Genomic DNA, 65,150 nt, shown 5'->3' with positions numbered 1-65,150 from the left:
AACACAACACCAACACTTAACACAACACCAACACTATTAACACAACACCAACACTATTAACACAACACCAACACTATTAACACAACACCAACACTATTAACACAACACTAACACTTAACACAACACTAACACTATTAACACAACACTATCACTAACACTATTAACACAACACTAACACTTAACACAACACTATCACTAACACTTAACACAACACTATCACTATTAACACAACACCAACACTTAACTATTATCCCCAGACCTCTAGAAAATATGTACAGGTGTGGAACATCTTCGCCCCACCTATGATCCTATCCTACCAAATACCACGCTCCCCTTAAATGTCTTATAGTTATCGAGGAAACACCAAATTACGTGTACTATACCAGCGGATACTAAATGTTATAATTCCTCGAGATAAATGTATAGAACATCAGGTGCCGTGTCAATATTGTACTTAATGTCAAATCTGTATAAAATTTCTAACACTTTCTCAACAAATCACTTACCTGTCCTGCTGGTCTTCACCTCGCTGGCACCCTCGTTATCTCCAGTCCGTCGAAGAATTTTCACTTTTTTCTGACCCACTTTCTCTCAACGGGTTCTTGGTATCACGGTTATCACTATATACACATATGGTGGATCATATGCAAAACCAATCCTTTCGAATATACACAAAACTGTGGCATCAATGTCGTGCATTACTTCTCCACTCATACCTGCAGCTTCCAATCTTGTCCAATTATTTTCGATTTTCCACAGCGCTCACTTATCACCGAAATGTCCTAGCTGAAGGAACAGTACTACTCTCATCGTTCTATGGGCGTTCAATCGCAGTCATCAACAGGAATAATATATATTTTCGGAATAAATCTTAGCACATGGTGGTTTTACGTTCGTACCACACACACTACAGCCTATTCCTCCACGCAAATTGCGAAAGAATATTTCAATCTTTAATCGCGAATAACAAAGTTACTTCATCGAATTACACATTCACATCAACACTATCTTTTTGCTCTATAAATTCATTGTACTATTTGTCACTCAACGAAGGCCTAAATGTCAACACGCTTAGTTGGAGATACGCAACACGACCCAACAATTTAATCAAATACACTAGCACTTAAAAATACAATCCCTTCAAATTTCAATGAATAAAAGTACTGTACTTAGACGGGAAGTTCAATGCATTGTGAACTCGTTCAAGAGCTAGCTAGCTCCCCACACAAATTGGGTTTCTTTAATGCATTTCAGAGGCCTCTCACACAAGTCACACTAGTGTTAAGAGGCCTCAGAAAAGAGTTTAAGAAACCCATTCAGGTGTAGGAGGTAATAGCAAGCTATCAAACAGGAAGGTACTACTACCTGGGAACATATTGTAAACAGAACGTGATATTATGGCAGACCCTGCTGCCATATGGCATCACGAAAATTGTGACCAAGACCCAGGTGGCTCATCTGACTTAATGCCCCATTTACTGTACATACAAATTCAGAATTTCAACTCTACTATATAGTTTCTCACTCATGCTTTACGTTTACTTTTGTATTTATTTAATATTATTTGTATTAATTATTAGGTCATAATTTTTATTATTACTTCCCCCCACCCTTAAGCCCTGCTGTGGGTCAGTGTTCGAGTGGGATAAGCACATTTTGAAGAACAGGAAAAAAACACGAATAACAGAACGTCCAAACACAATTTGGTATATATACTTCTTTCAATAACAACACATCGTAACAACAAAAGACACGTATTCCACCCACCACCACGCTCAAAGATCCGACGACAATTAAAGAGTCCGCTTGGTTGTACCTCCGAGGTACCCTCGCTTGCCACCGACTCGCCGGTGAACCCTTAAATCATTCGCTCTCTGCTCAGTGAATCCGTTCGTTCGAAAAACTTAAAATGTTCAAGATTTTAGTCCACACCTTGAAGTCAAAGTACGAGAGAACATTGAGAACTCTGGTGTAATATTCACTATTATTAAAACCAAGTCTAAGAAAATCGATTTCATTCAATATTGGGTCAATTTCTGGCTCTCAAAACCACCAGATTCGTGGTTTGTGAATCTTCGAGACCCCAACACCGTAACAACCAAACTAGGAGCATATCCCTCTTCAACAATCCGAGGTTAAACTGCTTTGTTGGGTATTCACATTGAACAACGCCGTAAACATAAGTGAAACACAGAATTTGTGATAAGTAAAGGGACGAAAACATTATGATAGGAAGTCACAGTGTCAGCAGCCTAGTCAATAAAGTTTCCTTAGGTGGAAATAACGATAATATACCCAAACGCACAGTATGTTTGCCTGTTATAATTATCACCACAGCCTCTCTCTTCTTCAGTTGGTGTACATAAATGATATTCTAGTCCGCTCCAGCTCACTCGTAATATACAACTTATTGGCAGACGATAGTAGTCTCTCTGCCAGTCACTCACATTTCCATTCTTTTATGGGAAATATGAACACTGAATTTACTAAAATCAGGAACTGGGCAATGTGTAATTAACTACCCGTAAAATACTGTACGTATATATTTATAACATGTAAAAAAAAGGGGGGGGGGAAATCATGGTAACATTCTCATAAGTATTTACCAACAACATGTTACGTGCACTAATCCAGATACTAAATGTTATATAAATACTTCCTTGAGATAAATGTAAAGTATATTCAGGTGCCACATTTACTCTCCAAGGCGCTATATATACTGCATGCGTGTGAGGTAGTGGATGAGGCCTGACCATATGAATCATTATCAAATTGTACGTGTTTGAGCAAAATCAGTAATAGTAAATATATCTGACCATTGCTATGTGAACTCGAAACGGGTATATGTAAGTGATGCAGCTAACAGTACGCCCACAGCCTATACCTGATGTACAGTAATTCACTCTCCTTCGAAGCCGAGTACAAGCATCATTCGCGACTACTTCATTACTGTATATACTTCGTTTTAACGGCTATGTTTTGTTCTTGATTGTTGTAACATACAGTATAGTGCGTATCTTTGTATACTCACCTGTAGGATTTAAAAGCTTTTGTCAATTTGAGTATTTCTGCTGTATGGTTCATTTGAATTGAAGGTTAATAATAACTCAATGGTTTGTTGTTCAATTTTTTCTCTACAAATGTACTTATTTATCTTATTCAAATCGTCATATTATTTTTTATGCTATTGTATTTAATTTTATGACTTTCTTGATATTACAACTAATTTCATGTATAACTCTTCACAATGGTCTGAAACTTAAAGTGAGGTCAATATTGCTGTTGTAATACATTCACAATTTATTTACCAAGATAAGTAACACAGTGAATACCTTTTGAGACCTGTAACTATGAATGGCTGTAAATTACGCTTTCATAACATTTAATTTTCAAGTTATACACTTCTTTTATGACACAATAAATTCTAAATCATTTACTTGTCATTCGTTATTTATCACCGACGGGTTGACAAACCTGCCGCCGTTAAGGCGATTCGCCCCGGCCGGCATAGTGTGATCTTGACGTCATGAGAAGGTAATGTTCCCATTGGGTAAAATTAACCCGGTAACAAGCAGCTTGTGATTGGTCAGGGAGTGTGGGCCGCCTGTATATAAAGCCTGGTACACTGGCTGGAGTACAGAACACTGGTGTCCGACGACGGTGCAGCAGAGGGTGAAGGTACTGTATGTAGTGGTACTGTAGTGTTAAGCTCTGATCAATTTTATTTCGATTGTATGAATACTATGAAATATTTGGATTATTAGTCATTTGATTGTAAATTCGAAGCTGGAGTTTAAACTTTTACTAGAAAAAAATGGAAAAATTTATTAGTCTTTTGAATATTAACTCAACTGATACATTTTAATTAGCTATTCATGTTCTAGCTTTTTCACCAGGGTACAATTATATCTATCTTTTACTTTTTTATATTTCTCTAACATGCTGGTTAGACCAAGCTAGCTGTAGTGTTTCCTGAAAGATTGCTATACACCATGGAGAACAGTTGGAAGAATCTCGAGGAGCAGTCTTACTATAGCTGAAGCGCACAATACCGAGAATTGCTCGATTACTCAAGCTTTACTTCGGTCAGGAGACGGATCCTTTCCACAGCTTCAAAATGGGTTTCTTGTTTCCTAGTAAACGAGGTAAACTCTAAATGATGTTTAACTAAAAGCAATTTTGGCTTAAAAAAAAAGATGGTTTTCCGGCACCTTCGTGGTATATATTCGTGTTGTCTTTTTCTCAATTGTTTTCATAACCAAGGTGGGATGTTCCCCGTAAAAAGCAATGTTCCAATTATAATATGCGGTTCGAATGTGTTAAGGGATTAACTACACACTGAATATATATATGCAACCAATAAAAATTTACAATTGAATTATTTTTTCTCGTATCCACTTATTTTCCATGTAAAAATACGTCTTAATTTTCTAGTTAACGAATTCTAACCTCGGGTACAACTAAACCTGGACTGCGTCTGCTATTAAAAGTGTCCCAAAATATTCTAATCAAATATTTAAAGGTATTAAACGCTTCTACCTCTAAGAAAAAAAAAACCCCAGACATTTTCACCTTTAAAACTATAAGACCGTTTCACAACCAAACCCACTGCCAATGGACATATGACCATGCTATATGCGTTTGATTTTAACTTTTCAAATCGCTGAAAGTAAAATTTCATCTTCTAATACTGTAATTCAAAATACACAAATTCTCGTATCAAAACAGCGGGCGAAAAACGAGCAGTGTGACCTTGACAAGATTAAGATTAACCTTAACTTAGTGCTGTCAGAACCTCACTACCACGTTAAGTGGTAAAACACAAAGAAATATAAGACCTTGGAAAACTTGACCTATAAATAAAAATATGAAATAACATCTTTGAAGTGTGTTAATGCGCTACTACTATACTAAATATTGATCAAGTCTTTCAATTTAGCAAGACCCACGTAAAATCAAATTATAGTAAAGTTATCGTTTTGTTCACGTAGCGAATTTCGGAATTTTAAGTTTGGGACTCGGGAATTCCGACAATTTTAAAACCCTTCTCTATTGCGTTTCCATCGGAAGTGTTTTTAAGGGTATTTGAATAGATAAAGGTGACAAACCTTTCTAGTTTACAACGGACAGGACTTTGAAGTTGACGGAAAATGTGGGATAAATAAAAACATTTACCTCGGGTTCGAGAAGCTTTAAGTTAAAAAATGTCGTGGCCCCTATTGTATCCTGTACTGTATAACAGATTCGCGTCTGGGCTCCCAGTACCCTTATTGTGTTCGGTATTGCATAAGACTCGTATCTAGACGTCCAGTGGCCACTCTGTATTCTCTACTGCATAATAAACCCGTATCCGAACTCCCAATGGTCCCATTGTATTGAGTATCTTGCAAGCTACAGTATTATATTGATTGCAAAAAAGTCCAATTCTATATTCTCTTTGTCGACAGGTGGTGATTTATCAAGGCGTGGAAGGGAAGAATACACGGACATCCATCAAATGTATCCAGTCAGCCACACAAAACGAATACAAAAAGCTCTACACACAATTTTCATAAATACCTTGTGTATAGACAGCCAACCAGCCGTTCATCTCGGCCAGTTCTCATGTACAGAACCAAATACACAATGTGCTTGAATACTTCTCACGTAAATGTGAATAACAAAGTGTGAGGCCAGACGTACTGCCTCACGAGCCTGTACTCACGCAGTTGTATAGGACTAAACAAATAATATAATTGAAATACTGTGTAATATTCAGTGCCATAATATCCTGACAGAGGGGGTTAATTATGACCCGTTGTAAACTCTATTCTGTAATTCTTTTGCGCTACCGCTCACAGGATGAGTGTGAGGTGCACAATAAAGTAGCCGCTGTAAGCGGCAAAATAAAAAAATCAATCTCAGCCGGTCACACGTTCACCTCAGAGCCACGGGAAGAAGGGCGTCTTGTTTATACAGTATAGTAAAAAGCTGGTCTACATTTTTAATAAAATGTATATAAAGGTGAACTTATGTTCAGTGTAATTAACTTTTTAAATATTCTTCATACGGTATCTTTAATTATTTAAAAGGTTATTAATTAACACGAATTTGTAAATTGTGAACTTAAACCCTTAACATGTACAGTAGTACCTTTATTAAAATTAAACAAAAATCAATTTAAGAAGCCACCTAATACATACACCTGTAAACTATTAAAACCCACACTAGGCTTATACGTCAGCAAGTATTACATGAAGTTCTATACGTTTCGGCTACGTACTATTAAACCCTCGTGTCCAGTGTAGTCATTCCATTCGTCTATATTGTATTCTTTCTACTGTAAGATCGTGTGATTATATTATCTTAAATACTGTGATAATATATTCAATTGTATAGCATTAGCTGCCCCCCAAACCCTACGTCTGATTCAACTCCTACCCAAGAGAATCCGAAAGCTTAGTATTAAACACTTAAGTTTCGCGTTCATCTTCTACATCTCATTGTATATATGATCTAAACTTCAGCATAAACACAATCAAAACTGTACACTCAATTTCCGTAAGGACTAATAACTCATCACCCTTGTTTGACCAAATCCAATCAATCACCTAAATTAACTTAAACCAGAGAGGCCTTGAAGCACTCATAGTGTGACCTAGTATACTCCTTGTATTAGTGGACAGCCCAAGCAATATAATGCATGTCTCTAGGATTCAATAAAGCACCTTCCTTTTTGTGATGTATTTTCACCAGTGATTTCTTTTTTTTCTCTCTTCGGGGATCGCCACTCGAGGAAACGTCATCATACAGAGTATTCAAATGTCTTCAGGTGTCGAGTCACTCAAGAAACTTCTATACACTGAACAATACCATCCAGTTATTTTCTTATTTGATTAATTTAAAAGGGTTGATAATTATGTATATTTTTATGTAGAATTTTTTATTAACTAATTCATTCCAAATAAATTATACAATCACTCCATAAATTATCTGATTCTATTTCATATATAATTTACTTAAAATAAATTTTATAAATGACTTACCAGAATATCAAAACTAAGGCTAAACAAAAACTTAAACATTTGCCAAGTGTTGAGTGTACTTAAAAAGCAACACAAAGATTATCAGTGTAATCCAAAATTTACACAAGCTACAACTCTTGTGTTCTGGTGTGTTGCAGGTCATGTGTGCCCCAACACAACACTTAAGAGTGAATCCCATTACAAGTTGGCCCTAATGTTACAAGGTTACGTTAGATTGGGGCCTATCACGACTAAGGTTCGTTAGATTAGTCCCCGATTTATCTACATCACGTATTAAGTCCTATATTATCTTAACAAGCATTTTTCTTAATTATGGCATTCGTAACACACAGCATTGATTAACTGGCACATTTTTTCGATACATCTACAATATATTATAAACCTTTGAAATGATTAAAACCGGAAACAAATTTGAAACATTTAGAAAACTTAACGTATTTGTATCCTGTTATATTTGTAATCATCCGTGTGTATGTCTGTGCCTGTACATATGCACCACACGTGTGCTTGTATACATTCATATGTGAATGTTGAACAAGCCTCGACAAGACTCCAGGACCCTTGTGGTACAACAGCAACATCTGAGCGCTTCAGTTAAACAAGATTAAGAAGATATCCAAGACCTGCACCCGTTCCCGGTAATCTACAGGTGGGCCAACGTGGGGATGGCTGTAACATGGTAATGCCGGAAAACTATTGTAGCCCAGGACAGCCAACCTGACATTAAATACCGTAAGCATTATTTACTATTGTGTGTTTGGTAAAAATGTGATGGTGGACGTGTGTATTGGCACGCCATATTAGTGTATACGTGAAGATTGTATGTTTCTATATTTGAATTTTAAGTTCAATTGTGAGTTAACATGACTGTGTGTATCACCGAGTATGTAACTAAGAATGGCACATAAGTTATAATATTGATATACACTTTTTATTATATTATATCAAACATTACTCCATATAGCAGGTGTTGTCTCGTGTACGCGTCTTATCGTGGCGAGACAACAGTCGGCTTCCCTCCGTGTATTCTCCGTAGTTCAAGAGGTTTCACCGTCTTGCCAAACTTCATGCTTGGTAGAGAGTTGGGAAACATATCTGGGAGGGGCTTGCGTAATCTGAGAGCAAACACCCCACCATAGATCTCATTCCAAATAGCTTGTGCATCGAGACTGCTCAAACTTTCCGCCAGTGTCTGGACATGGAGAACCGTGGCCAATGGTTTCTCTGTTTTGGATTGTAAGATTGAAGGTGGGAAGACTGACGCATTAGGTCCTGTGAGGCGGTCCAAGTGGGGTATGAATGAAGGTTTTGCAGTTGTAGTCGTAACACCTGATCTGGGAGTCGAGGGGGCCCTGAACGAGGTTGTGGTGGGTGAGTGTGTTACTGTCTGGAATAAATGAGGTTTAGCTGTGGTTCCTTGTGGTGTCTTTTGGCCCTTTCTGGTAGTGGTTCTCGCTCTGACTGTTTCTGCTGCTGTTTTTGTCGTGATTCTAAGAGCCAGTTCTCGTGAGGGGTTCCGAATATTTTTAGGAAAAATACCAGCAAACAAAGGTGGAGTCAGATTACGGCAGCCAATACTAAAAATTTGATAGTTCAACAGACAGATGCCGTGCTCTACCAGTGCCTGGTGGACGGTGAGGGTGTAATCGTCGAGGATTGGTTTCAGGGATCGAAGGAAGTTTCTATAGTCATCGCAGGAACATTCCCCCACAGTGTTGTTGGGTACAGCTACATTTATCATCGGGTTCGTGATGAAGAAGGCGTGGCCGGGGAGAGCTTTTGTGAGCACATTACTCGTGAAGTGGAAAAAGGGCGCAACAGCACTCCCGTGACGTCTAGACTCGCGGAGATCAAACAGTGGCCGCGGCTCCTCTCCATCAATAGCAACGGGGTTGATGTAGTCGTTGTCGATCATGACACCACTGAAGTACCTCCCACTGATGCCCCCAGGCTCGTAACTCCCAAGGCTGCTCCTCGTCAAGTAGAAGAAAAATGCATTGTTGAGCCTGATGGCATTATTGCCAACTTTATTGACATTACACTTGTCAATCTGCACGATGTCTGCATCATCCAGCCACACACCGCCTTCATGAATGGTGTCTATGATGGAGTCTTCCATGATGAAATTAGCTATTTTACTCTTCCCTCTACCGAAGGCATTACGCTCTATGTCACCGATTCTAGACTTAATGAATCTCAGGAAGCGAAGATGTCTCAGGTCGGAGAAGGCATCGCTGGAGATACTCCCTATTTCTACATTCTGAAAGACGACACTGAAGATGTTCTCCAGGGCGCTGAAGCTGAAGCTGGGTATAACGGGGATCTTTGTGTCCTCTATGACCACGGCAGCCAGGTGACGGAGGCCGTACAGGAAGGTTTGGGAGGGGATCCTGAGGTCTTTGATGCCTCTGAAGGTGAGGGAATGCAGGGGCAGGGGCGCCAGGGAGTCCGACATACCCACGGTGGCACATCCCTCCACCGTCAAGTTGAACACGTTGGTGGGCAGATCCGAAGTCCTGATCGTCATGTCCTGTTGGTGAAGAACACATTATAACTTTACAATTAGTGGATAACGAAGACAAAAATAAATGATTGTTATCTCCGTGCTCCCTTAACCCTTTGATGGCGATAGTTTAAACCTTTAACGCTTTTAATAAGATGGTTGAACCCTTTTCCATACGTTGGATTAAACCATCGTCCTCAAAGGGTTCAACCATAATCTTCAGTGTTAAACAATTTCCCATCAAAAGGTTAAATCATAGTCCTGAAAAGGTTAAATATCATCCTCCAAGAGCTAAAGTTTTAACCCATCGACCTCAAAGGGTTAACCCAGAGTTCTCAGAGAGTTAAAAGTAAAACCCAACCCAACCTCACGTTTAGACTATACCATATAAACAGGTGGTCCATTTCACTCTCCTAGTACTAGTGTATGAAAGATTCATAATAGTCGTGTGTTTCATAACAAATTTAACAAAACCCAAACGAGAGACATAACCTCCTCCTCCCTTCAGTAAAGTGACATCCACAGTCTCTTCAGTAAATATTTCTTGGAGCAGCAGCTGTGTATCTCATCCTTTTTTTAGTACAGTACTTTGTAAAAAACAGATTTATGTTGTATCGCCACCACTTTTATTATGGGTAATTTATATGTATGTTTCTCAAGCTCAGAATTAACTTAAGCTTAATAACAATTCTAAGCATATAAACTGCCATAACTAATGCAGAATTCGCAATAAAGTCTATTATGCTATACTTAAAAAAAAATAACGCAAATTAAAAAAATTCTCAACAATGAATCATCTATTATTAGGATACAAAAATCCCCTCCGGCAATACCGATTAACGAAGAAAACATACCTAAAACGGAAGCCATAGCTAGAACGACTGACATAGACACACACACACGCTGGAGGATGATGGTGGCCACGTATACAGTATGCATTAAGGTCAGAGTCATCCAGGGGCCTCGTAATGACGCCTATGGACCTCTCCCGTTGGTAATTTCCAGCCATTTTCCTTGGCCATGTAACCATCACCTCAACAGGGGGTCTAATACGTGTGTCACCTCTTGCATCTAAAGAACAGCCAATCAACTGTCACTAAGCAACTTGACGTCATTGGTGTATCAGTTACTGTGAGCCAATCGGCTATTTTGGGGCAACCTGGCGTCATGTGGTGTAAGTTATCGTGAGCCATGTAGAGAGAGAGAGAGAGAGAGAGAGAGAGAGAGAGAGAGAGTATCACGTGGTACGGTGAGCCTTTGAGCGAGTGAGAGAGACAACTGTACCCTCTTGACGTTTCTTGCTAGTACATGCTCATTAGCGCTGCGATACCCCCAAAATTGAATCATTAACACAACATACTTAAAAAGAGATTATCCGATGATGGACGACCTGTGCTACGTCTTATTATGGTACACTCGACACCTACAGGTAAAATAACAACAGCTAATGGGTACCAAACACCTGCCACTAGTTAGAGGTGTGAATTAACAAAAGCGAGGCCTCAGCTGCCGATCGCCATCTTCGCCACTACGATTGTTGCATCTTATGAGGAACAGAAACCTCTCGCTTATTTTACCTGATGATTAAACACCCCTAACGCTAGATAAGGGGGGGTTTATATCTGGTGAGGTCAAGTCAGGTCAAGTTACGTTACGTTGGTAAGTTAAGTTAGAATGTTCACCAGAGATGACATTCACGTTCCTCTGAATATTCCCAGGAATCCTCTAACGTCACCTGTATCTCTCCTTACAACAAACAATTACCTATCACATTCTCATTTACCAAACAACAAATTCCACCATGACACCCAACATTCACAGCAACCAAAAAAAACAACAACAACAACAACAACATTCACAGCAACCCAAAAAAATCGCACATATTGCGTAGAAACTGTCACACACTTTTTACCTGGGTATCATCAGCATAATTTTGTAAGGAACCTTGAACGACTATATAAAGAAGTAATTGGATAATGTTAGTGATGAATTAGGGCAAGTGAGAATATAATGGTACTAATTAGGCTTACCACGGCAGAGTAGGGTGGATGAGGGGGTGAAGGGGGAGGGAGTAGGAGATGGAGAGTGAGGAGGGGAGGTAGGGAGAGAGAAAGGGAGAGGAAGGGGGGTGGCGAGTAGGGAAGAGGAGGATGGATAAGAATAGGAAAGAAAAGTGAGGAGAATAAATATGCGAGAGGGAGAAGGTTGAGTGCACATTGAGGAGGCGTTGAGATGAGGAGGAGGGGTTGAGATGAGGAGGAGGCGTTGAGATGAGGAGGAGGAATTGAGATGAGGAGGAGGAATTGACATGAGGAGGAGGCGTCAAGTGGAACACACCATAAGATGTGGATACCAAAGGCTTAATTAAAACCCCATGAGAACACTAAAAAATAATGCAAGCAGGTACTGAACAGCGACTTCCGGTACCGTGTGTAGTATTGGTGGTACAGTATAGTTGGTGTTCCGGTCCACTTGGTGAACCTTGGTGAACCACTCAGGGTTAACGACGCATATGTATACAATTAAGTCACATATGTGGCTAAGGCCGTCCGTCCCTGATTTCTATTGAGGTGTTATTATGGTTGATGGTACAGAGGCATATACAGAAACACAACAGTACTTAATAATAATTCAATTTCAAAGTAAGAATCAATAATTTCTTAATATGACTTGAAACACCAAACACACACACACACACACACACACACTAGACATGATATACCGACAGATAAACATCTTCAAAAATTTTACCGAGTGACAGTATAAAAGCCAGAGCACCTCCTCTCCTCCTCACCTTAGAAAACGTGTTCCTGGCATCAAGCTCAACTATAAGATGAGGGAAAAAGTTGTGGTTATCATTACACTCAAGCTTTCCTTTTTTGAGTATTTTGGTATTTAAGTTCAGTTCTATCTGCCCTACGTCACGTTGTTTACGCACTGGCTCCCACATCCTACTAATGTCTTCACCAACAAATCGAACTAAAGTACAGTATACTCTAATAACCCAAATTGCCGTGTAATGTTGAGTCACTCAGTAAAACTCTCAATAACATCCACTAAGCACTAAAATAAGTTATCTCCCATACATACAGTAAACAACCTATAATTCTCTTAATACACATATTATTATTTTTTTGGATAGCATAAGTCATAACAAACCTTTAATTTCTCCTACCTATTTACGTCCACATTTTCTCATCACATTAAAACTTAGGTAAAAGTTCCAGTCAACAAACATCACAATGAACTAAGACACTTTCTTGACACACTTTTAAATCACTTCAGTTTCGCAAGACACTTTACGACCAGAAGACCTAACTTAACATTCTTGAGTGAGGCACCGCAAGTACTCACCCCTCCCCCCCCCATGGTCCCCGGAGATGACTTCTGGGTATACTTTTGTGACCTTCCTTTTCTGCTTCTCCTTGACCGGGGTTGGGTGGGTGGTGGGGGACAAGAACACCCTTATGTCACTGCCTCCACCATCACAACCTTCCCTCTCTATACTCCACCTAACATAGACCCTCCACCATATCTCTTGCATTCCTATTTCCTCCATTATCACCATTTCCTTCTTTCTCTCCATCCCCCCTCCTCCCCTCCCTCGGGTCTCTTCCCCTGCCCTCCATATCACCGACCTCACAGTGTGGTGGAAACCCCAGTCATTTTGGACCACCTAACAACCCTAGAAAGTCGTCAGTTATGGACCATAACCTTCCTATCTCCTACGCACGTGATGGTACCGCTGACTAAGGTACTTGATATAAGGAAACACAAGTGACTAAACTGGGTAAAACTAGATATAAAATATGACCGAATAAATGGAATTGGATAAAATTAATGAAAAACTAAATATAATCGATTACCTGGATACGAGACAACTGACTGTATGGATAAATGTAAGAAACTCACAATTAATATATGTTAAACCAAGCAGTTATAGTCCACAGTGTTATACAAGTTCTCACAGTTCTACAGTATATCCATTGGTTAAGTCGACAGGTGTCTCGACGATAGTACACCCTGGGTTAATCAAGTCGACAGGTGTTAAGGTGTTCCCGCAGCAACACTGTAGACTATCATTGTCATTATTACTTAGGAGATGATACAGGCAGCGTCGCAATAGTCTACGGTTCACCATCAGTAGACCGTGAACTTGGTAGTAATGTCTCTCACTCCACCACCGACTCGACCATTAACTTTCCCCCTCGCCCCAGGTTTTACACGAGGACCTCTGAGTAACACAAGCCCGTCATCACCAGGTAGCCGACAGAGAGGGGGTGCTCCAGGGCTGATATTTACGACATAATGTCTTAAAGAGCCGACAGGGACCAACCATTACTTACTACAAATTCCTACCGGGATGACACACCCGAGTAAGGACGTGGGGGCGAGACGATGCTGTACTGGCCTGGGGACGGTGAGGTTCCTATGTGACTTTTTCCCCCCTCAAACTAGACATTCATTTAAGCTACCCCCCCCCCCATCCAACTCCCTCTTCCACACTCGCCCATCCATCCATTCTCCACCACACACACACACGCCAGGACAACACACACCACAGGAGATAAAAAAGGAGTAAGCTACACCGTGTCCTCACCTATCATTCACCACTACACCAACCTATACACACACACCTTGACTCATCACCACAGCCCTCCGTCTTGTTCTCTTATAAGGAAGGTTCTCCCCCCACTGCTTGAGAACTTTTGTTGTAAATCGTATGTGTGTTGGACGGCCAAAATATCTCAAACTATAGCACAAGAAATAAAAAATATTTTCTGGTTTCCAAAGTTTACGAAAAAGTTAAACTTCCTACGAAAAAAATGCAAACAATATCTTTCCTTTCCTGTCCTGTCCTGTCCTTTCCTTTCCTTCCCTCCCTCTTTCCTTATTCCCCCCTTCCCTCTCTTTATTCCTCTTTTCTGCTTATTGCTTCCCTTATTCTTGTTCTCTCCTCCCCCAGCACTATCAATTTGTTCCGGTATTTAATCCGGGTTACCTTCCTGGTGTGACGGAGACTACCATACCTGAACACTTTCACGAGGGGGGAGCTGGAGGTTGGAGGAGGAGGAGGAGGAGGAGGAGGAGGAGGAAGATATCCAGTTTGCGTGGCACTCAGCATATAACATCCACCCCTCCACCACCACCTCACATTAGTTCTTGACACCAAACGTACAACATACCATAATGCTTACAGCCTCCAAGAGAGAGTGAGAGATAGTCAAGGTAACTCTCACTCAAACACGACAGTACAAAACACCACATTTAGGAGAGAGATGGGATCATAAACACCCTCAACATGTGTGTGTGTAGATACCTTACCTAAGCACGTACCAACTATAGGACGCTTTAAGTTCGAGGAGAGAGAGAGAGAGAGAGAGAGAGAGAGAGACTTGGGGTGGCGGGGGAGGAGGGGGTAGATTTTCCTCACGACTCGCTGATATAATACAAAGGATCGATTAAGACGTGGTGCATGGGGCTGAGACACGCGATGAGGTATACGATATGGAGAAGAGAATTAAAAGGAGATGAAGGTAGACACGACGTACACACACACACACACACACACACACACACACACACACACACACACACACACACACACACACACACACACACACACACACAAAGCAACATACATACAGACAGACAAAGACGCCCCAAACACAGACAAGTAGATTCGGATAGACAAGACACACAGACAGTAGACTGAGTGGTGTCCCCGGCTGAGGAACCACATGCTAACGCAGGTAATAGCTGGTGGTTACTCAATTAAGCTTAAAAAATACATAACCCTGACCTAACTACCAGCTCAAGTTTGTTTCCGTGTTGTGTTGACCACGGGGAGGAGAGAGGAGAAGAAAGGTGAGGTTGAGAAGAGTGAGGAGGAGGGTAACATCACCACTGTACCGTCACAAACACCATCTGTTCACACAAACCTCCCATGACGCCCCACACACACACACAATACAATTCAAGTTTGTCGTCATGTGAGAAGAAAAATCAAGTTATGTTTGTTTAATAAATATCACAAAATTGATCAAAGAAAACGAATAATAATAATAATAATAATAATAATAATAATAATAAAAACTATCTGAAGTTCTACACACAGATACACACAATTACAGGATTCCATCACGACTCACAACACCATGACCGGGGTCGAATTACAAAAACAATAGTAAAAAACAAAATATAATCAATGAAAACATGTCAATTACCTGGACACTGTATTTTCATCACATTACAAACACAGGCGGGCGGTCATTCACTAACGCCTATGTAAGGGTCTAAATACAGGTATGAAAGGTTGAAGGACTCTTGACCTGCCCTCACGAATACAGGTTCTCTAATGCGCTGGAGGCAAAACCTACATGTCAATAGAACCTGAAATTTGAGTGTCATGTGTGAGAGATATAATAATAACTATAATAACAAAACACAAGATGACTCTTCGGTCAGCTTCACAAGGATATATACAGACACAGGTAGAAGTACGGGTCCTGACAGAGATGTATTTCGATGCTTAACCTGAGTAAACAAAGCAAGGAAAACAGTGATAAAATAAACAACAAGCTTTATCAATTAAGGTCCCAAGATACAAGTAACTACAGGCAAAGTGACGGTAAAATTGACCAGGAACATCATGTCTACACGGGCGACCTCGCGAGTGGTATGGCCAGGGTTCCCACGCGTGTGAAGGGGCAGTGAGTCTTGGTGATCACTCTCCATCGTGAGGCGTCTGAGGTCAAGACCACCTGCCCAGTGTCACGGTGGTGTTAGGCTGGAGGGTTGTTGGGTCACGGAGAGGAGCGGTGATGGAAACCAAAACGGGGAGGGAGAGGTGGTGATTAATGGACGAGAAGACGGTGGAGAGGAGAGAGAAAAGAGAGTAGCACACATGGAGGCAAAAGAAAGGAAACACGAGGAAATAGGATGAGAGGAGATGGAAAGGATATGTGAAAATGAGAGGAAGAAAGGTAACGGCTGGGTAGGACCTGGGCTGAATAAGCGTTGGGTGGGCACTGGGCAGGTATATCACCCACCAATGTGTGTATAACGAGGCGCTACACTTACACCACATATCATAGGGGAGAGGCTAGTGTCGGCGTCACAACCCAGAGCCGAGGTTTTAAAGGTTGAGATATGAGAGCTTCGGGGGATGAATTGTGAGCAGCGGAGTGTAAACCGAAAAATAAGCTGGAACTCTGACGCTGAAGACCAAACACGCCCATCTACCTCCCTCACCACCTGTAGCCGTGTGAGAGGTGGAAGGCTGAGAGGATGTAAAGGCAGTTTGACCGTATAGCACAGGTCGCCATCCACCACCCCCACTCATCTCACGCACGACTTTTTTTAACAAGATAATCCATTACATAAAAAAAAGTATAAATCCCCCTTCACAATATATCTATTACGATCTTAAAACACATTTTCTTGGGCAATATTTATATGTGTGTGTGTGCAAAAGATCCCTGACAATTTACGATATTCAGTACGTGTTCAGTATCAAGTTTACCTGACGCAGAGGATTAAGTTAGAAAGCAATTTGTCTTCCATATGTGGCTTGATGTCTTGGTTAAGCGAGGTTAAGTTTCTCCTCTTTATGTCGCCTTCATCTCCTGGTGTGGGTGGAGGGGGGGAGGAGGGGGGGGGGGAACATCTGGCTGGCCATCACATCTCGACACCTTCAGGGCTATATGAAGATACCCTCACTATCTCTCCTTTCCTGCCACTTTTCCTCCTCCTATTCTCTCTCTCCGTCTCTCGTCCCAGATTACCTAACACTTTAGATCCATTTTCACGCTTTTTTTTCAAATTTCCGTCGTCTTCTTTCAATCTAATCTTTCTATTTATATCCACCCCTTTCGCCCCCTTAACTTCCTTCCTTTTCTTATCTTTCTCTTAGTTCCTCCCCTCCTGCCCCGCCTCCACACAGACCACCAGTCACCACCTGCTTCAACAGTGTACACCCAACCATGACTCTAGCCTTGACAGTCCCCAAGCTGAGAGTGAGAGCTGTGTATCATAGTTCTAACCTGGTCCAGAGTTTCCCCATAAAGTACAAAACCAAGTGTAATTTTACGTACTTTACCTTTAGCTTTAAATGAGGAAACGTTAACGAAAACCTCTTTAGTCATTAATAACTTACGTAACTTAACTGAATTAAGGACCATAGGAGGTATATGATGAACCTCTGAATTATGGTGAAGAACTAACTCGTCCATGAGAAAGTTTGGCAGGAAAAAAATACTCGCAGGAGAACCTCGATTAAGATGCCTTGTGATTGGCCGAGAGACCCAGCTGCGTCATCATTGGATTCTACATCTCGTTTGCGGATAGGTTCTCTCGTACCAATACAAAGCCACAAGGCATGGGGAAAAATCGGCCACAAACGTGCGTAATGAAATCGTGACGCACGGCTCTGAACACCATAGGAGGGCTCAGGCTAAGGCTATATAAATTACTATATGGTGTAAGAGAACCTAGCCGCCTGACACGATTATCCCCAACTGACTGACTTTCTGTGACTGACTGACCAAGAGATGACTGTATTAAACTGCCTTGGGTCATTGCCACCTCCGTCACCAAGAAAACCACCACCATCACCTCCCTCCTAACAAATGCCAAGTGAACGTATCCAGCTAAGAGTCTTTGAACATAAAGTTACATCTCCAGCCACGAGAAATATTCACCATACGAGTTTCTGTGAATCTGTGACCAAATATAAGCATCGGAGACCTTCGCTTGTCCCCTAACTGAGGAAATTAATGCAGGTTATGAAGGTTCAGACCAAGTATAGCTGCCTCTTACCTTAGTGGAGTCAAAGTATTGTTTTCTTGAGCTGCTGAGTACTATGCTTAATATCGGTGCTGTATATTGAATTAGCCCAGTGAGTAAGATATCTTTAAACCCTTGAGTACGATGCCAACCAACTTGAGTACACAATTTTAGAGCATTGAGTAAGATGTCTTGAACCCTTGATTACGATGCCAACCAACTTGAGTACACAATTTTAGAGCATTGAGTAAGATGTCTTAAACCCTTGAGTACGATGCCAATTACTTTGAGTACATTGAATTAACCCATTACATAGGAAACATTGACCCCTTGAGTACAGTAAGTTAATCCCCCAAAGTACGATGTCTTAACCCTTTGAATACGATAACCTAATACTCTGAGTACGATCACATTGTACTAAAAAAAAAAAGGGGGGGGTCGAGTCATCGTACTCACAGGAGGGTTTAACAGTTCAACAACGAGGTACCTCACCATCACCACAAAGGTCGACCTCTGCCCCCCCCCCCACACACACACACTCGTTAACGCACTACATATTACCATCTCCAGACAACTTCCACCACAAACTCACCTCCACACCCCCCCACACAGACCCAATGACAGACACACACACACACACACACACACACACACCACCTTCATCTCTCGCTAGTCTGGACATGGAAAAAATTGCTGGCGGTGTTGGAGTCGTTAAGAGAATGACTTCGAGGTGACAATTGGCAGGTGAGTGAGGGTGATGAGGCGATGGAAATGATCTGATTGGAGGAGGTGTGATGGCTCGCGTCTCCCTGATTGGTTGATGGGTTAGGCTTGGGTGTTGGGATGATGGGTTAAGCTTGGGGGTTGAGTTGATGGGTTAAGCTTGGGGCTACATTGAAGGGTTCAGTTACTCGGTCAGTCAGTCAAGCGATCAACCAGTCAGTCCAGTTAACCAGTCAAGCAGAGAATAGTGAGGAACGTCATTAAGTCATCCATAACAATAACAGTAATGACTTAATGATTATGAATATTTCCTGTTAGATTATCACACGTCATCCTGTCTGTCTGTCTGAAATCTCAAGGTGTGAAAAAGATCAGAAGGAAAAACAAATGAACGGAAAGAGATTTGAAGAAACACTAAAAGAAACTTAAGGAAATTGAAATAGAACTGAAGGCAATTAAAAAAAAGACTCCGGGAACAATGAAAGAAAAATTTAGTGAGAAATACAAGAAAATCAGAAAAAAAACCGAAAGCAAACGTTATAAACAAAAATAAAACGGGAAAATGATGATAAAAACGAAGAAAAATCCAATAAACTAATGAAAAAATAAAAAAATATAGGAAAATGGAGGAACCTCGAAATAAAAGATGGGAAACAGCCGTAAAATGAAAGAAGAGGATAATGATGAACAGTGAGAGACGCCTGATGTGCGAGGTCGTACAGGTGGTTGTGTGTTGTACTTGACTTGACCGAGCGAGTGTTAGGGGAGGGGTAGGGTTGGGTAGGGTAGGGCTGGGTAGGGTGGGTAGGGTAGGGCTGGGGGGGTAGGGCTGGGTAGGGTAGGGCTGGGTAGGGTAGGGCTGGGTAGGGTAGGGTAGGGAAGGGTAGGGTAGGATTGACTTGGGTTAGGGAAAGTTAGATTAGGCTTGGTCAAGTTGTCAGGTTGGGATGAGCCGCATTTAGGGGCTGGTGACATTAGGTTAACATGACATTCTAAAAGAAACGTAAGCACGCACACACACTCGCGCACACACACACACACACACGCACGCACACACACTCGCACGCACACACACACACACACACAAATGACCTCGTGGCTGGGGCAACACTAGCTGCTACTTCAAGAACATGTACTCCAGTGAGATGTAATTACGGACACCTGCGAGCACCTGAGGCAAATGACAAGGCAGGTGTGGTAGTTGTGTATACCCAGGTGTGGTGTAAGACCTTAATAAAACCTTCTACATCTAACTGGCGCCCTCTTCCAGGAATGACCTTAATGGTGTGACAATGTTAATAGTGTCTTGAGTCGACAGTCGCGGGGATTATTATACACCGCCACATAAAATTCCCATCTCTCACACCATATTTACGAGGCTGTCCGTAGGTGAAAAAAAAAACAACTCCACCCAGAACAGATTAACAGCTCAAGATTATTGGCCATACACTTCTTTGGTACACTTGTTTTTTTTTTTTGAACGGCAGGAACACTTGAGTCATCTTACAGACATACCCGGAGCAGACATACTAAACACCAGGTAGGTAACTCCATCCTTCAGAGAGAGACAGAGGTAATCATTTATCACAAGGTCTCTCTCTCTCTCTCTCTCTCTCTCTCTCTCTCTCTCGGTCGGAAATCTCAACCAATGTGTGCAACCTGACGCAGACGCTGACAGCAAAAATAAACCTCCTACTTCGACGCAACACGATCATATACAATGGGTAAAATAAGACGCTTCCTACACATCGTATTTTCCGCATCTGTTATCTTATATTATAGAGTTTGAAGGACATATTTATTATCCCGTCATTTTCCAGAACACTTAAGAGTAGGTGATTAATAATGAAAATAATAGTAAATAAAATGAATAAACAAAATTGAACTGACTTAAACAGACCTCTATAAAATATCCAAGAATAATGACCCTTAAATGAACAAATAAACTAAAAAAAATAACAAAATCTAAGAGCCAAGCGTAAGACCCTTAGGAGAACACATCTCACCTCGTCATTAAGGCACTTGCAGAAGATATCAGCACCCCTGGGGGAGATGAGGCACTGGCACTGAGGCAGGTCACACAGGGATGAGGAGGAGAACCACGCCTCAGTACTACCCACCACCACCACCATCATCATCATCACCACTACCCCACTCGCTGCTGCCACTTGACCTAACATCCTTCGTCAGGGTATCTTAAAACACCCGTAGAGGAAGTATACTTAGTGGGTGCTCTGGTTACTCACATTGGTGTTCCGGGTATGTTTTAATTAACCTGTATAGTGAAAGGCTTATGAGCGGGAATGAAAACTGGAAGAAAAGATTTGGTGTTAGGTACATGACACACACTTCAGATGTTATTGATAAAAACTATTACAATCATTGAAATATTCAGATTAAGAGTGAGTGATTGTGAAATAATAAGTCCCCAATAATAAAAAAATATGTTTAAAATATCACAACAAAACATTAATTAAACTCCTCGTAGAGATACAATTGACGTAAACTATTAACAATCAGTAGAGCATAAACTAACATATACACGTGGTTTCATTCAGGAACAAATATAGTACACTGAATAACAATAAACTTCGGACCATATGACGTGCAGTGCCACAGGTGAGGTGCGACTATATAGCACAGTAAGTGATTAACGGCAGGTAATTGTACACCTTAATATAGCACAGTAAGTGATTTACGGCAGGTAATTGTACACCTTAACATAGCACAGTAAGTGATTTACGGCAGGTAATTGTACACCTTAATATAGCACAGTAAGTGATTCGCGGCAGGTAATTGTACACCTTAACACACCTCAATAAACCCAACACTCATACACTACCAAATAGTTTCGTGATCGTTTCGTTTGTATTTTGTTGATCTTATGACGCCACAATTTCTATATATATTCACAAAAATATAAATATCATATATACATTCAGTTAAAACAAAGATACTAGTTCATATATACAACTCGTAGATAAATTGTGTATATAAATTCACATTTACATATATACAGTAGTGACATGATCTATAAACACATTATCAGTTTCAATAGTGTTCACTCACCAATACTTTGATCGTCAGTGAGACCAGTCCGTGATGACCAAAACATTTCAACACGAAGAACCAAGAGTAAACAAATCCCTTGTATTATAATCACACACACACGAGTCACAACCATCCCTCCACCACACGAGGTCCTCCTGCTGTCTCTCTATGACTTACACTACAGAGGCACACTTACAAATAATTAATATACGCGAGATTCCATTACAATATTAATAATGTAACAGGTGATTACACATAAGAATAAAACTGAAGATTTTACTTGACAAATAATAATCGCGAGAATATTTCATGAAAAAAAATTAACAAATATTAAATACCTATATAATCAACAGGAAATTTAACCTAAGAATAATTATTCTTAGGCTAAATCTTCCAATTGATCAAAATAAATTGGAAGATTTCATACCAGAGTAAATATGGTATACAAATTTCACACGAGAACAAAAGTCGTCCGAATATTCCACACACATGTCGGTCTTCCATAGAAGGTTTTACAGACGACAAAATCAACAAGTGTCATTCACAAACACAAAAAATTTCCCTCAATGATTGACAAAATTAATCCCGGGAGGTCCATGTTAAGCGGCCCCAGCACACCACACTGCACCCCAGCCTGGCGCAACACACCCACAGGTAAGAGAACTAGACGCTCTGGCAGTCACTAGAAGACTGCCTTCCTCACCGTCGTGCTGGTGAAGTCTCCCTGGCGGAGGAAGAGGAGGAGGATAGAGCGGAAGGACGGAAGTGTGTGGGGGGGAGGGGGGGACCAGGGTGAAGGGAGAGTGGAGATAAGGAAGTGGGCGGGTAGATGGGAGAGGGAGGACAAGAGCAAAGGAGGGAGAGAACGAAACGGAAGTAGAAGGAACGAAAGGGAGGGTGGGGGGGGATAAAGAACGAAATGGAAGAGGGAAGAACGAAGTACAGGGAGAAAGAACGAAAGGAAAGAAGGGAGGGATGGAGGGTGGAACGAAGGAAAGAGAGAGAGAGAGTAAGAGAGTGGAGGATGGGGCGGGAAGTAGGAAGGGGAGGGAGGGCCAGGCCAAGTAGCCAATAAGGAGCCACAGGTGGGTGTCAGTGGTCCAGGCAGTGTAGGACGCTCCGCCCATCAACAAGGTCACAATCAAGCCCGAGCACCGCCCTAATGGTCCTTCCAGAGGCTACTTTGTCCACTTGTCAGAGGGCGAACAAAACTTTCTAGTACCATTTATGTCACTCGCGCACACTGCCCAGTTAAACGACAGTGATTAAAAGTTAGGTTAGGTTCATTTGCGTTAAGTGTGTTAGGTTACGTGTCCTCCCAAGTCGTTCATGCTCAGGTCGTGTCCTCCCAAGTCGTCCATGCTCAGGTCGTGTCCTCCCAAGTCGTTCATGCTCAGGTCGTGTTCTCCCAAGTCGTTCATGCTCAGGTCGTGTCCTCCCAAGTCGTTCATGCTCAGGTCGTGTTCTCCCAAGTCGTTCATGCTCAGGTATTGTGATGTTATCCTCTGTCATACACACACACACACTGGTTAACGTTACGATACCGGAGCGTTATGGCGATGTTTGGTGGTAATACTGGTGATTATGGGTGGTAGTGGTGATGATTGTGGTTGTGGGTTGCAGTGGTGATGATGGTTGTGATCGTGGGTGGTAGTGGTGAGGGAGATAGTTATGATTGTGGTTGTAGTGGACGTAATGGTGATAGTTGTTGCGATTGTAGTACCAGTGAGGGCCAAAAATCACACCCTATTTTCCCTATTCTCTCATAACGCTCATTCTCGTTTCTCAAGTTACGAAATAAAACATTAATATTAATTTTAAGTCTATGTTAAGAAAGAAACCAAATTCTGTCCTCTCTCTCTCTCTCTCTCATAAGCCTAAGTTAAAGAATCATTCATAAACAAACTAAAAACAAACAAACCTGATTAAAAAAATTGCTCCAGGTGGTCACAAATATCTCCGGCATCTCGTATGAAAGCCTCAAGTGTATTGGGTCAAATTGGTCGAGTAACCTTTGTTCTAGATCAGTTAAAGGCTCAACTTACACGGTCAGACACAATAAAGTTTAAAGAGTTAATTATCTGGAGTTATTTTAAAAGTTTGAAGGTGATAGTTGGAAGTATGGTATATATTCCGTAATGCAAGTGTGGAGGAGTCAGATACAAAGACAGACAGACAGACAGAGAAACAAGTCCCTCAACGCTGAACAGTAAACTAATAGGTATATTCCACAGTTTAATATACTTCAAAGTTACCCCCCCCCACCCCCACACACACACCAAAAAATAAAAAATAAATAAAAAAATAATATAAAAATCTAAGAAAATCACTGAAAAACTCTCGTACTCTTAAACCAAAAATTATAATAACTCCAATCAAATGACTAGAGACAATCCCAAACACCAACCAGTCAAATTATCCTTACACGAAAAATTAAAATCTATCCACCAACACTGCTCACGGACGGAAAGACAAGAACGAGGAGATAAAAAATAGTGATCAGCTTGGAACACCTCGTAATGAACACCGCTTCCACACATCAACTCCACCCTAGGCTTATCCAAGATCGAACCACTGCCCCATGCATGACGAAACCCAGCCACTTGACCTCTGTACCACGATGCCCCCCGGAGATAGGCGAGAGAACTGCGTGTTAAATTGGTGGTGAGTGTGATAGAGACCCGCTGACACCTCTCATGATTTACCCGCGTGATGCTGAGGGGGAGGAGATGGAATTAAGGAAAGAGGGAGGGAGGAAGGAAGAAAGAAAGTGGGAGAAGGGAGGGAGACAGGAAGGAAGGAGGGAGAAGACGGAGGAGGGATGAAAGAAGAAGGGAAGAAGAAAGAAGGAAGGAAGGAAAGACGGATAAGGAGAGAGTAACGAAGGAAGGAGACATCAAGAGAGGTAGGTAGGTAATAATCCTCCATGAGCTGCTCCCCTTCCCCTGAGCCCGATGGAAATGTCCTGGTGTCACTAAAATTTTGTCTCTGCTGAAATTGTTTTTTTTTTTATTCACCACTGACAGCTGCTATTGGTTGGTACTGATGTTGTTATTATTGCTGCTAACTTTTGCTTCTCTTTCTCCTCCTCTCTCAATCACCACCTTCCCTCTATCTCGACTAGTCTCCGTCCTACCTTACAATCACCATCCATTCCTCCCCCTACATAAACATAACACATCCTCTTTAACAACTTGAGGGTGAAGTCACGCCCCCCCCCCACGTCACCCCGCCCCCCCAACCGACAGTAACCCCCATTATCACCGCCCATATCATTACCCACATTACCTATAATCGCCCCAGATTATAGTCATTTGCGGGAGTGTGTTATGTCATTAGCTGTATTATCGCCCGGAGACGCAGAAGAGGAGATGCTATTGTAAGGGATGTAGGGGGGGGGGGCGGGAGGGAGGAAGGGGTGAGTTAGGATCTATAGGGAGGGGGGAGGGGGGGTGCAGGATGTGAGGTAGTAATTGAGCAGAGACGATGATGTAGTGTCACGGTTGATGTGGGGTGGGGCAAGGTGAGGTAGGGTAGGAAACGGTGGAGCAACAATGTGTAGGGTGAGGTTAGGGCAAGGCAGGGTAGATATAGGGCAAGGAATGACGAGGTCGGTTAGGGTGTTAAGGCCCGTCTACACGATCGAGCAGTGCCCGGCGGGCAAGCGCTAAATGCCCGTTATCAGGCAAAATTGGCGGGCAAACCAGCGGAGTGCCCGTCGTCAGCGAAATCATGGTCCGCCTGCCTGGTGGTTTGCTGCCGGATATGGAGCGACGACTTTAAGTAGTGCAAATGTGATACGTATATGTTCCCCGCTCGGTCCAGATGTCCAGTGTATAACCAAATAAGCTTATGCAATGAACATTATTGGCGTGACAATAAACGGGAGATTGTTTATGTATTATGTAATGAGGACATTCGTGTGTTCTTCGTTCCTGCCGCTCTCCTCACTCTAGTCCCATAGCTTCCTGTCTATGCATATCATAATTCTAACATTATTCAATGAATTTTTATGTACTACAAATCTCACCTGCAAGTAATCTTCCTTGAGTACTTCATACATGGCTTGACAAGTTGCAGGTATTATGCGAGACAAACTTTGTTTTGATATCCTCGTTCTATACTGAAGTGACGTGTAGGTGCACCCAGTTGAAAGATATATGAGCACTGACTCTAGACGAGCCTCTGCAGATATACTCTCCCTCATAATGGTATCCTGTTTTTTTTTATATATGGTTCCATTTTCCCTAGAAGTTTGTCAAAGGTGTTGGGTCCATTCTCATGTAATTGGTGAAGTCTTGTTCATGTCCATCTTGCAGTTCACGTAAAATCGTGGCATGACTTCACAATACTTTTCTTCGACCTAACCACTCTTTGCACCATTCCCTTTTCTGCATTTGGTTCTTCTTTTTGCACATAGCAGCAATTATTATAGTACACAACGCTATGCTCTTCGCTTTAACTGTCCGGCGATTATTCCTGCGACACACCATGGTGATCGTACCGCACCCGCCACTGTCGACCACCTACTAGCTACCGGCGCCAGACTATGACTGCCGTCAACCACCCCCGTGTGTACGACAACACACAGGCTTTGCCCGGTAAACGGGCAAAGCCCGCCTGGCACTGCTCGATCGTGTGGACGGGGCTTTACAGGGCAAGGGTGAGGTTAGGTTAGGTTATGAATTTATGGACTGCCTCACCATAATACGCCAACACGATCACCATATTCACTATCATCACCACTTCCACCAATCACCACAACCTTGCCATCAAACCATAACTAATATTCTCTTAGCACAAAGCCAGTAGACACACTAGTACTCAAACTGATAATAATCGACCATGTAAACAAAAATGGCTGTCTTCATAATACTTTTTACCATATGTCGGCCGTGACGAGCGGCACTGGCGCGGGCCTCCGCCACCCTGTTAGGTGTGGGCGGCACAACATGGTGCTCGACGGTGGGCTTCATCTGTTTACCACCAACCGCCACACACGGGCCCACAAACGTTCGATGCTTCATACTATATTAGACGACCCTATGCGGGTCTCTTTGGGGCTCATGGCCACAATTTTCATTCCCCAGTCCATCATGCGCAGTTTTTCCTCTGCCAAATTCAACAACTCCCGTGTTGAGGAAACAGTGTTGGTGATGCTGGAGATGACAATTGTCGAAATTTGCTTGCCATATTTTTGTCGTAGACGGACAATCAATCGTTCAACTCTTGATGTGATGCGCCGGGATTTCTCTACACGCTGAAAGACTGGGTATTTAGCAGCTAATAATAGCCCCCGCGAGAACAAACCCTGGTTTAGGTCGCGCGCCACTTGGGCGGACGTCATTTCCAGGATTTTCTCCTTCATATACTAGTGTTGTAGTGAACATGTAGTACTAGTGTTGTAGTGAAAATGTGGTACTATTGTAACAGTGAACATGTAGTACTTGTGTTAGTGAACATGTAGTACTAGTGTTATAGTGAACATGTAGTACTAATGTTATAGTGAACATGTGGTACTAGTGTTGTAGTGAACATGTAGTACTAGTGTTGTAGTGAACATGTAGTACTAGTGTTGTAGTGAACATGTAGTACTAGTGTTGTAGTGAACATGTAGTACTAGTGTTGTAGTGAACATGTAGTACTAGTGTTGTAGTGAACAAGTAGTACTAGTGTTGTAGTGAACATGTAGTACTAGTGTTGTAGTGAACATGTAGTACTAGTGTTGTAGTGAACATGTAGTACTAGTGTTGTAGTGAACAAGTAGTACTAGTGTTGTAGTAATAATTTGTATGGGTGGTGACAGTTTAATAACAATAATGTGTTGACATATCAACTAAACTTAGTCTTTACGTTGATTAATTATTTATGCGTTGGGGTAAAATTTACGTTGTAGTTATGATATATGACTATAATGTGTATACAAACATATGTGTGTAAGCTATTTTAAATCTTCCTCTTTATTTATCTATCTACAATACACACAAACAATGCATATACGAAAAAAAAAGCTTGTAGTCTCTGGCTCAGAAGGTGACGTCACACAGTGTGGACATCAACTAACTCCTGCCACCGACTGACACCCAGACGAAGGATTCAGGTCTACGCATTCAGAACCTCATCACTTTGTGTGGCACTATTGACTGCTGGAGTGGGGGAGCTAATAACCTTTTCTGTCTACTCGGACGTACTTGTGTGTATGTGTGTTCCAAAGATTACACACACACACACACACACACACACACACCAATCAACGTTAATCAACAAATCGACCAGTCATTTTCAGGTACACAATCAGGGGATCTACACCCCAAATCTTTAGTGGGATTTGGGGTGATGGAGGGCGTGGCAGGAGGGAGTGGTGGGAAGGAGGAGACGTGGAGGAGTGGTGGGAGGGAGCCGGGAGGGTGGGGAGGGAGACGTGGAGGTGGGGGAGACTTGTGGAGGTGGTGGAAGGAGGGACGTGGAGGTGGTGGGAGGTGGAGACGTGGAGGGAGTGGGGAGAGACGTGGAGGGAGTGGGGAGTGGGGCGTGGAGGGAGACGTGGAGTGGGAGGGGGGTGGTGGGGAGGGGGGTGGAGGGAGACGTGGAGGGGTGGGGGGGAGACGGGGAGGGGGGTGGAGAGTGGAGGGATGGTGGGAGGGAGACGGGAGGTGTGGGGTGGGGAGGGGGGGTGGTGGGGGAGACGTGGAATGGGGAGGGGGTGGGGGGACGTGGAGGGTGGGGGGTGTGGAGGGCGTGTGTGGGGGGAGGGAGGGGTGGGTGGGGGGGGGACGGGGGTGTGGTGGGAGGGGAGGCAGGGAGTGGTGGGAAGACGTGGAGAGGTGGGAGATGGTGAAGAATGGAACCGGGTGAAGGAAGAGGGAAAAAGAGGTAGGAGAGTAGAGAAGGGGGAAATGAGGTAAGGGTGAGGTGAAGGTAAAGAGAATGGAAGGTGGGGGAATGGGAGTTAAGGGAGGAGAGGGAGGAAGAATAGGTGAAAGGAGGGGGTTGTGTATGGTGGGGGTGGAAGGGAGGTAAGACTCTTTTTTCGACACTTGCTTAACCTGTGACCCCTGACCTTGGTGTGTGTGACCTGGGGATCAAACCTAAAGGGGGAGGGGGTGTTATATTAATCCTTACATGTGTGGACCAGATGGAGGAAACATCAAGGTTGGCGTGGGGGCTGTTGTGTAAGAGGTGTGTGTGTGTGTGTGTGTGTGTGTGTGTGTGTGTGTGTGTAAAACAGGGTGGCAATAACATCTCGTCAATGTTTACGTCAACTTGTCCATTGCCAGCCCCGAGATGAACGTGAACCTGATTCCTACCCTCAAACACATACGAGGCGCTCACTGTATATCACTCATCCTCTCTGAGTAACGACACGGCTATTATGGAGATCACGAAGCATACGGGGTAATGATAAGATCCAGGTCCCCGCCGCCATGACTGGTGACCCTGGAAGACAAAGTAGGTCATAACTCTCTAAAATATGGAGAAAATGCGAATTATGAAACTGATCAAGAGGGCCACTCACCAGGAGGGCCACGTAAAGCAGCACTGTGGCAAAGATCAAGACTCTTGACTCAACTTGGTGTCCAGATATTGCGTTCACAACTCGTCGGACGCAAAGGTACACAGATAGATAACATTTTCTGCCCCCTAGTTGGCAGCTGGGAACAATAAAGAACAGTTTACTCTCAACTACTATAATAAATAGTAATACCCTGATCATTACTGCAATCCAACGAGGACTTATGGCAGCCAGGCAGGAGGAAGACCAGCAATAACGAAAACGAGATTTTCATCTTCATATACCAAATGACTAGTTACCCCACACGCAAAGCAAGGTGGTCTTCACATGACCTTGCCTCATAACACCATCACCTCTACTTTCACCCTCACTGTCTAATTAAGTTTTGACTGGTTGTTCTCACCTGTGCTCTCATATAGTGTGAAGAATTAAGTATATACAATTAAGTGAGGCTGACCCTTGCCTATCTCTCAGCTTCATGACATCCCCAGGTAGGTGGAGGTGGAGCCCCGTACGAGATTAAAGCAACACACACACACACATCCGTGATCCCTGATGCCAAAGAAATGTGAAACCTGCAGTATCCCGCATCGCCAGGCAGTATCATGCGCCTTCTCAACGTCGAAAAAAACATCACAAAACTTCGCTGCTTCTACAAGATATAGATTTAAACATATCCATAAACCATTTGCTCATAAATACCCCCTTTTGCAAATGAACATGGTGCGTGAGTAGGATGGGTGTGGGCTGAGGACGTGAGTAAGGTGGTAGGAGAGTGAGTGAGGAGGGGCGGGGTCGTGGGGAGGCAGGTAGGCTAAGGGAGCATCATCAACACTTGGCCCCCTGACCCCCTGCACCTGCCTACACCGTAATAGCCGCCACGCCCCCTGCTCCCTGGTCGGTCTCTCTCTCTTTCTCTGTATTTTTTCCACATCTCTCCTCACTATGGGTCACTCACCGTTCTCCCTTAACGCCTATGTAACCTGATTCTATGCGCCCTTGTACCAACACTACACAACCCGGCACACCCCCCCCCCCCATTACAATGAAAACAAAGATGTAGTTCGTGATCTCCCCCAAATTGAAGTGTCAGTTGGATTAATTACAGCCATTACACATAAAATCGTAGTGATCACTCCTCCCTTAGCCAGCCACAAATTGTTCCTCCGACATGAGCCTTCCGTGCGAGGCAGCAAGACCACTATAGGTTATGACACCACCTTAAGGATACTGTCAATACCTGGGAATTACTACACCTCAACTTGTACCTGTATTGACGTTTATCATTTTAATTTGTCTTTCTTTTGGAATTACTTATCCTCCTCCACTACTAGCTATCCTCCTCCACTATTAGCTATCCTCCTTCACTAGCTATCCTTTTCCACTCGCTATTATCCACCACTAGCTATCATCTACTACTAGCTTTCGTCCACTACTAGCTATAGTCTAACGATCAGAACATTCGAGTGATAATCATACCATAATAAATACGCCTCTATAGGTTGGCGAACGTAGTCCATCTTATAGTTTCCAAATGTGTGTATTGCACAGCGGAAGGGAACACAATGCAATGTGGTGTTGGCGCTGTTTTTATGGTAAGTCAGAGTAACACAAGCAGGTGGGTGAGTCATTCATGCCAGTGATTATACATATGGAAGTGTCAGGGCCGCATGAATATCTGGCCACACACACACACCGCAGACAAGGTTAATCACCAGTCAGAAATGATTGTAAATGTTTTGTTTTTTGTTTTTAGAGAGCGATAATAATTTGAGGTTTAAACTACTTTGCCACGCGGGAGAAAGTGAGGTGAATAGAGATGAAGTGATATTTAGCGTGAAGAAACGCCTTTACCTGCAAATATAGCTCAAGGGCTTGGTAGTGTGTATGTACAAGAATAAAGACGTGTTTATGCTGGGCGTTGTGTACGGGCGCGCAGGTGCAGCTTTATATAGAGGCCAGAAGGACGACCCGGGACTTGTGACGACTAATCACAGGTGTTTACTAGATTACGCCTTTAAAAATATTATGTAACAACCCTATTACCAGTCGCCTACAGCTGGCAAACAATACAATCTAGTTCAACCAGTGGTCATGGATTCAAATTCAGGAATCTTCCAAGCCTCCGCGGACCACTGCTAGTGAAAGTCCATTACGACTTTTGTGTTCATATGCGTAGTTTTTAGTCTAAGTTCAAGAGTGAGTAACCCTAGACACCACGTACAATATATATAGGTAGATGTACGTTTTGATCCATATAAAAAATCAAAAGACCTCGGAATTAACTACTGCTAATAACTGAGTAGTACAAATCAGTACCTAATAAGCGAAGGAGTCAGATCTTATATCACCAGAGCTTCACCTTCATACAGAAAGATCAAAAGAAAATACACAAGACAAACACTAAGAGGGTAATCGCTACAGATCCCACCCTCTACACCTTAAACCCTCCTCACCTCGGGTTCCATGTCAACACGCTTCCTACATTACCCTACAACATCCTAAATTACCCTCAGGTCACTGCACAACATACTACACATCTACGATACCTTATACGTCTCCCCTACATCGTCCTGCTGATTGCGATACCTACATCATCCTACAATAACTACATCACACTACAATATCTACAAGTCACACTACAATATCTATACATCACACTACAATATCTATACGTCACACTACAATATCTATACGTCATACTACAATATCTATACGCCATACTACAATACCTACTTCACACTAAAAGGCACATCACTCTACGACACCTTTTGCCACTTTTCATCATAATAAAGTCTGCTCCTCTTCTGACCACAGCCACTCCGCCCTTCGGCAACTTCTCAGGTAAGCTTATCACACCCTTCCTTCCTTTCCCTGTAACAAACTATACGGCTCCCCCCATTCCTCCCTAGCCACGGTCCCTCTCCCATTCCTCCCTAACCATACCCCTTCCCTATATCAATCCTTCACCCCTTCTATACGGCGACAGACTCTACCCCTCCCCTTCCATCATAAGTCCCATCTCTTAGCCCCGAAAATCCCAAACTCATGAACAAAAACAAACACACTGGCCAATGTTTTCCACTCGATAACAAAGGCGAGCCAAATAAGGAACGGTATCAGTGGCTTCACATCACGAATAACAACACCACCGCCGCTCACGAGACGTCGGCCATGCTGTGATAGAAGACCGAGAACAAATGAGATACGGGAGGCGTGATGAGGCGATAGCATTATACCGTACACCTCGACGCAGGCTATCGCAGGTATCTCATAACACCTTGATTAATGATTCCATCCAACCTGCGGCATTTACAGGTGTATGATGAAGGTAGACGTTACAGGTGCGGGGTTATGAGAGAGGTAACGAGTGGTGGTTGTAGGTAGAGATTATAGACGTGAGTTACAGGTGGGGTAGAAGTTACAGGCAGGGTCAAAACTGAAGGCCAGTCAGGGGCTATATAGTCCAGGCAAGGTTATAGACATGATCCACAGGTGAAGTTACAGGTAGGTAGCTTAAGGCAAGAGGTCAAAGGTGACAATTAAACCATCTCAAACTCGTCGACACCTCTTGTAGCCACACCCGTCGATTGTAACCACACCCGTCGACACCTCTTCTAACCACACCCGTAACACCTCTTGTAGCCACACCCGTCAACACCTACTTCATATAATCTCTTCACCAATAAATTCTTACCTTAAAACACACATCAAAACAACCAAAGGAAGTATATATAAAAACGCTGATAATGGAGGAAGGACCGAGAACTGAAACACGCAGGGACACTGAACAAGTGTAGAGCAGTACAGTACATCTTTCTCCCGGTACTATATTTTCACCCGTGACCTTCAGCTGCAACCCTGACCATGTTGAGGACTGGATACGGTGTTCAATTCTTACTCTAGGTATAGTCAGTTGGAGGTGACTTATCGTGGGGTTTTCATCGATGTCTGTATCACTTAAGGAACGAGGTAAATGTTTGTGGGCACCCAGACAGTGTCCCGTCCAAACAGAGGAACAAATAATATAGGTGGTGTGAGATGAGAGGACAAACACCCACCTTATCTCACACTAACCTAACTTAACTTAACTTAACCTAACCTAACCTAACCTAACCTAAAGATATTATAACCCTAACCAGTCCATGCGTCGTGCGAGACACCGGCAGCAGCGTGATGCATATATTAATAAAACCCTCGTAGCCCTCAAGTAGTTACTCAAGTCACCTCTTGGAATACCAATCATTCTCAACTAACTGACAGATGGAACATTTTCGACCACGCAGCTTATGGCTAAAGCTTGGTTACTCGTCTTCAACTGGAGGAGAAATACCACGTCAGACAACTTCAGGATGAGCACCATTAAGACCTCAAGTACCGCATAAGTTAATTTGAATACTGTGAATATACACAAGTTTATGGTTGTATCCCTCTGCATTAATCATTTAAGTTAGGCATCACCTGTCCTGTATTGTCACTGGCTGGATGGGAATTTCTGTACGTCTATACCTGTAACTTCACACCTTCTTTAGCTTCGGTATTTACAGCTTCTGATTATTTTCTTTCTGTTCTAATAACTAACACCACATTAATAAAGATAAGAGAGCGGAGAACTATCTTTATCATTTATTATTTACCAGTATATACTAAATTATTTGTAACCTTTTTTTGTTCTATTTCATCTCACCTCAACCATTTACCACTTGGTTTTTACCACTATCACCAACCCCTGGCCAAATGCATCACAATTAACCTTAATCACAACCAGAACGCTATTTAAGCTGCACCAGGCGTGTAATTACCCCCTCATTACTACGAAAGGTCAACCATCCTCGTCCTATCTAACACCTTAAGTATTTCATCATGAAAAGTATAATCGAAACACAATAAAGTTTTACAATGGGGAAAAAAGTCACATCTGAAGTGCAGTAACAAATTTCGTGTGTGAGCCTGATAGTACCGTATCTGCACACGGGTAATACTCAGTTAAATTCAAAGAAACTCGTTAAAGTTGTTATCGTACAATTTTCCAGGCTGATCCGCCAGTCATTAACGTATACAGAGATCATAACTATAACCCCCCCGCATAAATGACGCACTCAATGTGGATATTGTAGGGTTCCAGAATGGCGCTTTCACAAGATCAATCTCTATAATGTAAAAAAATCGTAAAAATCACTTCATTTGGTAATCGGAGTCTGTAGTTATTAACAAATTAGATGACTTTAGGCTAGAATCTTATCAATATTAATATTTTGTCTGTACAGTAATGTTTTCTTTGTATGGCATTGTTAATACTCCATGCAAGTTGTTACATATATGGTAAAAATTATATATCACTTATTACTTCCTTCGCTATCATAACTAAAAGTTCACCTAAATCAGGGGTGGAGAAAGTGGCCGCGGTCCTCAGGGCGATCAGCGACCGTAGTCAAGTTCAGTGTGGTTATTTTTCTCTGAGGGTTACAGAATCTGTCGAGATTTAAATACAGGCATACGGTGCATTGGGATGATGTTCCAGGGTAGCGGTCATACTCATTAGTTCTGCATAGATTATTATTAAATTAGTTCTAAAAAATAAAAAGTGGCCCCCGAAGAACTATTATCATTTCAATCTGGCCCTCCGACCTCTAAAGTTTCCCCACCACTGGTCTAAAGTCAAAGTTATCGGCTATATTAACGAGTAACCGATATTTTGTTTTAAATCTGTGCTGTAGGTTTATCTACATAATGATCTCTATATACAGACCACTTTAAAAGTTTCGAAGATAACTTTTTAATGATATCGTAGTTATCACTTAAACGCTTGACAAGTGTATCTTAAACGACGTCTCCTGACAAACGTTTCGATTATGATATTGCCATAGTCCACACACACACAATCCCATGGAGGTATAAGCAGGTGACAACCACGTGAGTACAAGGTTTATTACCTTTAGTAAACACACCAACACAGTTCACGTTCTCCTAATGATCATCTAATTGTCGTAACAAATGAGGTTACTTGAATTCATTTACTTCAACATTTTTAGCATCATTAAGGTACAGACAGTGGCTTGGAGATGAAGAAAATCCCGGTTTTCACCTGAGGAATACCTGTCAATGCTTAATTTCGCACTAACCTGAGGAGTTACGTTAATTGACTTTAAACTAGATTGATCTTATTGGGCATCGCTTTAATTTTTTTATAAACTAAACCTGCTGAAGGATAATAAAACAAACAAATAAACCCATTACCCCCAGAAAGAGAGATTTTCGTCAAGTATTAACATAATTACGGACTTGACAGCCGACCTTACATAACCCGTACTCTTCCCTCAGTGGAGAGAGACTCCTGTTTTGTGTGTAACAGCCGCAACTTCCCCCCAAGATAAATAAAGCCACATCAAAGCTTCAGTACAGACATGAAGCCTATGAAAAAGACGACAGGAAGACAGAAGAAACCCGTGAAGATGAATGACCAAGGAAGTAGCGGTAGCGACCTCCAGTGTCCAGCCAGTCAATGTCACTCAGGGGACGATGTGTGGCCGCCAACCTGACCACTTCCTACGCAAATAATAATTACTTGCACTTCCTCAAACGTCATTTAAACTAATTATATAATGACACTGGGTACAGCCTATAAATTTGAGAAGTTTGTAACAGTATGTGAGTGGATTTGTGGTACACCAGTTCAAGTTGACTGACTGTGTATTATTTTTTAATGGGGGGGAGGGGAGGGTTATAGCATACTGAACCACAAGAAATAATTAACTGTTGCTTTGACAAGTAATTCTACCCTGTAATAGAAAATGGCGGGGGAAGGAGGGGGTATATGACTCATGGATATCGTCTATTGGAAATTTACTGTTGGATTTCGTCCCGTTCATGACATTCCAAGTATACCACACATAAATATGGACCATATTTTGTAAATCCATGTACGCATAAGTCTGGATTCTAATTTTATATAAATAATAGTATACTGTATATAATATTCCTGCTGTCCATCTTAAATGTAAATAGAAACACTAAATATATACGGACTATGGGTAACAGTGTACGTTTGGTATAAGCATTGATCTACACTCCACATTAACAGAAAATAAGGCCGGGGATTTGAAGGTCCCGAGACCCACCCCCTCCACCGCTACTCATTTCAAGATCACCAATATATTCAAGAACTAAACAAATATACGAAATATAAAAGGAAAAAAAATGCTCTACATATACCACCTGAAGTAAGTGTTCACCCCACAAGAGCCAGTTTACGAGTACCAGTATTGTCTGTCAGTTTGCGTGTAGCTAAACCTGCTCCGCGGCCCTGCACAAGTGTACGTCAAAGTAAAGCCTTAAAATCATTCCTTATCTTACTTTTACTCCCTGACACGAGCAAGCACCTACACACTCCTCCTCGACGACCATAACCACTTAACACTCTTGTCATCACCTTCACTAACACTGTCTACTGCCATTCATTACCTTTCACTCCCATCATCATCCCAGATCCCACCCTCTTCACCATCCCCCTCATCAACAATTCATCTCCCCCTCCCCCTACGTTATCAGGTGTTGTCTCACATCTACCGACATGGGCGCCATCTGACAACAAACTGCCTAATCCATTAACCTTCTGCACAACCCAATGGGGATGTTAAATTAACTCCCATGGTAATTTTCGCCTGCGGTCTCTTCAGTGACAACCCAGGGCGGATGTATGCTGCTGTGTGGGTGGGGTGTGTTGCTGTACGCTGCTGTGATGTTTTAGTAAGCTGTTGTTGTCTGATGCTGCGCTCTAGTTGTTGCGTCTGTGTTTATACTGTTCTCTGCTGTCACATAATGGCATCTCTCTCTATCTCTCTAGTTTGTGTCAACACTAAATTATTCCTCTTTTCAATAACGTTTCTTCACCCCTTCCACCAACCCCATGTTCTATCTCAATAATCACAATCGGACTCCATATACACACACCAACCACGTCTTAGCCTTCACATCACTCTTCCACTTATCACACCTACCCGTTCCATTACAATATCCTCACGTCAATCTTGCCCTTATCTTCGTTCCTTTACAGCTATTTTTCCCCCCTTCCGTCTCTTCCACTTCTCTTACTCACCCCATTAACCACACCCTTTCCTTTTTGCCTCACCTGTCACCCTTCAGTTAACCCCCCCCCCTCCTCCTACACCCCATGGTCACCAGCAATATGACTCGGTGTCTCACTCAATCATCCCTCCGCCCTTCTAGCTTAATTATTGCAGTTTTTATCCTTCTCTCCTTTATTGTCAATCACACTTTCCCCTCTTCTTTCTTTTTAAGCCGAACTTTTAGCCAATTTTCAGCAACTACAATACCCTGACCGCTATGGGTGGGGGGAGGGGGGGGATATATTACTCAAGTCTATGTATGTCTGTGGGAGTGGACACTTATGCTGTGTATCTACCAATAGTGGAAACTTGTTGTATACATTCAATAGCATATAAAGTATTCCATCAACGTATTTGGGGAAGACAAGACTATACCACTCAGAAATTATACAGCAAAACGTTGGGGGATGTCTGTTGTTATCGACTACTCGTTACAGTACACGTCTAAATTCACACATTTGTTCCGACTCGTGATCCAAGATAACCTAACCCTCCTCCCTCCCTTTGGCATACACTTCACCTACTCTTTCAAAACACTGACCTCTTCCAATTCATCTCTCTGACCCTGAACACCTTATAATAAGAGACAAGCGTCACCAGGCCACTCACTCAACACCCAAACACACGCGCACACACACACTGTAATTTCCGTGCCAACCTGTGTCGTTTCATAGCCTCCTAAGAGCTTGTGTAGTAATCTGAGCAGCAACTTACACACACAATTATACATATTATCTGTGTCTTAAATATTCAACTACTCTGCATGATGACTTAATTGCCCTATTCCCGGGCACCTCAGGTAGTCAGGTTAAGCAGTTGTCTCAGGCCAAGATGCCAAAGGGGACACTAAACACTGACAAGGCACTAAGTCTTGCGGACAACAAGAATCAGGTGAAGAGTCTAGTAAGTAGACTCTAGTTATTAAACAACGGCCAAACGAAGCAAGAATAAAGCAATAACGAAGAGGAGGAAGAGTTGGGTATTATTTGTGTCTTCCTAAACCCGTAATTAGGTGTAGGTTGGGGTCGGTAGGACGTGGTGCTTGGGGCAGGAAAAGGAGCAGATCCGTTTCTCCTCCTCCTGTGTGAGTGCGAATCTCCGGGGGTCACCATTTGTGGGGTTATGAGATATTGGTTCACACTCAGGATGGGATGGAGAAAGAAAATTCACAATGTGCTCTCTGTATACATATTGTATTGGATGTACAATGCAGCTTGGTGCTGGGGGGTGGCAGCGTGAGTCCAAGCGTGGTGTAGAGAGAGCTGGTTGGTGAGGGTGCTCAGAGGAGAAGACGCAGCTTGTAGGGCGGCATAGTCACCGGCGGGAGCCGCCAAGAAGGAGTGGAGGAGGAGGTGTTGCTTGCTGGTGGCTGTAGGTAGAAAGAGGGAGGTCACCACGAGGTGAGGTCTTATATAGCGAAGGTAGACGTGGCTTGATAGTTGACCTCAGTTATGTTAGGCGGCGCTGGTTGCCGACCTTGACCACGAGGCGCAGGCTGGGGAATTCGAGAGTCGGCTAGTCAGCGACAATGGTGGTTGTAGGGAAGGAATCCACTACAACGTCAATAAACTCCTGCCATCGACTGACACCCAGACGAAGGCTTCAGGTCTATGCATTCAGAACCTCATCACTTTGTATGGCACTATTGGCTGCTGAAGTGGGGGAGCTAATAACCTTTTCTGTCTACTCGGACGTACTTGTGTGTATGTGTGTTCCAAAGATTACACACACACACACACACACACACACCAGAAAAATCTCACCAATCAATGTCAATCACCAAATCGACCAGTCATTTTCAGGTACACAATCAGGGGACCTATACCCATCACATCAACTAGCTTACACGGACAGAAAGCAGGGAAGGAGGTCGAATACCTGCTGGACCAGGCCATACAAAGTTGCAGTTAATGGGCCTCTCTCTCTCTCTCTCTTCTCCCACCAAAACCAGAAGGGGAGTACAGTATAGGTTCTGTACTGACTATCTTCGGGGTAATGCCTTTGATAGGCTATCTGGTAGACTCTGTAGGTACAGCTACATCTGTTTAATGATAGATTTACAGAAGGGTTACTACCAGATAGAGCTTACAGAGAGGGCTAAGGAGGTTTCTGCATTTGTGACCCTGTATGGACTTTTTTAGTAAGAGCTAATGCCATTTGGAATGTACAGTATATAGCTCCAGCCACATTTCTGAGGCTGATGAATTCTACTGTCCAGGGTCCAGATGGGACTTTTACTTGTCTGAATAACCTGCTTGTTATTTCAGACACTTGGGAGGTACACCTACAAGACCTGTTCGAGTGGCTGAATAAAGTAGGGCTCGTTGTCATCCTGGCCAAATTCAGCTTTGGCCAGGGCACAGTAACCTACCTTGGGCATGTGATCGACCAAGGATGAACCCGATCAAAATTTACAAACGTGGACGCCATCCTACACTTCCCTCGTCCCACGACAAGGAAGACCCAACAGCACTTTTTGGGAATGGCCGGGTTCAACTGTAGGTTCTGCCCCAGCTTCTCTTCCATTGCTGCTCCTCTAACGGTTCTCGCCAGCTCCAAAGTCCCTTTCAGGTTCTCCTCTGCTGTGGGGAGGATTCGGAAACGTTTGATTAAAAAAAATTATTTTGTGTGTGTCTAGATACTGAAGAATAACTTTAGTTGTAAAATAAGTTAACTATAATTGACATACCCTATTTCTCACCCCTTGTCTATTGTTATAACCTTGTATGTGGGGATTTGAGGATACCAAGAAATGGTGAAAGTTCTCTTTTTAAAAGTGCTTAAGTTTAGGCAACTGTGAGCAAAAAGAATAATGGGCAAGGACTGATGTAAAGGTCAGAAGCGTGGACACTTGCAGCAGACACCAGAAACAGGATGGAGGCCTTAGAAATGTGTCATAGGCAAATGCAAAGAATAAGCTACACTGAGTAAAATATTTGTTTTTTCATGTTTAGCACAAAACTTCAAGAAAAATATTTGAAATGTATAGAAAAAAAAATTTGATACTTTGGTCATATAATTAGGGATGAGTGAATAATAACAAGTATTAGTGGGCAAAGTTGAGGGTAGGAGGTCCATGGGAAGGCAGAGACTGGGATAGATGAATTAAATTAAAAACTGGGTCTGCAGAGAGATACATAACCTTAGAGGATTGGTAAAAACAGCCCGAGAGCATTTAAGAGTGGAGGACTGTGGTCATCAACCCACCAGATATGAGGGCGATACTCTGAACTCAAGACATTTACCTTTAAATGTCTTAGGGGGGCTATGGCTACTTCTCCACATGTTACCTGTTCCCTTGTCTGCCTCTTGAGTCTGTTTTTGTTTTGTCGACCGGGCATACCTCAGTCCAAAGACAATTGGCCTAATTCTCTGGCGGATAATATGAAACTCCATAACAAACTGTTCACACTTTCTCATAAATGTGCAAGAAAGGGATTTTTTACATACCAGTAAATGAAACAAAAGATTTAATGAGGTTAAGAGCTTCCAAACTTTGAATTACCTTTGTACCAACTACCACCAGTATAAGTGTAAGCAGAAGCTGCCCATGGAAGCCCTACTAAAAACATGAAGTACAGTACACCAAAACTATCAATACTGTACTCTCAATGTGTTGTTTTCTTATTCAAAGTAATGTAATCAATAACACTCACACGATATGATATGCTTTTACTTACTTTTAGCTTTTATCCTCTTCACGACTGATCGGCTCATTAGCCTCTTGGTCAGTTGGTCACATCTCTGTTAGTGTTACGCACTCTTGGCAAGTACTGGCTCCTAAATAGACAGGCTAGAAGAGTCATGCAACTTAATTAACAATTCTGAACAATGAAAAACATTGAAAATTTTTAAGCAAGAGCGAGTGTCATCTCTTCACAATTTTCACTTTCACTTATTAGTATACTGTACTGTATAAAATTTTAAATTAAGTTCTCAAGCAACTTTTCTATACCATTGTCTCTTATATTTGAAGTTTTAGACATTTTAATCTTTATGTCAGTGCTACTACGATAAAATCTAGTTAAATATCATCTCTGCTCAGAAGAAGAAAAATTAGTCGGCACTAAATCTCTTGCACACTATACTATGTGTCTAGCCGGTTATATGTGCATCCTATACTGTACTACTGATATCAGCAACCCTAAAAAATAATGTACAGTATTATTTTAAAAAACTTGACCGGAAAGAGGGTGAAAAAAATCTGGCCAGTCTTCCAGTGAAAAACATACAGTGCAGTAAAAACTTTGCCAAAGCTGCTCAAAATATTGTTTCAAAAATTTAACATGGACTTCCACACCCTCATCCACTCTTTTAAACAATGACAAATGGGACATTTGAAGTTTAAATCACACACAATATTTTTTTTTTTATTGAAGCATTTGAAGACAACAGCCTTCTTAGTTAGACAAATGAGGAATATAACAAAAATTAGCAACAATAACAGAAGTTACCTACAGTAGGTATCATCTAAGAGTGCATAAAACAGTCATTTAACTTCTATACTGTATATTACACACATATATTTTACCTGTACTGTATATATAAAAAGATTATAAGATCGGGTTTATTCACAGTTTCAAGGCAAGTCAACATTATGTATAATGAAAATAGATTTGCTTGATCAATACATGTTTTGACTAGCCTACAAAATGCCAAAGTAATACTTCATGAAATACAGTATCTTTCAATACTGAAAATTACAACCTTAATATCACAAAACTTATGCATTAAACAACCACAGGTCTCTCTCTCGCTGCCAAGAATATGTCAGTTACCAGAAGACTAATAATCCAAACAGATATTTGTACGAGAATACAGAATTGCATAACATTTAAATGGGAAATACAGGTAAATGATTAAGTCTAAAAAGTGCCATATACAACAGTTGATCAGGTTACTGTCTCGGATAATCTCTGCTGACTTTTGGTTTTCTTAGTAATCCTAAAAAATTACTGTACTGTACAGTACTGCATTTTATATTCTAATAATTTGTACAGTTAGATTTTTCATGAGAAAATTTATTAATCACCTGCAAGTAATTCGATATAAAAAAATTTAATTTGCTTACGAGGCGTTCGCGAGTCACTTGGTATCCACTATCCGATCAACTCCTACATAATGGACATTAAGGAAGTTAAAGAAGGCAGAGCTCAATCGAGAAGTCAACTGTGATGGATAATTTGTTCTTCTGTTCCGTTATATAATTAGGTGACATGATTTAATTTAAGGACTTTCTAATACAAGAATGACTGTGGTAGCATGATAACAAACATAAGCAACACTATGAAAGTAAATATGGCTCATGATTTTTTCTCTTTTTTTTTTAGATAAAATCTTCCTTAGAACCTACTAAAAGTAGCATATGTAACTAACACATGATGTTACTAAATGAGCAGCGCAGAGCCAGAATGGAATAAGCGCCATGACCAGCCAAATAGGTTTTCTTTGTGAAATGCAGAGTTCATTGTAGTGGACGTCTCCCCTACAAACTGCGTAGCTGCACACCACCTGCTACCGTCTTCCCTAGCAACCAAGCGTATCCACATTCCAATGCCCGCCATACCCTAGCAACCGAGCCAAAAGGCCGGCGACTTCTCGGGTTTTCCCAACATGACTCATAGCGGCTGCTGGGTATATAAGCTCTGTCTCTCCATTGAGATTCATTCTGACCATTCTTCTTGAACAAGCAACACCTCCTCCTCCGCCGCTGCCTGGCTGCTGATCGCTTCTCCTCGCCTGCCTGGCAGCCCTCGCTCCCGCCAGCGAGCATGGCGACCCACCAGCCGTCCTCTGAGCTTCCTCACCAACCAACTCTCATTCTGCCCATTTTCCTGAACAAGCAACATCTCCTCCAGCAAGCTCCTAGCTGTCCAGCATTCATTCAATCAGGAGGCCAGCAACAGGCAACATCTTCTCTAACGAATCTCCTGCACATCGACCTCCTACAACACGCTACTCACCGAACGTCTTCTACTGAGCAGCCCCTCACCACACGGCATCTCCAGCACCAGACTGTCTCTCATATAACTTATATATTATACAAGAAAACCACATTAGAGTTTCCTTCCATCCTGAGTGCTAGACAACATTAATATCACAACACCCCTACATCATTCTTACCCCATGTCGTGGGTTGTGTTAGGTCTACTCACCCTACCCTACCCCAATGTTTGTTTATGGGTTTGTTTGTCTGGGGGGGGGGGAGAAATCAGAAATTGTTGCATTGTTTTTCGTCTCATGCCCCCCCAAACGACATTTTACCCAGTGGGCCCTAGACCATGGGTTAGTGAAGACCTCCTGCTCCGTAGACTAAGAACAGGGGGTCATACAGTCCTATCACGACACCATCCAGAGACTGTCAGTGCTAGGAGGCTATGTGTGCAAAAACCCCAAGATTTTAGTTATGTCTAGAGAAATAAGTTAATAAATCCAGCAAAGAAAAGTGATCACTGGTAAAGGCCTGTTTGCTACAAGAACACTCCAGGCCGGCCTAGTAAATCTAAACGGTTAATTCTCCAGGTTGACAAACTCCCCCCATATAAAATTACTGTATTGTGGCGTGAATGTGAATGACTCGCCTACCCAAGCAAATTGTAAGTCAGTGTATGGAACCTTGCCAAATAAATGTAAGTACAATTACCTGCCCATATCTGTGATCCCTATCTTATGATCACTAAAAGTATCGACTAATTGATTATGACAAAGTATAATCAATGACTTAGATGGATGTTGGAAATTAATGGAATTCATTCAATCATCATTTATCAACTATACAACACATTGAATGCCGGAAGTGAAGTAAAATTCTACGTAGTGATACACCATAATCTCCTGGGTGAGTAACCAGTGTAAAGGTATCTGAACTCTACGGCAAGAAAAACAAATTCCTGCATTTGTATCGTGACACTCCTTTCAGGTATATGTGGTGGACATCTCTTTATGACACTGCATTAATGGTTGACAATCCATTATTAGAATTATGTCGACGCGACCTTTGTATAGCCCAACTTTGGATGTGATTTCCTTGCTTTTTAAAAAATGGCTCTTATCCCATTCTGGCACTGTTACTCAAAATAACCTGCTTCTTTTAACACATAAAATACACTTCCAGAATCAGATACCTATCCTGTCAATACACTTATGTTAAGGACCAAAAATAACGCTTATCATAAAATCCTATCATATTTTGTACAAAAATATCATAATTCATGCCAAGTTACAATGCCTAGAGGTTTTTTTTTAATACAAAATATGTTGAATTTGGAAAACATATTTTTTGTATTTTAAAATTAAACTCATTATTTCACACTATTACTGTAAATTCTATTCCACAAAATTACTGATCAGCAGAAGTGAGTCCCTCTTATTTCAGATTAGCTTACTTTAACATTTTCATTTGTAACCTCTCCCTCAGCACAGCTACACATGCTTGACCCACTCAAACATACAATTTGGGAATTGTATAAAACATTTCTGTCAAATAATTCCCCATATTAAGAGAGCAGAAGGGTGTGAAACATTGAATCTATCTCATAAAAACTTCTAATGAAGCTGTTAGCAAGACCTGCAAATGAGGATAGATACAGAAAATTTGACTGAAAATTAAAATGATTTTTTAGTTAGTATTATCCTCGTCTGTCTTGTGCCAGCAGGGAGTTGGCAGCTGCTCAGGAAAGTTTTCGTCAGAAGTTGGTGTAGTTGAGGGGGAGTCTGTGGCAGTCTGCCCTGGCTCTGCTTCTCCATAACCCACATCATCATAATCGTCATAATCATAATAATCATAGTACTCGTAGTCGTTTGTGTCGCTGTACTCATAAGGGGGCGATGCAGGAGGTCGTCTACGTCCTGGAGAGGAGGAGTTGCTTCCCCCATTGACAGCATTATGGAGATCTATAACAGATGTTACTTCATCGTCAAAGACAAAGCGCTGATGGGGAGGCAAGTTGACATTGAGCTCCCGCAGGCCTTGTTCTATGGCCTGGAGCAGCATGGGGCCCTCTTCAACGTCAAACAGTTCAATCTCTACCTCGCCATGAGTGTCAGTAGTATCCTCCTTTTCCTTTCCTGATGAGAAAATTTATGGTGTTTGTAAGTGAAGGCCTGAAGAGATTAGGTATTCACAGCAGAGAGCACAGTGAAGGGTGGAAGGAGGTGAGGAATGACATATAAATGGTGTACAATTGTGGAGGTGTATATAGGCTAAGTGAAGGACATTTTGATGAATATGTTTAATGCTTTAACTAATGTGAAGAGTGAGTGTGTGGTTGTGACTTATGTGGAAGGTGTTTGGAGGGCAGTGACTGAAGTGGGATATGTATGGAAAGGTATTACAGTATTAATGTAAAAGTGATTAAGGTTGTGACTCATGAACAGGGTGTGTGTGGGAGGCTACACCAGGTGTTAAAGGTGTGAAATACTGTGATTAGAGTGAAGAGTATAGAAGGATGTCAATATTAAAGAACCAATGTGAAGGTAGTGTAAGGAATCATTATGTTGAAGAATTGTGGAGGCTGGGTGGTGAGTTGTAAACAAAGGGGGAAATAAATGTTTTAAGGAGGCTAGTGTGTCCCACAATGGAGGACAAAGTATTAAACATACTGTATATCGCTTTTTATATAAATTGAATTGAATAATTTACCCTGATGCTGTACCCGCAAGCAGCTCTTGTGCCTCCCATCCAAGCCATTATTGATATACGTAATAGCAAAAGAAACAGTCATAATGTGATCTTGTATATATCTATTAACCCAGCTTAAAATTCTCATGTTTTTGGATAATCAATTATAACGACAGACAGGTAACTAGATCCAAAAATTTATAAAGAAGAAAAAACTCACAAATTAACCAAATGTACAGAACATTCTTACATATAAAGTTACTCTTCTGTCATTCAAATGTTTATACTTTTAATTATATGCCTACTGGATTATGCACGGCTTTGTTACCTGAAATATACAGTCTTCGTCACTAACCTGGAATGACTTGTACTTGGGCCTGAGGTTTGTGTGTTCGTGCCTTGTTCATGACGGCCTTGTAAATATCAAGAGGACTCAGCTGTCCTGTGAGAGGAATTTCCAGAGATACCGCACCGGTTCGACCACTTGCAATAGCCTCCGAGCTTGAGATCCTAAAAAAGAAGATTAAGTTTCATCCTTTATCACAGGTGGTCATCGATAACTCAAGATAAAGAATTCTGGGGCTGACTTATTGTTAATCTGATACGTTTTAAAAATGAACACATCAAGATATAATGGTATTTAATTAACAATACACACATTTCAGGACAAGAAGTATATTGGCCTCACCCTTGTCTTCTGTTTATAGTCGGCATCTTAGAAAACAAGTTGAGGTGAAGGATAATTTCATGTTTATTGGCTTCATCTTCTGGAGTAAATCTTCCTCCGTGGTTATAGCCATCATTATTATTATTATTACTGTTGTATTCATTGTTGGACTTGTAATTTGGGAAGTGTAAGCTTGTCTGGAAGGGTCTCTTATTGTTTGAGGTTCTTGAGGAATCATCCATAGGGTACACATCCAGCATGATGTTGAAGGCCTTGGATCTGCTTGAACCTGGATCATAAGTGTTCTTGACTGGGGGGATGGAGCTACTTTCACCATTGTTGTACAAGTTGAAACCTCCATTGCTGAAGCTGTTGCCACCGTTGTTGTAGGAGTTATCACCATCGCTGTAGCTATTACCATCATTATTGAAGTTACCACCATTGCTGTAGCTGTTACCACCACTATTAAAGTTACCACCATTACTGAAGCTGTTGCCACCGTTGTTGTAGGAGTTATCACCATCACTGTAGCTGTTACCACCACTATTAAAGTTACCACCATTGTTGTAGCTGTTACCACCATTGTTCGAGTTATCACCGTTGTTAAAGTTACCACCATTGCTGTAGCTGTTACCACCACTATTAAAGTTACCACCATTGTTATAGTTGTTGCCTCCATTATTGAAACTGTTGCCCCCATTAAAACGGTTGTCATTGTGATTATTATTTCCCCCATTAAAGTTATTGCCTCCTCCATTGTTAAACCCATCCAAGCCACCGCCCCCACTCATAACGGTACCATCTCCACCTCCACCTCCATAACTTTCAATAAAATGATTTCCTCCACTATTAAAATTATTCCCATCATCACTGAAATCATTAACAGCAGTGATGAAATGAGTCTTTCCACTGTTGAAATTACTCTGTGGAGTATTTCTGAAGTCTCTGTTTCCTGTTCCCTTGATGTTAGTGTTGCCAAAAGGGTTGGGGCCAACTATATGGTCCTGGCTGCCGATAGTGAGACCAGGAGGTGGTCGCACTCTACCATCCTGACGCTCCTTATTATTCATGTAACTAATGATGTCCTGGATGCTGCCGGAGTCTGGTGGGTACTGAAAGTCCTTCGGTGGCTGATGTCTTGTGGGTTTTGGAGGTATTCGAGGTCTTCTGGGAACTAATGGCATACCCAGCGGCGGCGGTATTGGTGGGTGACGGTAGCGTGGGAATGCGCGGGGGCGTGGGGGTGGGCGGGGGCGTGTGGGTGGGCGGAGGCGTGGGCGTAGGGGTGGGCGGGGACGTGGTAAAGGCTTTGGTAGAGGACCAGACATCCTTGAGCTGGGACGTAACCGTGGACGCATGCGGCGATCTGGCAGTGTGTCAGGTCTTGGACCTCCCATTCCTCTGAGTACTGGTGGTCCCACTGGAGTGATGTCTTGGGGAGGATGGGACACAGATTTACCCAGTGGGGACATCAGAAATGATGGTTTTGTGGGCAACCTGCCAATTCTTGCTAGTCCAGACATGATCTCACCTGAACCACCCATGGGCTGTCCTCCTCCCTCACCCATGGTCCCCACAGTACTCCACCCATTCACTGTCCCAGGAGAGTTGCTGGGGCGATTCATAATCTCAAAGAGAGAGTTCCAGATATCCTGACCCGAGCTGGTTAATGGCGGAGTGTGCATTCCACTGTTAGTTCCTTGCCCATTATTGATGCCATTTATATTGTTCATCCTATTAGCACTGTTCAAACCATTCATGCTATTCATATTGTTCATACCATTATTCATACCATTATTGTTGAAACCACCATTCATGTCATTCAAATTATTCATACCATTCATGTTGTTCCTACCATTCATATTGTTCATGCCATTCATATTGTTCATGCCATTCATATTGTTCATGCCATTATTGTTCATGCCATTATTGTTCATATTATTCATGCCATTCATATTGTTCATTCCCTGACCATTACTCATTCCAGCTGAACTGTGTTGACCTGTAAAACTTCCTCCCACTGGATTTCCTAAGTTAATTGGGAGACGTTGCTGACTTTCAGACATCTTGAGAATATTTGCCATAGGGTTATTGTTCGAGATACTGGGGGACCGTTGAGGTAGTAAAGGAAGACTGCCAGGACCTCTTGGAGGCAGGCGGGGAGGGACCTGAGGACGAGGTGGAAGTGGACGTAAGGGTCTAAGCTGATGCTTCGGTGAGAGGACTGGAGGGTTGTTGTGTCCTCTTGGAATGGGTGGAGGAACAACTGGGATTTGGGGAATAATCCCGTTCTGCCCATGAGGGGGTCTTGGGAAAGGCATCTGAGGAAAAGAGGGCTGGGAGGGGTGTATTAGAGGGGGCATTCTGAGGTTTGGTCTTCCATTAGGTGGGGGGAAATTTCCACCACCCCCACCAGGCACGATCATCACAGGCACAAAGAGAGGATTAGAATGTGAAGGACTTCTGGTTTCTTCCTCCTCCTCCTCTTCTTCTTCCTCCTCCTCATCTTCCTCCTCATTGTTAAGAGGGACAGGAATATAAGCCACATAAGATCTTCCCTCAGCAACCGTCCGATTTTCTCCAACAAAATTTGTGTCAGTTTGTGTTGTTTCTCCTCCCTCTTTTTGCCTCATTGAAAATTCCCCCGCAGAAACATTTGAGTTATGACCCTCTGAGTCCTTAGAATCGATCATGTGAGAGTCCGATTCCAGACGTATTCCAAAATCAGGCTCTCGTCTCTTGATTTCTGGTTTTGATGTAGCATCTGTCACATTCTCCTGGCGCTGTAAGAGGTCTTCATTGCCAAATTCAAAGTTGAAGATATCTAGAGGTGAGGATTCTCCCATGATGGTGGTGATGATCACATAAAACTGTAGAGGACAGAAACAGCAATAAGTTATATGAATATAGAAATGGAAGACACTGAAACATATTATGATTTAAAATATTTTGACAAAGTGTCGAGCTGTCAGGGGGTTGAGGTGACCGACCACCATAAAACTTAAATATACTAAGCTCTACATAAACACCACAAATAGTTAGTCACTTAAAATAAGCTAAACATTAAGGTTAACAAAAACTTACCACAATATAAACTACCCAAAATAGGACATGGTGATCTCTTGTTGTGATGGTGTAGTACTGTGTTTATCAAGATACATGTGGTCGGTAATACCCCATAACTTCATGGTCAAGTGTTTGGAAATGATCAGGTCTTACAGTATGTATGGATGGATATGATAACATACGGACAAACAGATGAACAAAGGTAACACTACATGCCCCTTCCACATTCGTGGCGACCTTTAAAATACAAAAATAAAACAAAAATAAAGTAAATATGTACAAAACCTTTTAATTCCATTGACATTTTAAAACCCTGTTCCTAAAAGAAGGCAAAAAAATGTACCATTAACCTCAGAGAAAGATGAGGCCATCAGAATGTAGAATCTGTTGGTGTGATAGTACAGTCCTCACCTTCTATCGCCCAGCCTCACCATTAATACAATGACTTCTAAAGGAGCTCAGACGACTCAGGTTTTTGTAGTGCTCAACTTTCATGAGTCTTTGTAATTTACTAAATGGTACCATGGTTCCACATTTTCCCCATTAGTACTTAAAACTTGGATTTAAAAAATTTAATTTTACACGACGTCCTATAGGAACATAAACCCATGCACAATGAGAGTTTACTGAAGTGCATACGATGTTATATGTTTAATCAATACATCTACACAGTCTATACAGCACTAAATCGATGATTTACATTAAAACTGAGCATGAATGCTATATTTTTATCTAGTTCTGTAATATTAAAATGTGCTAAGCAGAGTATACATGTCACAAATAAAGTTTTTACACTGAAAATAAAGCAACTCGGTACTCACCACCATAACAAGGCCCATTGATATCAAGAACCCAGACATCAGCTTTGCTGCCTTACAAATTCTACTCCCTAGTGTCCTCTTCTTGAATTCCTCTTCTTCATGCTCCAGCATTGTTCCTCTCTCCAACATCTGTCTTCTGTTCTCATTCTCATTTGCTTCTCTGTGTCGCTGCGACAATAATATAGGATATGTGCTGCTGTTGCTACTGGTTTCCTCCAATGCCCTGTTGAAAATGTTGGCTTAAGAGATTACTTTAATCAAACCGGAAATTCATGACCCAGCATATTTGTCAAAGGCTGATATTCTTCTTTAGTTATTTGTCTATTATTCAGGTGTACATTCGAGTTCCTGGTTATCTCTGAGAAATCTATTGTATTATCAGAATTATAATGAATAGCCACACTCAAAGTTAAACATTATTACATTTACCTAACCTTGAAAAATATATAAAAATAAAAATAAATACAAAAATAAAATAGAAAATTATCAAAATTCTGTTTAAAGTACTGTATAAGAGTTGACCCTAGAACAACACAACAGCTTCGGTCATATGTCGCCGAATTAAATTAAAGGCTTAAGAGACTACAATAAAATAATGCAAGGTAAAAAACATAAAAAACACAAGTAATTAATAATATAGAACAGAGTCTATGAAGGACAACTCTGACAACTTGAACATTAGTTGGAAGAACAAAAATGCATGAATAAAAATTATTAAAGTAAATTTTCCATACAGTACCTTGTTTTGAATATCGAGGTTGATACAGTATACTGTATATTGTATTCCACAATTAAACGTCGTAGTGTAGTGTACAGTACTCTGTATTCCCAAAACTGGTCATTGAATTTTATAACGTACCTGTATTGATCGATTGTGGGGTAAAAGTAATATAGTACTCAATAAAATATTTCTTGATTTATTAGACCAAGGGTATTAAAGAGATGGAGAGAGAGGGCGACTCACCTATGTCTAGGAGCTGCACGGGGTGCCGTGGACCTGACGGGGGAGCAAGAGTTCCTCCTGCTACACCTGGAGTAAAAAGGTCCACTACTTCTGCTCCTTGAGGCGCTGGATTCATTCACGGAGGCCCTCACTTGGTCTCTGGAGGTTCTTGGGTGGTGTTCCCGTCGAGGCGAGTGCCTGCGAGTGGGGGAAGGTCGTCTTTGCGACCTGTGGTGACCCTCTGCAGCTCCAGGTCGCGAGGGCATTATTGGCACGGACTTGGATGACCTTGGCTGCACCATCGTTGACCTCACTGTCAAAGGAGGAGACATAACTATAAGCTCGCCAAGTTATCATGCAGAAGGAACATAAGGGAATACCTCTTCACACAGAGGCTGGTAAATCTATAGAACATTCTACCAGCCCAAGGTGTGGAATCTAAAGAACAGTACTGGGCTTCAAAATAGCCAGAGACAAAACTATCAAGAACAAAGGAGGGATCCCACACCGGACACTGACCTCCTTCCTTCGGCATGGTCACCTCTAGTGGGTGGCAGTTAGGTAAATATTAGCCTGATAGTCATTCATTTCACGAAAACAGTAATACATAGGACCCATTCTGATTGATTGGTGGATTATGGTAAATACATCTCTGACTACGCAACTGCTTAGCTCATATGTCGCAGAACTAAAATTAAGGCTTAAAAGACTAAAATAAAATAATGCAAGGTAAAAAATTAAATAAAAAATAACCTAGAACTTCATAAAAAACATTTAAACATTAATAAATAAAGCTCAAAGCTTGTGTAGAAGACCGGCTTCCTCCACGAAGGAGAGGACGTCCCCTCCTATGTTACCCACCCCTTCCCCCAACACCAAAGAGAGTCTAAGACCCGACTCCTCCCTGGCACCGGGAGAGGTGCTTACAACGAAGATTTCTGAGACTGGGGCATTCCACCAGGTGTCGAATAGTCAATGGGACCAGGCAATCATCACAATGGGGAGGGGGCGCCCTCTTCATTAAAAAAACATAAGTCAGCCGTGTGTGGCCAATGCAGAGGCAGGCCAAAGCAGCCTCTTGGTGGCATGGCAGTCCCTGATATCCCCAGGCACCCAATGCAGGGTGGATGTCGGGGACCTTGTTTGCTACGACAGCATCCCGCCTGCATTTCCAACTCGAGCGGATGGCAGCTCTTATTACTGATTTCATATCAGAGGTTGGTAGAGGGGAACGACTTGCCACTGGGCGAAAAGCAGTTACTTTCACCACAGCTTCAGCTCGCTCATTCCCCTTCTCCCCATAATGGACCAGAACCCAGCAAAAACTGACTTTCCGGCCCCGACGTTGGATGAAAAATAGCCACTGTAAAGTCAGCTGGCGGTGACGGGTGAGTGGGAAGAACAAGGTGTTGATGTCTGGCACACGAAGACGTAATATAGCATACCTTTACTATATTTTTCTCAGCGTGTAAAGTTCTGCCTCTACTACTGAGCTCTTTCTTAGGTGCGAGATTAATGTTCTCCGGCTCGCCAGTATAAGTGTGGTGAGGGTTCGGTGAGCAAAACCTACACTGCACTCGCCAGGTTGCTAGAGCCTGCATTCCTGTGGCCGTCCCTCAGTAGGCAGATTATGCACACCCGTAAACAAACAGTGACTCCCCGAGGCGTCCCAACTGCAAAACACCGCTCGTTGGTAACAAACAAGGTCATGCAGTATTATGATCTGATAGACAGCGAGGACCTCAACATATCTGGTGTTGTCAACCCAGAGAAAGTTGCAAACCGCATCCTGAGTTAACATCACAAGGAGAAAGAAGTGAACTGAAGCTCTAAAGATAAACAACAGTTTAATATGGGGGAGTGTGAAACTGACCCAGATAATGAGAAGAAGTTACCAAGATGGACGTTGCTAGGACAATAATACTCTAGCTGGCATGAGGATGAATGACGATTGTGTGTTCCTCCGAAAATGTATTGTTTGACTTTTCATCAGTTAAGTGTAACGAGTATAATTATTGGCAAGATTTTACAGGTCTAGTGTTTAACTGGTCTCTGGGTAAAGGACTTCTATACATCACTCGTAAACGTATCAGGTTTCTTTCCGTCTTACCTACAACCTTACCACTGACTAGCCACTACTACCCTCCTCCACCACTCCCCCTCATCACTGTCTTCTCCACCACTCCCCCTCATCACTGCCTTCACCACCACTCTTGCCTTCTGCCACTCCCACATCACCTTCCTGCTTACACTATCACCACTCCCCCATCACGGCCTTCATCCAACACCCATCACCATCCTCCTCAGCCACTCACATCATCCAGCATTACCAAACAACCTTCGCTAACCCTCAACCCATCACCACCCGTTGTGTTTTCACCCCCCGTCCCCTCCTCCTCTCTCACACCTGCTCCTCACTCCGCCATCTTCTGCCCTCCCTCGGATCTTCTTTCTGAAACACGATAAGAGTTAAATTATCGTATTCGTCTAACTCCGTGTGTGGGGGAGGGTGTGTCACCAGAGGATTAAATAACTCACTGCTAACATGAACTGCAATCATCCCTATATTACCTTTGGTCTCAGAATTTTCTCCTCTGTCTTTTAAGTGCGAATTCCTATCAAAGATAATGTAAATAACTTAGCTAGCGCGTTCAAGAGAAAATACGGACACAAGTTATAATTATGATGATAAGAAGAGTCACACCACTAAACAGTAGGTAAGTTAAACATATAAGCAAATATTAATATCACAACACATTAGTTTTTTTTTTCCCAGTCAGATTGTGGAACTCCAGTTAAACTAAAGCACAAAATGTCTTCAAAGATGTGAAATTAACCTCGATGGAGACACCAAATGAGCTCAAGAACATTGGTAATATTTATTTATGACAGGTTGAGCCCATGACCCATCTCCACAACCAGCATCACTCTCCAAACACACACACACCTCCTTCAGTAGCTCGTCTCTTTCGCCTCAGGTTATTATTACCGGGTTGGGGCCCGTTATCCGGCCGGCCCGAGAACGGTAAAACGATACTTGGCTGACTCTAGCAACAGATGGCGTGCATCCACCCCCACCGTTACTCCTTACCTTACAGCCTGTCAAATTCAATTTAAGAAACTTTTCAACATATTGTATATCGTATCTTTTGTGCTATTGATGTTTAATTCCCTAATTATATAAGATTTTAAATGATTAAACTAAAAATTTCAACTAAAGGTAAAGGGTGGTGACGTCAAATGTTTACATGAATAACCTGTGGTGGTCAGCTGTGAGGAAGTGCATGTAGCGGCTACGCCTAACAAGGTGTTTACACCATGACACGGCGGTCAAGTGGATGCGGTAATGCCTGGAATGTCGAGTTTCCGAACGTCAGGTTTTTCTCCCAAATTGAATCTGTATAGAGACATCTTACTACCTTAGTAATCATGGTGTCCCAATTATACTCTGCCGTACTGGAATGTTTTCTCTTGTTACCAGTTTGAGGTATAAATCTTGGCGTAAAACACTGGTTGTGGTTGGGAGTCACATTTTACCACAACAACTATTGCATTAGTGAACTACTGTCTTGTAACAACTGTATTATGACTGGACTTTCTATTTTGTGATGTTCTTGAGTTCAACAAAGAAAATTATTAACAGTAAAGAATGATAAATTGTCAAGTTTCTTTAGCTGTACTGTAGTTTAGTGAGATACAAATATGTGTCCTAATTCAGTTAATACCAAACAATGGTTGACCCAGATCACCTGAAGGTTAGTACCCCCAGTTTAATTTTCACCTGGTGATTAACCACCCTTAACCCCAGGTAACATTAGGTGGTGAATCATCAGGTGAAATAAGATAGGAGGCGAAGCTTCTTGATCCTTTCTACTGATCCATTTCGACTAGGAGGGCATTAAGAGAACACAACATATTTTACAGTATTAAGACCCACCTCAGGCTATGTGGAGCCCAGATTCAGATTGTGTGTGTGTGTGTGTGTGTGTGTGTGTGTGTGTGTGGGTGGGTGGGTGGGTGGGGGGGGTGGGGGTGGTGGGGTGGGTGGGGAGACATGATGCTCCTTCCTATATTTCACATTTAACCCCCAAACCCTCCTCCTTCATCACCCTCCCCCCCTAGCATCACCCCTACACCTCTGCACAGTTTGGTCAAATCAAGCGTGTGGATTTCCCAGTCCGGGTCAGTAGGGTGAACTGAAATATAAATGACAACCATTGCAGAAGTAAACTGGTAAGACGACCAGAGAGGAGTCCACGTTCCTCCCGGCTCCTAATACCGTTGGGAGAGAGAGAGAGAGAGAGAGAGAGAATTACTGTTTCTCTAACACTATACGGTGAATGTAACGCATTAGCATGATTATTGAAATCCCACGAGTATTATTTTCTTCCCTAGAACCTTAGTTGCCAGTGTTAATAATGAGGTGACCTACAGTACGTAAAAAAGTTCTTAAGTGTTTATTTAATACACACACACACTACTGCCTCGCCTACGCCACCAGACATGCAAGGGTGGAAGAGGATACAAAAAATAAATTCAATAGATTAAGACAACGTGACATACTATTGGTAATGACGGTGGTGAGAGTTTGAGGACAGGGTGGTGATGAGGTGGTGGGAGTGTTGTATACAAGGTGACGCTGGACACTCTTACACCTCTTGTTGTTGTTGTGCTTCTCTCTCTACACATACGGTTAACGACACTGCGATGATCATGTGTAAGTAAGTGTGTGTGTGTGTGTGTGTGTGTGTGTGTTTAAATCAACATAGTACAGTATATCCACGAAATCGTTAAGATAAATATTTTTCCATAAATATTTTGCAGTACTGTACATCATTTTACAGTAAGGAGCTGACCAGGCGAGTGTGTTATAGCTATTAAAATTTGATTCAAGTTCTTTAAAGTACAAGACATTCAGAAACCCTAGTACTGTATGGTATTATTAGTCTTAAATTTGTTAGTCATTTATCAGACTACAGCGACGAATAGGAAGGTTTATTGTTTACTTAATGCAGTGGTTCCTAAACAGAGGGCTACAGTGTTGTTCAAAGGTGAATCACACACGCTTGCTAGAGAACATACAACCTTGTATTAATGATCCCTTCACTGTGGTATTTCTTAAATAATATTAAGTTTGAAATTTTAGTTCACCTTATTTATGAATGCACACAGAACAGGCGGTTTGTAAAGAACCTTAAATAACTACAACTGGTTTAGTAGTGTGTCCCGAGTCTGACACAGGGCAGGGCCGTCACAATGACGCGTCCAATACTTGTTCGGTTTAATCTCAGCCAGCTGCCTCATACTCAGCGTGAGGCATATTCTTTTTTTCTATATATTAATACATCAGGTATATATTAACTATACAAAAATGAATAATGATGAAAACAAACCAACAAACAAAAATAACTAAAATACATATAAAATAAATACCCCTTTCCCTAACTTGCAATAATAATAGTAATATATAAATCAGACATCTTCAAAATATCAAACAATGAAGCATAAACATACAAACAAGCATCTTTAAATATATAACCAGGTGATTCATATATTCGTATATTTTGTTTTAATTATTGCTCTGAGATGGACAAGGGGAGGTGGGAGGGGGTGGGTGAGGTAATGAACACCGTGACCAGAGAAACACGCATGTAAATGAGAGCAAATAATAGCATCGAGAACATGACCAAGACTTTGGTCCTCTTTGATTTAGGCGCGAAATAGGTAAACATTGGTTTAGAAATAGAGTATGGATGAATGGAACAAATTTCCAAACATCATCATTAACTCGAATACGCTGGATAGTTTCAAACACAGGTTGGATGGATTTACGAGCAATAGGGGATGGGTGTAAGTGGGACTGCCCAGTATGGGCCAACAGGCCCGCTGCAGTTTCCTCCATTCTTATGTTCTCTCTTCCAGAAAATAAACTCAAGAATTGTTCACACAGGAAGAATTTGTTTTATATAAATATATCAGAGAACAGAACCAGGTGACCGAGAACAAGTAGGTAGTAGGTAGAGCCTGCAGTCCCACGGTGACCCCGCTGCCTCTAGGGTCAAGAACCTGTTTAAGGAGATGATAGCCAAGGCGTTACCTCCTCTTGTGTACCGGGAAGTGATCCAGTGAACCATTTGCGTATGTTATTACAGTACCAGCAGAGATCAACGGTGTTAGAGTGAACCTCAATGGAAATGAAAAAATTAATACAAATAAGAAGGCGTTGAAGGCAGTTATTATTTAGGAAAGAAATATTTTTTAAAGTTGAGAATAATGGATGAAAACGGTTTTTGTATATTTTTTCGCTATTTGTTATACATCTATAAAAGTTAAGTACTGAAGTAGTATTATACTTGTTTCTATAACAGATAAAAAATAATTTATCTAGTTAAGAGTGAAACATCGACACCAATTTGACCATTATACCTTTGATGAGCCAGAAAGACATGCTCTTACACATCTAATTCGGGACACAATTGCATTAAAACGTGAGAACCGCTACGCAGATAATCTAGGACCGAGACAAAGACTGACTTGCAACTGTTAGTGACTCGCTGGAGGTTTGTTTACATGATCAAAGAGGACCCAACACGTTAGGTCATGTTAGGTTAAGACGAAGGTACGGGGTGGTGGTTTTAGGTTAGGTGCAGGGAGTAGCAATAAGACCTAAAACCAGTGACCTACAACCAGACTGACTCAGCTTCGGGGGAGTGCCCAGGTATAATCTGTAACCCCGTACTGTTAACAAACTTCAAAAACCATCTGAAACATCTTAGTCTTGTACCGTTAAGATAATATATAAAAAAATAAAAAACATCTCAGATCTGCCAATCCCAGGGGGTACTACGTCTGCCCTCACCACCCGCTCAACCAGTTAGTGTGGAACGTTGGTGATAGGTAACTGGTTATGAACGCAGGTATAGGTGCAAAACAAGTAACAGGTAAAGACAAGTAACACGTAGAGACACAAGTAACAAGGTAGAGACACAAGTAACACGTAGAGACACAAGTAACACGTAGAGACACATAGAGACACAAGTAACACGTAGAGACACAAGTAACATGTAGACACACACAAGTAACAGGTAAAGACAAAATGAACACCTATAGACACACAAGTAACAAGTAACAGAAAAAAGTAACAAAAGCCAAAAAATTAAATAAATAATTCAGTGATTATAAGCGTCAACTTAGCCCAAATACCGCACTGGCTTTTCTGATAGACGTTTTTTTTTGTAAGTTTATAACGGGAGTCAGTCTTGTCCCCTTCATTTGTTGGTTTTATTATCATCCTCTTCCATTTCTTTCCTCTTCTTCTCGTCATTTATTCAGTATTCCGTCTTATCCCCCTTTTTCATCTATTTGTATCTATGTCTATGAGTCTCTTTCGCTTATTCCTTTCATTTTTACACCTCTTTCTCTCTCTTCCTTCACTTATAAACACCTCTCTCTCTCTCTCTCTCTCTCTCTCTCTCTCTCATTTGTCACATACAAACTGCACGATTCGCCACACACACACACGACATAATAACAGCGTTACTCCACACAGTAATTACTTGAACAGAGAAAGCATGCCACTATCCTTTACGCTAAAATATATTTTTTCTAAGTACGTTTACCAAAAATGAAGTCAATAATAACTTCTTTCTACGCCAAATATACATGGAATTACGTGAATTTTTTGTCTAAACGCGAAATCTGTGACTCCTTAAATTTTAAATCATAATCAGTTTCCATTTTATTATTCCATTTGGTCTATTGTTTGATGTACAAGACTATCTTGATCTAATAAATATAGTGTGAAAAACATCTTTATATGTAAGTAAATGATATCTGATATACAGTTTATTTATCACCATGAAAGAAATGTTCATCTAATATAATGCAATAGATTAAATATACAGCGCACACACACACACACACACACACACACATTACGTGTATTCGTATATAGTCCCACCTTTCCCCACAAAACCTAGCGTGTTATTATCTAAATGACATGAAATAATGAACGTACCAACTTTCACCTCAAATTACCTCATTACATCATCAAATAATATGACAACATTTCAAGAAAGTATACGTCAGGTCTTTAACCTTATACCAGCACTATACTGTATATCAACTAATAATTAACCTTTTATCAGCACACAACTTAATATAGGGGAGAGAGAGAGAGAGAGAGAGGATGAACCAGCCACTCATCTCGCCTGGATGCTGTCGGGCTGGGGTGATCGTCTCCCGGCATTTCTATCTGTAGAGCTCGGCGAGATATACGATTATTATTATTTCTCTCTCGTTTTAACAGTAACGGGTATATATATATAATGATAAGTCGTTATAAACATTAACATAATATACACATCGCATACATATACCGTAAGATATACAGTTAACTTGGTAACAGTCGGTTAGTAGGTACGGTCATTAGCAGTAAAATGCACCATGACAAGTTACTCAGATAATCACTCCCACACAAGACACCAGATGACTTACTGATAATTATGGCCATCTACCTAAAGGGGATCTTGTTATAAGACACACACACACACACACAGACAAAAAGGTGCACAGAAACGCACGGGTGCACACACACGCGCGAATGACAGCTGCCATAAAAATAAATATCCGCAAAATCGACAGGTCGTACACCACTGGCTCTAACTTCTAACAGTGACCCTAAAATCAACAGGAAACTCCCCTCCCTCTGGCCAGATACAAGATGCCCACTTAGCATCACGTCTACCGGTGCTTGGCTGTTGTCCGGACACAAACACTCTCTTTCATCATCATTGGCTGCGACTTCCGACTAACCACTCAAAACAAATGAGTAAATCCCTCACCCTATGATTAACGTACAGTATCTATTAAACAACAAGGTCATAATTGTTTGTAAACACTAAAAGTCAAGTTACGGGAAGTAAAATGGCCATTGAAACACTAAGAAGCTCCTCCTTTAGGGCGAGGTAGCCAGGTAATATCACGGTCGTCAGTGCGGAAGCCACAAGTTGTTCCAGCACATAACAGCAACGGTAACGACAGCACACCTCCGCTAAAAGTGACCATGAACCACCTAGCGAATAATTAACCGTAAAGAGGAGTATTACTGATGGCCACCACGCTCTTATGACTCACACTTCTGCTGTGAATAAGTGATGCTGTTCCTGCTGACCTGCTACTGCTGTGTTACCCTGCTGAGTAGTTCATCGTGTATCTACTACGACTGTTTTGACCTCTGCAATTACATCCTAGTGTGTGTGTGTGATGGTGCACCGTGGTTTGGGTGTGATGGTGTGTGCGGAGTGGTATGGCGTAGGTGTGGTAGTGGTGGTGCATAGTGGATGTATGGGAGTAGGTGTGGTGGTGGTGGTATGCAGTGGTGAGGTGTAGCGCGCGGTGTGATGTGTTTGTGGGGTGATGCGGAAGTAGGTAGTGTGGTGGTGTGTTGTGGTAAAGTGTGGTGCAGTGAAGTGTAGTGGTGCAGGTCAGCAGGGGCGGTGACGCACACACACACACGCGTTGATGTACAACTAATGGGTCATGGGAACTAAACGCGTGAGTGATGTGCGTGTGAGCGTGTGTGTGAGCTGAGCTTCGTCTATCCCCCACACACTCTTTACATTCAGTGTAACATGCAGGGCTGTGGAGTCGGAGTCGGAGGAAATTTCGGCTTGTGGAGTCGGAGTCGGAGTCGGTAAAATTGTCCAGACTCCTAAGAACAAATATATGAACTCAGGCATATTCATTGCAGTGATTCCACTGATCCCACTAATTTTCTTAAATTATTAAAAGAATTTATTTCCATTTTATAAGCATTATTATGAATTTATTGTAGCAGGCACAGTATAGCACTATAATTTTGGACGATAGTCTCTTCTTTACCATTTGAAATTTTGAATTATATCAAATTTTGTTTCGTTGAAAACTGCACAGAGGCTCTCAGCTACAAAACAATTAGCTACAACCTGTTTTTGGTGAGATTAAGGCAAATTTAATTTAATAACTTATTCATGTAAGGTTTATCCATTTTCCTTAATAAGGTATTCATTTCTTTAATATACATAAATATATAACTTTACTTTAAAAGGAATTGTAGGATCATCATTTAGATCCACATCAGATTATGAGCTTAAACAAAATTCATATGCTGAGATCGAACTTTTAGATATACATGTAAATGGTGTTTTCTAGTTAATATCTTGAATTCTTAATAAATTTATTTTTCTTTTGATTGAAACTTTGAAAGTCAAGCCTATCATCTTTTTGTAGTTCTTAAATATCGTCCAGATCATTAATAAAGCTGTAGCAGTATAGCCACGGTGTTTTACTTTTTACCTATGCAGGTTACAACATACAAATTACAATTAGGATGGTAGAAATAGTTGTTACAAATAGGCCAAGGAGTCGGAGTCGGAAGCATAAAAATTTGAGGAGTCGGAGTCGAAGGTTTTGTCTTCGACTCCACAGCCCTGGTAACATGTCCCACAGAAAAGTAAAAACGAGATTGTCAATAAAGGTGGACAAATTACCTGTGGTGGTAAAATTTAAGACTTTACTACGTTCACACACTCACTCTCACAACTAACTGACCTGTATTCCACAAGCTTTTCCTGGCAGTCATCTCCTCACCATATCCCACCTACATGCACCGATATTACCCGGATATAAATAACTTACATTTGCCCCTAAATAAAACTAAATAAAAATTGTAGGATAGAAGATGAGGTGGAAGACACAGAAACAGGATTTGAAGATGATTGTAATGTAAAAAATATGTATAAAAACTCTTGCTAAATGTAGAGACGGTAACTGTGTCGGTAATGCTGGCCCGCGGCGGTCGACTGGTGCATAATGAACCACTCGGAAAATGTAAGATGAATCTGTCTCTGATACACCATCATCCATCACCACCCACCTCAATTACCCCTTCACCAGCACATCCCTCCTCCTTTTCTGCCCTAGTCACCAGCCTGTATCAATCTTCCTCACCCTCCCTCCACCCCTTCGTCACCAGCCTGTATCAATCTTCCTCACCCTCCCTCCACCCCTTAGTCACCAGCCTGTATCAATCTTCCTCACCCTCCCTCCACCCCTTAGTCACCAGCCTGTATCAATCTTCCTCACCCTCCCTCCACCCTTTAGTAACCAGGCTGTATCAACCTTCCTCACATTACAGGGGTCAATTACATCACTGGTTAAAGAGAAAGAATCACTTTGTCACCTCAATCATCAGTAACATAAGGAAAGCCACCCAGTTCGTTTAAGATTCCCCGGAAGACAACAGCGGTAAACATGAATCGCTAGAACACATCCTTCACAATAACAAAAACGGATTACGATGACAAGAGATATATAATGAAAACCTCACTTAACTTTACTTTACCTAATCTATTTTAGTTATATTTTGGCTATATGTTATGATGGTGAACGATATCTTAAATGAAACGGTATTTGTACCATAGACGTGTTAATTTCCAATAAGTTGTAGCAATTAAAAGAAGTTATCCCTATTTGGCAAACACACCTGGTGGTTTTTAACGCTTAAAGGGCAATTATACCTATTTACCATGATATTTACTGCACTTGTGTCTGTGTATCAAGTAAGACAGTGCCATTTCTAGTTGGGGTCTTGACAAGGACGATATAATCTTCCAATTATTTTTACAGTGAAGTGATTTCTCTCACCACAACCTTTCACATCTAGTGTCTACTGTGGGACCAAGATACTTCTTACAAGTTAGAAGCATTTACTGATGTTCACATAAATTACCGACACTTTCTAACCGTTTTGTTCAGTTATTACTTTCACTGTGTCGTTGTCAGTTTCTTTCTTCATCAATTAAATTCGTACGGAGATTGTTTGGTCACTAAAGAACACACCTTTGAACACTCGCATCACTATGATTAATGCCATAACCAGTGTCAGCACGAGCAATCACCATCGCTCGATGTTCTCATCTCCCTCGTAATGACACGTTCCCATTGCCAAGTACACTTCAAATTTTATACCTGCACGGTCTATGTACAGTCGGCAAAAGAAATAAGTTCACGAACGCTCTAAGCTTCATACAATATTGCAACACGAACGAGATATTTGAACATAACTCTCTGGGGAAGTTTTATTGCAAATTAAATTGTTTCTTTTCACCAGTAAAATAATACTAAAGAGACGAACAACATATTATTTCAAAATATTGAGTCACTTCCCAACAAAGCGTACCAACAAGAGCCATTGTGCTCATTCTAGAATCTATCATGACCAGCTGTTTGATAACTTTTCTTGCCGACTGTTCACTATATACCTGTGTTGCCTACATGCATGCTGAACTGTATAACTGCATTGTTTATATAAAATACACGTCAAACCAATTCTAAACTTGTACCTGTATAACGATTTTACTGAATATCTACCTATCAAACTTACACCAGATGCTGGTCTGGGGTACGTTGTTCCCTTTAGTCAGTTACGGCGAGTTACAACTTCTGTGATTACGTTAATTAAAGCTTGTTTAATTCCTCAATGAGTTCTTACTTCATCCCGCGTCCCTGACCTACACGACAGAAAGTTCCTCTGTTCCTTTTACACATAACAGCCCCGCTTGTTTACAACGGTGTATACAGAAACAGTGTCCAGAGACTCGGGGAACAACACTTACTTCTCATGGGGGAGAGACCTCCTGTTCCTCTCCTCGTGTGTGCGTGTCTTAAAAACGCGTGAAACAAACATTATTTTACGTAAAAGCGCAAAAAGGTGTACGGTATGCGAAGGTGTTAACCCTAATGGCTGCCCTCCTTGGCTAAAGTAGTACGAGACATCGCAGCAAAAGATTGTTTTTACAGATGTCTGAAGTGATCGTCAACCACAGCTGCAAACATTCCTTGTTTCTACTTTCGAAAATGTTTTATTCTATTTCCTCCTGTTACTGTGGGCGGTGTAACTTGTCGGACTTTCTTGCCACAGCAGCCTTGGGAAGGAACAGTGACACACCAGAAATAATCAACGTTTTGATGCGTTTGTGGCAGATCAACACGATAATGACATGCTAATGGACGAAGTCTCCCACGCAGGCCACTGCGTCTACGTCAACACTGCGTTTCTGCCTCATCATCATCATCACTCATGACCCCACCTCTCGCCTCCCCCAATAAATATATCTAAGCTACTTAAAGAAATACCGAACGACGGCTATATGCTTGTGTCCATATTTTCAATCGATTGTAGAGCACTTGTCTCTACTACAAAGACCTATAGGGGAGCCACTACGTATATACAGCATTTAGACCTCAAGTATTACTGAATGACAT

General features: G+C 41.8%; 3 protein-coding genes across 3 annotated transcripts; all 3 read right to left on the bottom strand.

The window, feature by feature from the left end:
• Positions 1-7,024: 7,024 nt before the first annotated feature.
• On the bottom strand, positions 7,025-22,799 carry LOC121859903. Its single transcript, XM_042356861.1, has 3 exons — positions 22,738-22,799; positions 21,045-21,348; positions 7,025-9,555 (listed from the first exon to the last, which is right to left on the bottom strand). The coding sequence occupies exons 2-3, from the start codon at positions 21,216-21,218 to the stop codon at positions 8,014-8,016; spliced, it is 1,716 nt and encodes a 571-aa protein (XP_042212795.1). The 5' UTR covers positions 21,219-21,348; positions 22,738-22,799; the 3' UTR covers positions 7,025-8,013.
• A 21,110-nt stretch (positions 22,800-43,909) lies between these two features.
• LOC121859902 (homeobox protein 2-like) lies at positions 43,910-48,271 on the bottom strand. The gene is made up of 3 exons (XM_042356860.1): positions 47,037-48,271; positions 46,704-46,858; positions 43,910-45,795 (listed from the first exon to the last, which is right to left on the bottom strand). The coding sequence occupies exons 1-3, from the start codon at positions 48,197-48,199 to the stop codon at positions 45,347-45,349; spliced, it is 1,767 nt and encodes a 588-aa protein (XP_042212794.1). The 5' UTR covers positions 48,200-48,271; the 3' UTR covers positions 43,910-45,346.
• A 121-nt stretch (positions 48,272-48,392) lies between these two features.
• On the bottom strand, positions 48,393-52,147 carry LOC121859896 (homeobox protein 2-like). The gene is made up of 5 exons (XM_042356853.1): positions 51,867-52,147; positions 50,903-51,125; positions 49,601-49,885; positions 48,603-49,336; positions 48,393-48,447 (listed from the first exon to the last, which is right to left on the bottom strand). The coding sequence occupies exons 1-5, from the start codon at positions 52,145-52,147 to the stop codon at positions 48,393-48,395; spliced, it is 1,578 nt and encodes a 525-aa protein (XP_042212787.1).
• Positions 52,148-65,150: the final 13,003 nt, after the last annotated feature.

Source organism: Homarus americanus, unplaced genomic scaffold (genome assembly GCF_018991925.1).
Source record: "Homarus americanus isolate GMGI-L3 unplaced genomic scaffold, GMGI_Hamer_2.0 scaffold44110, whole genome shotgun sequence".
In the NCBI taxonomy this organism is placed as follows: domain Eukaryota; kingdom Metazoa; phylum Arthropoda; class Malacostraca; order Decapoda; family Nephropidae; genus Homarus; species Homarus americanus.
This window is presented reverse-complemented; position numbering and strand designations above follow the sequence as displayed.

Coding starts and splice junctions, on each gene's coding strand:
- LOC121859903 (XM_042356861.1), bottom strand. CDS start 21,218: ATGTTAGGTCAAGTGGCAGCAGCGAGTGGGGTAGTGGTGATGATGATG. Junction 9,556..21,044: donor GCAAGTGCCTTAATGACGAG/GTGAGATGTGTT, acceptor CTTCACCAACAG/GACATGACGATCAGGACTTC.
- LOC121859902 (XM_042356860.1), bottom strand. CDS start 48,199: ATGCCATTAGTTCCCAGAAGACCTCGAATACCTCCAAAACCCACAAGA. Junction 46,859..47,036: donor ACTATAAACAGAAGACAAGG/GTGAGGCCAATA, acceptor CTTCTTTTTTAG/GATCTCAAGCTCGGAGGCTA. Junction 45,796..46,703: donor CCAAGTACAAGTCATTCCAG/GTTAGTGACGAA, acceptor TTTTCTCATCAG/GAAAGGAAAAGGAGGATACT.
- LOC121859896 (XM_042356853.1), bottom strand. CDS start 52,147: ATGGTGCAGCCAAGGTCATCCAAGTCCGTGCCAATAATGCCCTCGCGA. Junction 49,337..49,600: donor CACAAACTGACACAAATTTT/GTTGGAGAAAAT, acceptor TCTTTTCCTCAG/ATGCCTTTCCCAAGACCCCC. Junction 48,448..48,602: donor TCTCCTGGGACAGTGAATGG/GTGGAGTACTGT, acceptor ATCCTCCCCAAG/ACATCACTCCAGTGGGACCA.